Here is a 72,089-nt window from a genome sequence, read left to right as displayed (position 1 = left end):
ATTTGAACAGGGACAGTGCACATTAATCAGCATCTCTTTCTTCTCTGTGGGTGAAGCCTCTGCTGCCCCCTGCTGGCATTACACGATACAAACACCCCTCCTTTCAGCTCAATGATTGTGCCTCATCTTTTCATTTCTTACAAAGACATTTGATATTCACAGAATTTGCTTTTTACTGTAAGTAAACAAATCCTCAGAACAGTTGTGAGGACTCTTACGCACAAACATTTGCAGTTTCAGAAAATGTTCACTGTAAAAATGGATCCTTGTCTCATAGTAAATTACATAGTTCTACAAATAATTTCAGGCGGTCAGTTTATATATTTTATGATAATGTATTATGACAAACACAGCAAAATAGTGTGAAATCTAAAAAGTGTTCATAATTGTTTTCATAGATTTATTAATTTTTACCATATTCCAGTAAAAAGCTGTTCTGATAGACCACCAGGAGGGGCCGGTCTTAATCTTATAAATTCACACTTTATGACCACTGGATAAAGTATATTTACTATGTTTGACACAACTGTAGGTGGTCATTCATATTCATGTGGCAACATCCACAGCCTGATATCACTGAGCTTTAGTCCTGCATCAAAACACCTTTGTATCTGCGACATGTGGCCATTAGGAGGGACAGAGGCTCGAGTGTTTGAACAGTTTTCAAGCACCAGAGGAAGAGTTATTGAGAAAAAAGAAACCACAAAAATGCCCAACACGAGTAAACCTATTCTGTTCAGTGAATTCAAAAATATAAGGGGGATGTATGAGGCCTCGCTCCTCTCATTTAGGCAATAAGAAAGAATGTATGGGAAAACCTTTGTGCAAATCAAAGTTGAAAACTTGAGCAGTAGATTAGTGACATCAAAATCAGGCGTAGGCTGTGAGAAGACAGGGCCAAAAATACTTATATTTTCTGTGAACAAGTCATGATAGAGCCTGGTTTAAATTTGTGAAGAGAAAACTGACTTTAAATACGCAAGCCGACCATTCCCTTTCACAGGCCTGACAAACCCCCCTCCCCTTTCCCCCCAAACCGGTCTAGTTTGCAAACCGCTCCAGACCCCATGGCTGAAGTGGTCTGAGTCTGGAGCGGGTTGTCTGTAAATGATGATAGCCAGACGTTATCAAGTGTTGTGTTGATGTTTTGCTACAAAAATACTGGGAAGCAAAGTAGTTCCTGAAGCCTTTATACATGTACTTGTACATACACAATGTGTACATTAGCTATAGTGACAGTTTTACAATGGCAGTTGTCTGGTTTAGGTCAACACTTATTATTATTGTCTCTGCATGGGGTGACACAGTATCACACGTGGCTGAAGGGTTGTTATTGTAAAACCAGGCTACTTTCCCACTGAGGCCTTAAAGAACAGATTACACTATTTACAAGATTCATGGTTCTAAAGTAAGCTAAAGAGAAACAACAGCAAAAAAAAAAAAAACCTGTATAGATTGGTGCAGCCTCTGTAGGATTTTAGTTTCTATAAACATTGTGGGAACAAACAAGAAAACATTTGCTTTTGTTACAACTTTGAGATGATAAAACAAATCTATAAAGCTTCTGCCCTTGGCCAGAGCTGCCCACACTTCTCACTTCTTCACTGTAGCATGGCGCTTCATGTGATTTTTGAGGACAGAGAAGTGGCTAAAGGTCTTGTCACACTGCTCACACTTGTATGGCCTTTCTCCAGTGTGGATCCTCATGTGTGTTTTTAGGCTTGTTGCCTCAGCAAATGTTTTGCCACACTGCTCACACGCATATGGTCTTTCTCCAGTGTGGATCCTCATGTGACATTTAAGTCCCTGAGATGCACCAAAACCCTTCCCACACTGGTCACACGTGTATGGCCTTTCTCCAGCGTGGGTTTTCTTGTGCTTTCTGAGAGTGCTAGGATCATAAAAAGTCTTCCCACACTCATCACAGGCACATGGTTTTACTCCTGTGTGGGTTCTGTAGTGAATGGTCAGGGATCTTGGGTCTTTATAAGCCTTATCACAGCGGTCACACTTGAATGGCCGCCAGTCACTGTGAACACGCCGGTGCACGTCCACTAAATCCTTATGCGCAAACTTCTTCCCGCACTGCTCACACTCATAGGCCTTCATTCCAGTGTGGTTAATCTGATGTCTGGTGAGACTGATTGATCTTTTGAAGGCCTCACCACACTCCTCACACTTGTACGGTTTCTCTTTACTGTGCACCCTCATGTGAACTTTGAGGACACTTTTAAGCGCAAAGGCTGTGCCACACTGTCCACACTCATACGGCTTTGATCCTTCATGGATCTTCTGGTGTGCCCTGAAAGTTGACAGATGTCTGAATGTTTTCCCACATTCCTCACAGCTGTATGGTCTTTCCCCCGAGTGGAGCTTCATGTGGGATGTGAGGCTGTTTGAGTAAGCAAAGGTCTTATCACACTGCTCACACTTGTATGGCCTCTCTCCAGTGTGGACCCTCATGTGTGTATTAAGGACTTCAAAACTACTGAAGGCATGCCCACACTGCTCACACTCATAGGCCTTCACTCCAGTGTGCTTCACTCCACTGTGCTTCCCTCCAGTGTGCTTAAACTGATGTCTTGTGAGACTGATTGATTTTTTGAAGGTCTTATCACACTCCTCACACTTGTACGGTTTCTCTTTGCTGTGCACCCTCATGTGAACTTTGAGGTTACTTTTAAGCGCAAAGGCTGTCCCACACTGTTCACACTCGTATGGCTTTGATCCTTCATGGAGCTTCTGGTGTGTCCTGAAATTTGACAGATATCCGAATGTTTTCCCACATTCCTCACAGCTGTATGGTCTTTCCCCCGTGTGGAGCCTCATGTGTTCTGTGAGGGTGCGTGACACAACAAAGGCCTTATCACACTGCTCACACTTGTATGGCCTCTCTCCATTGTGGATCCTCATATGTGTTTTAAGGGCTTTAAATGTACAGAAGGCATGCCCACACTGGTCACACTCATGGGGCTTCTCTTTCCTGTGGACCATTGCGTGATTTTTTACGCTGGATGACATTTCAAAGGCCTTGTCACAAGCTTTCACTTGTAGGGCCTCTCTCCAGTGTGGATCCTCACGTGATGCTTGAGGTGCTGTGATCTCCTGAAGGCGTTCCCACACTGGTCACAGGTGTGTGTATTACCCTTTGTGTGGAAAGTGTCCAGAGGTTGAGCTGGATCTATTTTTCTGCAAACAGAAACAGAAGTTAGTGTTTGGTTACATTATTCTGCCCAACAATTAGTCATTTATCGCCTTTTTTTGTACCAGGCTACGACCCAGCACAGTTTAGGACAAAGTGTGTGAAAATACAAAAGAGAATAGAGCAAACAAGACATGATACAATGAACATACTCTTTTTGTACTCTTATAGAATGGGGCAGTGTGGGTAAAAAGCCCAAGGCAAATTTCCCACTCGCGGGACAATAAAGTTTTATCTTGTTGTCGTGAGGTGGGGCAGGTGTCCCTGTATTTAGCCAATGGAATATAAGGGCGCAAAATGCTATTTCCTCATCAAAAACACCCCCACAGTGGCTTTTGGCTTCATTCACATTTTTGGCTGTGTCCGCACCACGCTGCCCCTGCGCTGAGGAGAAAGAAAAAGTGCAAGTCTGTGCAAAGCAATGGTGGAAAAAGTAACCACAAAGTTAGAGTAGAAAATGAACCAGTTTGAGGACCTGTAATAAGTGATCAGTTGGTAAGTTTTGGTATCGATGCTGTTCCTTCCGCTCCGGGACATAAGAAACTCTGGAGAAAGTGTCCGTTCAAAGAGGTCTTTATTTAATCAATTGCAAATAATACAAGTTACATCTTAACAAGTGTTTGATTGGGAGTGTCTATTGGAAGTCTGTCTATTCAGTTCTGTCCTTGTGTTTATGCACAGTTAGTCCTGCCTCTAATCCGGACGCACAAACTGACCTTGACTCTGACACTGTGTGCAAGTTTCAGCAAGTTCGTTTAATCATTAACCTTGTACATGGGTCAAAATCAATCCACCAGTACTTTTCCAAATAGGACGTTTATATAACAGTGACAAAAGCAAAATCATAACTCAAAGTTTTTCTTCGAATGTTATTTTTTAAAGAAATTTTAAACAGTAACTCTTACAGCACTGGTTTTCCAGTTCGAAAGCAGAAATAGACAGTTTTGAAGCCAGACTTTCTGCCTTTTAGAAACAGACTGAGCTTTTTTAATCTGTGATGCAGCTGGTTTCACAGAGAAGACTCGGTCTCCTTGGTTTGAGGTTGGTTTTTAGGAACAACCGGTTGCAGTTTGTCCGTTTTATTCTTCTTTTAACATCCAACAGACAAACATCTAATGACTTAGTAATCATGCTCCCGTCACACACTCATGGACTCTAATAAACTACCGTATAACACCTCTCCACTTGAGACCACCCTGACAAACCCAGTCTTTCATAAGAAGGGAAGTGCGTTCACCTCTGGGGCAAGCAGCACTTTAACTGCAGTGACAGAAAGAATTTAAACATAAAATACATTTCTATGAATGACTCACCCTGGAAACGCCAGAATCACCTCTTCAAATCAGCAGAGTCCTCCCAGGCTTTGTCTTTGTGTCTTTGAGTCCAGCTTCTTCTTCGACTGTCGACCTCAGCTGCTTTTACGCTTCTGTGTCGCACACGATTCACTGCGGTAAAGCTGGTGGAGCCCAGAGTCCAGAGTCCAGACCCAGAGCAAACACATGCAGGCGGTCAGCGAGGCGTTGCAGTGGACTTGGCGCCACTAGTGAGACACTCTGTCCTTGGCACATATTCTATGAAAGGTACAAAATGTTCTTCTTCTGTAGTTTTATAAAGAAACACTAAAAATGTTCACTTGTGCTCGAATGATTGTGGATCAGCACCCAAAGATTTGATAATGAAAGCATCAGGCTGAAGACCACTGCACTCATAGTATTTTATTTATTTAATTTCCTCTACAAACATACAACACATCACAACAAACTGTGCATTTTCTCATGTAACCAAAGATTATGTTTTCCATAACACATTTCAAAATCATCAATTTCACTATTTTTCCCTGATCTAAAAGTAAACATGGCTTGTTTGTCTCATCAAAAACATCCAGAGTCCTCCTTTTAGCCACAAGGGTGAGCTCATGCACGGCTTTAGTTTACTCTGAAGGGCAAAGCATTGGACTGGGAACAGCAAATGGACAGTGGTATTTGTGATGTGCAGCGCTGGAATACACAATACTGAAGGAACCACAGAACTGCATGAGCCACGATGAGAACAATGTGGACTAATGCTGCCTTTTGACGATGTTTATGGAATCATCCAGAGGCAAACACTAGAGGAACAAAGCAGCTAAAAGACAAACTATGAAGGTAAGCTATATGCTAGTGCTATGCTAACAGAGGCTACAGAGAAACTACGAAAAAGAACTCTTTAATACCACAATCAATATTTTTGAAGCTCAACTGAGAGTCACGGAACTTATTTATCAGGCCCGTTAACCACAAATGCTGAACCTACTGCTTTCACTACATCCGGGTTAGCGGAGAAAATTGAAAACGTCCGAGTCAGTGCAGCAGCGACGCTAACCCCGGAAGTACCGACTTTAGTAAATATTACTTTTTGAGCAGTAGGTGCGGCATTTTTGGCTAAAGAGTCTGAGAAATAAGTACGTTCAGTAACTCTCCGTTGAGTATCAGAAATATTGATTGTGTTTTTAAGAGTTTTTTCTCACATATTTGCCGGCCGGCACAGACCCGGAAGCGGAAGTCGTGACGTCAGACATTTACAGACAATTACTTCAACATTACAATTTCACTGTAAAAGCATCATGGCTGTGTGTGGTGTCAACAGAAACAGAACCTGTGATTCATTGTGTCAAAATGTACATTCTTTGTGAAACGTCAGTAAGAAGTTCATAACGTAAAGTTGTGCTGTTTCTATCCACTGTGGATCCTCATGTGACGTTTGGGGCACTGGTAAAGCAAAGGGTTTCCCACTGTGGTCACACTCAATAATGCTTTAGTCCATTGTGGATAATTGAGGACTCCCTTTAACTGTCTGAGACCTGATTGTTGACTGAATTTCTTCCTACACTAATCCCAGTCCTGCGTCTTCACTGCAGCGTGGCGCTTCATGTGTGTGTTTAGGCTGGATGACTGAGTAAAGTACTTTCCGCACTGCTCACATTTGTATGGCTTCTCCCCAGTGTGGGTCCTCCTGTGAACTTTAAGGTGCTGAAGTCTAATGTTTCTCTCCTGTGTGACTCTTCATGTGGCCTTTGAGTTTGGATGACCAAGCATAGGGGTTGTCACACTGCTCACACTGGAATGGCCTTTCTCCCCAGTGTGGATCCTCATGTGACGTTTAAGGGACCGAGATCTACGGAAGACTGTCCCACACTGATCACACTCATAGGGCTTTTGTTCAGTGTGGACAATTTTGTGCTTATTGAGGGTTGAGGAATCATAAAAGTTATCCCCACACTCCTCACACGTATATGGTTTTACTCCTGTGTGGGTTCTGTAGTGAGTGGTCAGGGCTGTTCGGCTTTTATAAGCCTTATCACAGCGGTCACACTTAAATGGCCGCTTGTCACTGTGAACACGCTGGTGCGCGGCCGCTAAATCCTTGTGTGCAAACTTCTTCCCGCACTGCTCACACTCATAGGCCTTCACTCCAGTGTGGTTAATCTGATGTCTGGTGAGACTGGCTAATACTTTGAAAGTCTCACCACACTCCTCACACTTGTACGGTTTCTCTTTGCTGTGCACCCTCATGTGAACTATGAGTCTACGTTTAAGCACAAAGGCTGTCCCACACTGTCCACACTCGTACGGCTTTGATCCTTCATGGAGCTTCTGGTGTGTCCTGAAAGCTGACAGATGTCTGAATGTTTTCCCACATTCCTCACAGCTGTATGGTCTTTCCCCAGTGTGGAGCCTCATGTGTGCTATGAGGGTGCTTGACACAGCAAAGGCCTTATCACACTGCTCACACTTGTATGGCCTCTCTCCAGTGTGGATCCTCATGTGTTTTTTGAGATTGGATGACAAAGTAAAGGCTTTGTCACACTGCTCACACTTGTATGGCCTCTCTCCAGTGTGGACCCTCATGTGTTTTTTAAGGGCTCCAAATGTACGGCAGGCAAGCCCACACTGGTCACACGCATGAGGCCTCTCGTTAGTGTGGACCATCATATGATTTTTGAGTCTGGATGACACAGCAAAGGCTTTGTCACACTGCTCACACTTGTATGGCCTCTCTCCAGTGTGGATCCTCATGTGAACCTGGAGGTGCGCTGTTTTCCTGAAGGCGTGCCCACACAGGTCACACTCGTAGGGCCTCTCTTCAGTGTGGATGATCTTGTGTTGTTGCAGACGTTGTGATGTAGTACATCCTTTCCCACATTGGTCACAGCTGTATTTTTTTCCCTTTGTGTGGCGAGTCTGCAGAGGCTGAGCTGGGTCCATTTCTCTGCAGACAGAAACAAGAGAGGAGTTAGTTTTCTGTTGCAGACATTATTCTCTAAATCACTGAATCATGAGCAAAATATTCTCTGACTCTTTGCTCCAACCTTTGATTGATTGATTGTTTATTCCGAGTTCAATGTACAATATATATACATTTTTTTACACCATTTTTTACATCAACATGTGCAGCTTTTGCAACATTTTAACATGCATTCATGACATATATACTTGTCTATATACATAATGCTGTACATGAACTCGAAAAGGAGTGGGAGGAAGTATAAATTCCCACCCCTGTTAACATCATATTTACATTAATTTTGTAGGAGCCGGTGGGAGGGCAATGCACAACAACCTGATGGCAACAGTCAGCAATGATCCAGCCAATCCCAGCTGCAGCAGGACGACAACGCAACGACACACCAGCAACGCACCAAAGCCGCCGAGCCAGTGAAAACACAAATCTCCCTCCAACAAGAGACAGGACGCCACGTTCAGTCAGTGTGACCAATCTGAGAAGTTCGATTTGTTTATACTTTAGTTTTCCTTCTTTTTTTTTCTGTTATTGTTTTTTCCTTCTTTCTTTATAATATTCTTCCAGTAATGCACGTTGACTTGTAGTTTTCAACCATCCAAAGGTACGATACTTGAACTTGCGCTCTCCAACCAAATGTGCCAATCACTTCAGTTTTCCTTCTGTTTTCCGTCATGTGGCAACATATCAATATAGTGGATAGATACAGCGCCCCTTGCACAACAACCTCACTACGTCACCGGCCCGCCACCACGCCACCCACACGACCAGTCACCACCCTGCCATCACCCACCGCCACACCACCAGCTCCTCCAGTGGGTGCTTCCTTTCACAAACACATTAATATAACTGATAAACGTTTTTTGCTTGCGACAGATACATATATATACATAATTTTATATACAATGTATATGTCACGGAACCAAAGTGTACTATTCAAAGAAATCTACATAAGTACATACTGTGTATCAATAATACCTTCTTCGGCTAAGTATTCATACATAACTTTCTTTTTGTAAAGTATTTTAAAGTGATGAATGTCTGTACATTCCTTGAGGTCTCCCTTCAGGTTATTCCATAGCTTGACTCCACATACCGATACACAAAAGCTTTTTTGGTTTTATGAATCTGGGGTTGTTTAAAAATTGAGTTCCCTCTTAGATTGTAGCCTCCTTCTCTGTTACGGAGCATTTTTTGAAGGTTAAATGGTAGCAAAAGTGCATTCGCTTTATACATAATTTGGGCTGTTTGAAAATTTACGAGGTCATTGAATTTAAGTATATTAGATTGTAAGAATAACACATTTGTATGTTCCCTGTAACCTACCTTATGGATAATTCTGTTGGCTCTTTTTTGAAGAACAGATAATGAATTGAGAGCAGTTTTATAATTGTTACCCCACGTTTCAATACAATACAGTAAATATGGAAAAAACAATGAGTAATACAGTATGTGGAGTGCTGGTTGATCCAACACCTGTTTTGCTGTGTTTAGAACAGCAATGCTTCTTGACAATTTATTTTGAACATGAGTCTTTCATCAATTTTTACACCCAGGAATTTTATTTCTTTTACGGTGTCAATTTTTACACCATCAATCTCAATGTTTGGGTTAGATGTTGCTTTATGCCCAAATATAACTAATTTGGTCTTGTCTAAGTTAAGTGAAAGTTTATTCCAAGCAAACCATGTTTTGAGTTTTATCATTTCTTCTGTTACATGTTTGAGAAGTTCAGTCAAATTTGTCCCTGATGCAAACACGTTTGTATCATCAGCAAACAAAACCAGCTTCAACAAATTTGATACTGTACATATGTCGTTGATGTATAGAATAAATAACTTAGGTCCCAATACTGGCCCCTGGGGGACACCGCAGGTCATGTCCAGACATTCTGATGAGACATCTCCCAACCTGACAAACTGCGTTCTTCCAGTGAGGTAACTCGTAACCCAGTTCAGTGTAATTCCCCTAATGCCATATCTTTCTAATTTCTTGATTAGCAGTGCATGATTAATTGTGTCAAAAGCTTTTTTTTAAGGTCTAAAAATAGGCCTACTGCATATTCATCCCTATCTAAAGCACTTGTCCCATATGGATATTTTCTCACAGCAGATTGTTCAGTAGAAGTGAAAAAACGGCAGTTGTAGCAAGCGCTAGCTAACCGTTAGCATTAGCCCGATGCTAACATGTAGCATCAAGTTAGCATACTCCGTTATTCATGTCTTTATGGGCTGTTGAACCACTTTGCTCCTCCCCATGTCTTTGTATCATTATTTAGTAGAAACTATATTCACAATTCAGCATTTGTTACAGTAGTTTTTGAATAATTAGAGAAAATGTTCATTTTTTCAAAATTGTTTTCCCCCTTAACTGTTTTCAAAAATGACCATATATGGGCGATTCCAGAGATGCCGTCTGTATCTATGTCAATATCTTTGAAATCAGTGGAATATTTGTTTTCAAATTTCTTAACAATCTGTATAATGTCTTTCTCCTCCACAGGATTAAGAAACATAAAATAAGAGTTTCTTTCAATAAAAGTCTCACTGAGAGTGTCTGTTGGAAAGGGATTTTGAATTTTGGACACACATAATATTTGTTAACTTATTTTTAGATTTCTTATATTTTGCCTCTGATTCTTTCGTTCTGCTTTTCACAAATTCTCTATACATTACATTTTCTTTTTACATGCATTTTCTAAACCTTTGCTCCTCCAAGGACACTTTATTGGTGTTTGTCTTTTGTAATATTTTTGGATAGGGCAGTTTTTATTATAAAGGGATTCAAATATACCCATAAATCCATCATAGGCGCTGTTTGCGTTTCTTTCCATGTATACATTTTCCCAGTTTTGTGCCATTAGATCGATTAGCAAAGCGTTAAGTGTTTCTTCATTTCGTAATCGTTTCAACTGAATTTAAACTTTAGGCCATTTGCTCTTGTAGTCACTGTCATCTACAATGAAAACTGGTAAATGGTCGCTTATGTCATTAATTAATAATCCAGTAGCTTGGTTGTTTTCAAGAACATTTGTAAACATATTGTCTATTAATGTGGCAGTGTTGATTGTTATTCTGCTGGGTCTGGTCATTTGTGGAAAGAAACTCATACTGTACATTGTGTTTATAAAATCGTGGGTTGCTTTGTGGTTGTTTGAATTCAGTAAACCAATGTTAAATTCACCGCAAATGAAAACTTTTTTGCGCATCGTATGTGAGAATGCTTCTTCCATCCAATCAGTGAACAATTCAATGCTAGATCCCGGCGCTCTATATAAATGCAACTGACAACAACACTTTTACTTCTTACTTTACTTATTTCAATTGTTATGCATTCTAATACATCATCAATAGCACAGGTCAAGGCGTCCACAATCTTAAATTGAATACTGTTATCGACAAACAAAGCCACTCCTCCTCCGGGCTTGTTATTGCGTGCCATATATTTGAATTCAAAGCCTTCCAAACCAAAATCCGCTCCTTTAGTCAATTTAAGCCAAGTTTCTGAGATGGCAATTATATTAAATGGTACTACAAAGTTTTGCAGATGGTTTTTGATATAGTCAAAGTTGGCATAGAGGCTCCTACAGTTGATATGAATGATTGACAGTTTGTCTTTCGCAGTGACATTCTTGTTGTATTGGTCCTCTGTGTAATAACTGCAGTGATTATTAACTGAATAGTAAAAATTATTATCAGGGTCTAAGTCTTGTTCAAGATCCTTTACATCGTGTTCCGTGTATTGCAATGTCTTTAACTCGAGATCACCCAGTTCGGAAATCCTTCCCCTTAAACCATTGTTCAAAAAGGAGTGTGTGGTTTCAGCTTGTGCCATAAGTCAGTGTTCAAGATTGTGCCTGCTTGATGCTGTAGGATGTTCATCGATACTTATCCAGGTTTTCCATTTTCCTGATGACCAAAACCTTGGCCTCCTCTGGTGATCCGAGAAGCTTTATGAAAACTTTGCAGTTGGAAGTCCAGGTGTTCAGTATCTTGCCCAATTTCCTCATGGTAACGTGCTTTTTTGGCGATATCGGCATTTAGTTTTAGTTTTGGTGCTCATTCAGGAACACATTTGTCCCTTTTAATTTCCTTCCCTGTTTGAGAAGATTCACCTTGTGTTTTCTGTTTGTGAACCTCAGAATGATGGCAGGTTTGTCACTGGGGTTCTTCTTGGGGGGCGGGTGGCAGGCCTCGATGTGGTTGCAGTCCAGATCTATTCCTTTGGACTGCAGAAAGGCAGCCACCTGGTGCTCCGCTGAGTTAGCACCCTGCGCGCTAGACTCCACCTCCGTTGTTGTCGTTGCCACTAAGCCGCGGCCCGGGCGTACGACCTGGGCTTTATTTGCAGCCCCGAAATGTCAAGATCATTCATCCTGGAGTACTGTTCCAAATCCGACACTCTGCTCTCCAAGAAAACAATCCGCTTAGCCTTCTCCTCATTTTCTTCACGCAGCAACTTTACTTCCTCAAATAGTTGGAGTATTTCCTTCTGTTGCCGTTTAGCTTCAGCAACGTCCCCTATCAATAGGTCAATCGACTTCTTCGAATCCTCCCCGTTCTCGTCTTCATATTTTGGATTCCGTTTGGGACGCTGTTGTGTATTTTACGCGCAGCTTTCTGTGCGTAAAGCTAGCGGTCCGTGCGTAAAGCTAGCTGCTGGCAACTTTTGCAACCCACTGTGCCGTCCGTATATGAATTCCCGTGGATCCAAATACTGCACATATTTGATTGTGTAACACAGATCAAATATCCGAAGGCGTATTGAACTCTCAGATCTAAAAGTTGTCCCAAAAGTATTTCACGCAGCGCGAGTAGTTCACGCAACACACCGGATGTCCGTTAAACAAAACATTTTGGTGTTGTTTTCCTTCATCGTACATCAATTTAGAGCCACATTATTGGTTTTGAGTCACAATAAGGACAGAGCTTGCTGTCACATCATAGAAAATGTAAAACACTTTAGACAAAGGTTTAGGGCTGTGTAATGTAATATATCATATCAGCAATCGTGATGGAGAACTGACAATACATGTATCGTACTGCGGCACCGATCAGGACCAGATGCCTTAGTCCCAGGCTGCTGAGGACCTGTGCAGACCAGCTCTCCCTCAGCCTCATATTTTGAAATGAGAAATTGTAGATTTGATCTTTACATGGTTTGAACTCACCAGACAGAAAACATGAAAAAGTGAAAACCACACTGATATCATAATTCGAACATTATTCATACTCAAACGTATGTATATTTTTCTCCGCATGTGGGGTATTGGTGACCTATGGGCCAAGGAATGTGTTTTTCTACCCAATGGCCTCACATGGCTATATTTGTCCTGTCATTAATCATTGTAACTCATACGGGGTCACACATGGCTTCAGCCGAGGTGCCCCTCACTATATCGACACAGCCCGGCCAAGTCAGCCTCACTGAGAAAAGCAACTTTAGAGTTTTGACTCCAGCCTATCATAGTAATATACTATTTACTATTTACAAATTATTGCTACACAATAAACACCAAATCATCTCACTTTACCCGACTTTTGCCTGTTGCACTCTGGCCTATATATCCTAAAGTTGATATTTGTGCGTATTTGACCATGTAGTGACCCAGCGGCTGTATGAGTGGTCAGCGGCTCCTTTACTTTCCATCACAGTGGTCCACACTCCAGGATAAATTCTTCGGAAGATTTTCTCTGCTGACGGAGCCTCTCACCAGCAAACCTACAAAACAATTGACCCTGGAGCGTTGTAGAGACGACCGTGATCAAAAGTAAAGGCACCATGCTGACCACTCATACAACTGCTGGGTCACAACACGGTCATATACGCACAAATATCAACTTTTTTTCTCCATAAAAAGTTGCGTAATGGACCTTTAAGGAAGTTAGCATGAAAAAGCTAAAGTCTGTCAGAGTGTACAGGCCTTGTGTAGTAAGACAAAACAATCCTCATTCTTCCACAGCTGCACTGAGTCCTCGAGCTCATATCAAATTGTTCATAGTTTAGTGTCTGGGTCAAATTAACCTCAGCATTCTTAAACAAAACAAGTTTCTAAACAAGATAACGGGACGTGTTCTCCACAAGAGCCTTAGTGAGAGTCTACTCACCTTCATCAGACAGACTCCTGGATATTTCCTCTAAGTCAGCAGAGTCCTCCAAGAATTGATCTTTGCGGCTCGTCTTGCGTTTGGAAATGTCCCACACAAGTCCTGAGTCCAGCTCTGAAGACCCCCACCCCCGCCCCTCCTAAACATTCCTGAGGAATTGTTTTTCTCCCCTCCCCCTACTGAGCCTCTCCCACAGCCCAAAGTTGTTCCACATTTTAGTTTCTCTTGACTCATTTTAGAAGATCTTCTCAAATTTACTGAATTGTAGTATATAATCGGAAACAATACATGGAACCTTATACAAATGTAAGGAATAACAGGCGGGCAGGAATAATTGTAACACCAAGTAGTTTAGTTTTAGTTTAGTTTAGTTTATTTCAGTCAGTATCTTCACACAGACACGATTGACTACAAAAAATTAAAACACAGAAACAATGACTGAAAAGGGTTTTGGCTGAAGTGAAACACTTTTCTAAAGCCAAACCCTATTGCAACTAATAGCAACTTAGAGTATACAGCAGTTTTACCATCTGCAAGATGAGGACAAAATGATTATGTTTCTGTATCAACTGGTTACAAAATTAATTCGCACAAGTCACACATCAATCAATAATGTAATGTAAAGACAAAATATATAGTGTACACAGGAGAGTTTATATGTGAGTTAGCGCTAGTGCCTTATAACTGCTAATTACATTAGATTTGAATTTTTTTTTTGAAAGCGTTTAAGGATGTTGAGTTTTTTAAGGGGTCATTCAGAATATTCCAGACGTTTACTCCTCTGACTGAGACACATCTGGCTTTGGTGTTTGTTCCAAATGCACTTTTCTGATAGATATGAGTTCCTCTGAGATTATAGCCAGTCTCTCTGGGTTTAAACCTTTCTTGTTACATTCAGGAAGCTTATGGTTATGCACCTTATACATAACAATAGCTGTGCCAAGATCAACTAAGTCGTGTAGTTTTAATATTTTTAATTTAATGAAAAAAGGATTTGGTGGGGCATAATAATCTGCATAGCTGACTATTCTGACCGCTTTTTTTTGTAGGCTAAAAATGGGTTGGATTGTACTTTTATAATTATTCCCCCAGAGTACCACACCATCATTTAGGTATGGAAGAATGAGAGCATTGTAATAATCATCTCATTTTACCCCACTTCTATCTGTTGCACTCTGGCCTATATATCCTAAAGTTGATATTTGTGCGTATTTGACCTTGTAGTGACCCAACGGCTGTTTGAGTGGTCAGCGGCGCCTTTACTTTCCATCACAGTGGTCTCTAGGACACTCCAGGATAAATTATTCGGAAGGTTTTCTCTGCTGACGGAGCCTCTCACCAGCAAATCTACAAAACAATTGACCCTGGAGCGTTGTAGAGACGACCGTGATCAAAAGAAAAGGCACCATGCTGACCACTCATACAAGTGCTGGGTCATACGCACAAATATCAACTTTTTTTCTCCATAAAAAGTTGCATAGTGCACCTTTAAGGACTACAAATGGAAGTTAGCATGAAAAAGCTAGAGTCTGTCAGAGTGTACAGGCCTTGTGTAGTTAGACAAAACAATCCTCATTCTTCCACAGCTGCACTGAGTCCTCGAGCTCATGTCAAATTGTTCATAGTTTAGTGTCTGGGTCAAATTAACCTTAGCATTCTTAAACAAAACAAGGTTATAAACAAAATAACGGGACGTGTTCTCCACAAGAGCCTTAGTGAGAGTCTACTCACCTTCATCAGACTCCTGGATGTTTCCTCTAAGTCAGGAGAGTCCTCCAAGAATTGATCTTTGCGGCTCGTCTTGCGTTTGGAAATGCCCCACACAAGTCCTGAGTCCAGCTCTGAAGAACCCCCCCTAAACATTCCTGAGGACGTGTTCTTCTACCCTCCCCCTACTGAGCCTCTCCTACAGCCCAATATAAATATTTAGGTTTACATCCTATTTCAGTTTCAAATATCACGTTAAAACAGTTAGGACTAAAATTCAATTCTCTCTTTCAAATTTGAGATTAATTCGGAACAACTTATCAATGCGAGCAGCAAAGATGTTCTTCCATTCACTCATTCTTAGTCATATATTGTCTAACGTGCTGGTCCAACACACACAAATCAACTACAAAACCGCTGGAATCATCACAAACAAGCACTGAAAGTCCTCGATAAACAGGGACAATCTACTAAAGTTTCACCATATCTGTTCAGTTTGCACAATTTAACTCCTATTTCCACATTCATCACTGTCAGTCTACCCGAAGCACCAGAGGGGACTGCACTAACCCTTTGAGGAAATCTGCATTCAGTCAGACTGTTTTCTCCTTCACTGCCTCCCATCACTGGAACACAGAACCTCCATCAGTAAGAGAGGCTCCATCTCTCTAAATCTGTGAACACTATAAGTATAGTTGAGTGTTTGTATATAAGTTATGTGATTGTCTTATCTGTTATGTCTGCTTACACTGTTCCATTTTATATTGCATGAATGAAATTTTTTAATTCCTTTTCTTTAGGTTGCCTTATGAGATCTGGCGAATTCGGGTACATTTACATTGTCCCTGGCTTAATCCAGATTCAGGGCCCGATCGCCCCATGTGCTTCTGGCTGGTTCGAAGGATTTCCTACAGGAGCTGGTTTGTGGTTAACGGTCACTTATACATGACGATTCAGTGGAAGGTTATTCTTTCACATAATTTGAAAACTACTAAACTAAAACAGCAGTAGTGTTGTGTTGATGTTTTGCTACAAAAATACTGGGAATCAAAGTAGTTCCTGAAGCCTTTATTTAAGGACAGAGTGATGACAAGTTTACAGAACAGCGTTTATCGAGACACGGAGACTGACTTTATTGGCCCTATTTCCAAACCAAATGGACAACATGTACATACACACTGTGTACATTAGCTATAGTGACAGCTTTACAATGGCAGATGTCTGGTTTAGGTCAACACTTATTATTATTGTCTCTGCATGGGGTGACACAGCATCACATGTGGCTGAAGGGTTGTTATTGTAAAACCAGGCAACTACTTTCCCACTGAGGCCTTAAAGAACAGATTATACTATTTACAAGATTCATGTTTCTAAAGTAAGCTAAAGAGAAACAACAGCAAAAAAAAACCTGTATAGATTGGTGCAGGATTTTAGTTTCTATAAACATTGTGGGAACAAACAAGAAAACATTTGCTTTTGTTACAACTTTGAGACGATAAAAAAATCTATAAAGCTTCTGCCATTGGCCAGAGCTGCCCACACTTCTCACTTCTTCACTGTAGCATAGCGCTTCATGTGATTTTTGAGGACAGATAAGTAGGTAAAGGTCTTGTCACACTGCTCACACTTGTATGGCCTTTCTCCAGTGTGGATCCGCATGTGACATATAAGGCTCTCAGATTTACTAAAATCCTTCCCACACTGGTCACACTCAAAGGGCTTTACTCAAGCGTGAGTTTTCTTGTGGCTCCTGAGAATGCCAGGATCATGAAAGGTCTTCCCACACTCCTCACATGCATATGGTTTTACTCCTGTGTGGGTTCTGTAGTGAATGGTCAGGTATGTTGGGTCTTTATAGGCCTTATCACAACGGTCACACTTAAATGCCCGCCAGTCACTGTGAACACGCTGGTGCACGGCCACTAAATCCTTGTGTGCAAACTTCTTCCCACACTGCTCACACTCATAGGCCTTCACTCCAGTGTGGTTAATCTGATGTCTGGTTAGACCGACTAACACTTTGAACGTCTCACCACACTCCTCACACTTGTACGGTTTTTCTGTGCTGTGCACCCTCATGTGAGCTTTGAGGCTATTTGTTAAAGCAAAGGCTTTCCCACACAGTCCACACTCGTATGGCTTTGATCCTTCATGGAGCTTCTTGTGCAAACTGAAACTTGACGAATGTTTGAATGTTTTCCCACATTCCACACAGCTGTATGGTCTTTCCCCCGTGTGGAGCCTCATGTGTTCTATGAGGGTACCTGACACAACAAAGGCCTTATCACACTGCTCACACTTGTATGGCCTCTCTCCAGTGTGGACCCTCATGTGTGCTATGAGGGTGCCTGACGCAGCAAAGGCCTTATCACACAGCTCACACTTGTATGGCCTCTCTCCAGTGTGGACCCTCATGTGTGCTATGAGGGTGCCTGACTGAGCAAAGGCCTTATCACACTGCTCACACTTGTATGGCCTCTCTCCAGTGTGGATCCTCATGTGACTTTTGAGGCTGGATGACAAAGTAAAGGCCTTATCACACTGCTCACATTTGTATGGCCTCTCTCCAGTGTGGACCCTCATGTGTTCTATGAGGGTGCTTGACACAACAAAGGCCTTATCACACTGCTCACACTTGTATGGCCTTTCTCCAGTGTGGACCCTCATGTGTGCTATGAGGGTGCCTGACGCAGCAAAGGCCTTATCACACAGCTCACACTTGTATGGCCTCTCTCCAGTGTGGATCCTCATGTGAGCCTGGAGGTGCTCTGATCTCCTGAAGGTGTTCCCACACTGGTCACACGCATGAGGCCTCTCTTTAGTGTGGATCCTCATGTGAGCCTGGAGGTGCTTTGATCTCCTGAAGGCGTTCCCACACTGCTCATACTTGCATGGTCTCTCTCCAGTGTGGACCCTCATGTGTTTTTTAAGGGCTCCAAATGTGCGGCAGGCAAGCCCACACTGGTCACACGCATGAGGCCTCTCTTTAGTGTGGACCATCATGTGATTTTTGAGGCTGGATGACTCAGTAAAGGCTTTGTCACACTGCTCACACTTGTATGGCCTCTCTCCAGTGTGGATCCTCATGTGAACCTGGAGGTGCACTGTTTTCCTGAAGGCGTGCCCACACAGGTCACACTCGTAGGGCCTCTCTTCAGTGTGGATGATCTTGTGTTGTTGCAGACGTTGTGATGTAGTACATCCTTTCCCACACTGGTCACAGCTGTGTTTTTTTCCCTTTGTGTGGCGAGTCTGCAGAGGCTGAGCTGGGTCCATTTCTCTGCAGACAGAAACAAGAGAGGAGTTAGTTTTCTGTTGCAGACATTATTCTCTAAATCACTGAGTCATGAGCAATATATTCTCTGCCTCTTTGCTCCAGTCTTTACTCCATTAAACAAAACATTTTGGTGGTGTTTTCCTTCATTGTGCATTAATTTAGAGCCACGTCATTGGTCACAATAAGGGCAGAGGTTGCTGTCACATCATAGAAAACGTAAAACACTTTAAACAAAGGTTTAGGGTTGTGTACTGTAATATATCATCAACAATCATGATGGAGAACTGACAATATGTATTGTACTGAGGCACTTGTCGTAATACTGAGCAGGCATATGAAGGCATTTGGAATGTACTACAGGAAAGGTATGGCAGTCCATTCATGGTTCAAAGAGCCTTCAGAAGTAAGCTTGTGAATTGGCCCAAAATAAATGCTAATGACCCTCTAGCACTAAGAGAGTTTGCAGATTTTCTACAAAGTTGTGCTGAGGCTATTCCTCAAGTCAAGGGTCTAGAGATTCTTAACGATTGCGAGGAAAATCACAAGCTACTCAAGAAACTACCCGATTGGATAACACAAAGATGGAGTCGTATTGTTGTGGATGAGATGGACAAAAGTCAAGAATATCCCAGCTTTGCTCACTTCACAAAGTTCATGCAGAAGGAAGCTAGAGTAGCATGCAATCCTATTGCCTCCCCATTCTTAATGAACGAAAAGACTTCAGAAGAGAGATCCATTAAGAGAGCCAAAGCACTCACCACAACCGCTCAAACCAAGTCAAACAGCTCAACTCCTGTAGCCATTCCTAAACAAAAGTTGCCTTGTTTGTTTTGCAGAGACGACACGCACGGCATAGTGAAATGTTCTACATTTGCAGCAAAGACTATGGACGAAAAGACAGCATTCATTCGTGAAAATCACCTGTGCTTCGGATGCCTAAGAAAGGGCCACGTAACTAAAGAATGCAAAGCGCGCCACTCCTGTGGTAAGTGCAGCCGACGCCACCCAACATGTCTGCACATAGAAAAGGTAAAAGAACCAAAGCAAAAGGAAACTGAGAATGTCTCAGGACAAAGTGCAAACACAGTGGAAAGCGCAAATAAAGAAGTACACAAAGTCATGGCTCACGTACTAACAAGGAAAACATCCGCCACATCCAGCATAGTACCAGTCTTCGTCTCAGCTGCCTCACAGCCTAAAAAAGAAATACTCACCTATGCTTTACTCGATACCCAAAGTGACTCGTCTTTTATTTTAGGAGATTTGGCCTCTGAACTGAATGTTGATTCTAAACCAGTGCAGTTAAAACTAAGTACAATGACCTCTGTCGACACTGTAGTAGCGAGTAAACTTGCCTGCAACTTGCAAGTGCGTGGGTTTGACTCTGATGCCCACGTCCAAATAGATCAAGCTTACTCTCGAGATTTTATCCCGGTTGACAAGTCCCATATTCCCACCAGAGAAACTGCACTTCAGTGGCCACACCTAAAAGCCTTAGCCAATGAAATGAAGCCACTCCAAGATTGTGATGTGGGGTTGTTAATTGGCTATGACTGCCCATCAGCCCTAGCGCCTCTAGAGGTAGTTACTGGAAATGTTAACGAGCCGTTTGCTCAAAGAACTATACTGGGCTGGAGTATCATTGGGTCAGCAAATCCCCACTTAGACAGACAAGGCAATCAGAGCTATGTGCATCGTATCAAAGTGAAAGAAGTCCCAACACCGTCAGCTATTGATGTGCTAAAAGTCTTGGAGTCAGACTTCAATGAGAGAAACTATGAAGACAAGTATGTGTCTCAAGATGATGTGCGCTTCATTCAACTTCTGAGTGACACAATAGTGCAAAGGCCAGACGGGCACTACGAGATGCCCCTCCCTTTCAAAGACAATCTCCCACCAGACCTTCCAAATAACAAGAGGCTAGCCACCGTCCGACTGCACCACCTTAAGAAAAGGTTAAAGGCAGACAAACAGTATCATGAACATTACACAGCCTTCATGAGAGACACTATTAGTAATGGTGATGCCGAACTGGCCCTTCTTGAAACTGAGAACGAGACTGTGTGGTACATCCCACACCATGGGGTGTACCACCCGAAGAAGCTCACTAAGTTGCGAGTTGTCTTTGATTGTTCAGCTAAGTTTTGCGGCATCTCATTGAACGATACACTCCTCACCGGCCCTGACATGACTAACTCGTTGGTGGGAGTATTATGTCGCTTTCGAAGAGAAATAGTGGCCATAATCTGTGACATCCAAAAGATGTTCCACCAGTTCTTTGTCTGTACTGAGATGCGCAACTACTTGAGATTCCTGTGGTGGGAAAATGGTCAATTGGACACAGAGCCCAAAGAGTACAGAATGGCTGTCCACTTATTTGGTGCTGGCTCCTCGCCTGGTTGTGCGAATTTTGGCCTTAAATACCTAGCACAGCAACACAAATCCGACTACCCAAAAGCCGCAGACTTTGTCGAAAAGAACTTCTACGTTGATGATGGGCTAACTAGTGTACCCTCAGTGAACGAGGCCAAAGAGCTCATTACAGAAGCCCAACAACTGTGCAAACTAGCAGGTTTACGTCTGCATAAATTCAACTCAAACCACAGCGACGCTCTTTCTCATCTCGAGTCTTCAGAAAGAGCCGATAACACTGAGCCTCTCAATCTCAAACCTGACTCAACATCAGAAGGACAAGTGCTTGGTATCCAGTGGTCAATCGAAAAAGACACTTTCAGTTTCCATACCAGCGCAAAAGAGCAAACTCCCACTCGACGAAGCATACTGTCTGCAATCTCATCCCTGTTTGACCCACTCGGTTTTGTAGCTCCTTTTATTCTGAGTGGTAAAAGCATTCTGCAAGAGCTGTGCCGCAGAGGCATTGGTTGGGACGATCCCATTCCTGAAAACTTGCGCTTACGGTGGGAGGAGTGGAAGAATGGTTTGCAAACTCTAAAGACAATCTCAGTTCCCAGATGTTATCATCCACCCGATCTAGACAACATTGTGAGAGTAGAGCTGCATCACTTTAGCGACGCCAGCAATGTAGGCTATGGTGCTTGCTCTTACTTAAGGTACAAAAATGACAAAGACAAAGTGCATTGTAGTTTAGTGATTGCTAAAGCAAGAGTCGCACCTACAAAGGTCACTAGCATTCCACGACTAGAACTCTCAGCCGCAGTCACTTCAGCTAAAATAAGTGTCATGCTAAAGGCAGAACTTGAAATGCACATCGATGATGAGTACTTTTGGACCGACTCCCAAGTCGTCCTCGCGTATATTAACAATGAGGCGCGAAGGTTCCACGTTTTTGTCGCAAATCGTGTCCAGTTAATCAGGCAAACTACTGAACCCAAACAGTGGCATTATGTTGACACGGCACAAAACCCTGCCGATCATGCCTCTAGGGGGCTCAGTGCATCTGATCTCAGGTCAACTAACTGGTTATCCGGCCCAAAGTTTCTGTGGGAGTCAGACATCCCATTCACTCCCAACAAGACAACTAAACTGCTAGTTGGAGATCCAGAAGTAAAAGCTGTCAACGTACTCACAACTCAAACAACCAAACTAAATGACATTTTAAGTCGTCTCACAAAGTTCTCTAGTTGGTCAATGCTTCTCAAAGTAATCGCTAGGATAAAGAGACTAAGATCAAAACAAACTCAACACGTCAATCTTGTCACAGTCGAAGAAAGAAAAGTAGCTGCTGACACAGTAATATGCCTTTTGCAGCAGCATGCTTTCCCCCAAGAGCTAGAAAGGTTGAAGGTGGGAGAAAACCTTCCCAGTCCAAGTCCTCTGTTTCCATTAGATCCCGTATTGGATCAGGGACTCCTCCGTGTTGGAGGCAGATTAAAGAAATCCACTCTTGGTCAGGAACTCAAACATCCCATTATACTTCCTAAAGATCATCACATAACAAATCTGATTATGTCCCACTACCACTCCAAAATCTGCCACCAAGGCAGAAGTCAAACATTGATGGAGTTAAGAGCAAATGGATTTTGGGTGATTGGTGGAAGTAAGGAAGTGGCAAAGATGATAAACAAATGTGTGCAATGTCGAAAGTTAAGACGCCCGACTGAAGAACAACGTATGTCCGAGCTTCCAAAGGAGCGAGTCGAAATCTCAGAGCCCTTTGTGTACTGTGGAATGGATTGCTTTGGACCATTCATGACCAAACAAGGCCGTAAAGAACACAAACGATACGGACTACTCTTTACTTGTCTCTCATCACGTGCAGTCCACATAGAAATGCTCGAAGATTTGTCCACAGATTCATTCATTAATGCCTTGAGATGTTTTATCAGTCTAAGAGGAGCTGTAAGCAAGCTCTACTGTGACCAAGGCACAAACTTCGTGGGCGCAAAAAATGAACTTAGAGAAGCTCTCAAACAATGTGACACCAATGCCCTTGAAGTGTTCTTAGCCGACAAACAATGTGAGTTTGTGTTCAATGCCCCATCTGCTAGTCACGCTGGAGGTGTGTGGGAACGCCAGATCCGAACCATCCGCAGTGTTTTCAATGCCACAATCGCTCAGAGCTCCGGAAGGTTGGATGATGCTTCCCTCAGAACACTTTTCTATGAGGCAATGTCAATAATCAATGGACGACCGCTAAGTGTTGACTCAATCAATGATCCAAAGTCACCTGAACCACTTTCTCCAAACCACCTAATACTAATGAAATCCAAAGTCGCTTTACCACCTCCTGGAAAGTTTGTAAAAGAAGATTTGTATGCAAGGAAAAGGTGGCGCAAAGTTCAATATCTCACCGAACAGTTCTGGAGTAGGTGGAAAAGAGAATACCTTTTGAACATTTCCACAAGACAAAAATGGCACGTACCACGTCGAAACCTAAAAGTCAATGACATAGTCATTATCAAAGAAGAGATGCTTCCTAGAAGCCAATGGCAACTTGGCCGAGTTATAGAAGCAGCGGAAGAAGATGATGGTTTAGTGCGCAGAGTAAAAGTTCAAATAGGTGATCGTAATACGCCAAAGAAACAAGGCACGCCTTATAAACCCCATGTAATTGAGCGGCCAATCCAAAAACTAGTTGTTCTCCTAGAAAGTAACTAAAGCAAGTAACAAGTAACTGGTAATGATAATTGGACGTTGTTCCCGCGTGATATGCTCACGTCAGACATGTTATTGCAAAGTTTACATTCTGTTTACGCCCATTTGTGAATCATGTATTTGTTTTAATTTTATACATGATTGGTGGGAGTGTAAATGTATGTTAGTTGTCCACTAGAGGGCGCTCGCGCCTAGTTTTTACTTCTTCGCTTACCCGGAAGTCAACAGACTTCTCGTCCCATGCGTCTTGAGCTACATGGACTGCAGCGGTGACGGCAATGATGGACTTTTCTGTCTGGTTTGGACAACTTAATGCAAGATAGCTGCCCTGAGGAAAGCGGAGCGAGGTTCGTGTTTGTGGTGGACATTATTTTATAATTTTTGTACATTTTACTCCATTTTAATTTCATTTGTGTGTGTCAAGTGCATGTGAGCACATGTTTAATTAGCATATTGTCTGTTTATTTTTGTAGTTTTCACGGTGCGTTATGTTGATGCAACCAACAGTAAAAAACTACTGCACCCGTTCGAAACTCTCCGTCTCATTCATTCCTGGGGTCCGCTACACGAATAAAGACAATTTAAGTAACCATCTCAATACTATTGTTAAAAAAAAATACATAAATGAATAAAGCACAGGCATTGAGGAGCTTTTGGACATTTTCAGTCCGGCATTTTGGGTTTTTACGTTCCTCGTTCCACCATCACATCATGACAGAATGACGAGACCACTTAAAGACCCAGCAGACTGCCCTTTGGTAGCTGAGGACCCTGACCCCTGTTCCTGCTCTGTCCCGGAGCCACCGCTGGACATTTACCTCCGTCTGGGTTGGGCTCCTCCTGTTCATGTCCCAGGGCCACTGCAGGACAATGTTCTTCGTCCTGGGTGGGCCCCTGCTCCTATCACTCACCCAGGGTTTTCTCAGCTGCCTCCAGTGCCTGCGCCTCATTTCATCCCTGCACCGCACCTGAACTCTTCCTGGCCACTGCAAGCCCCTCAGACCAGACTTCTTACCCTCTGGGGCCTGACTTGCCTCTGCTCTTTGTGGACCCTCTTGGCGTTCTACCTTCAGCGTCATCATTCTCCTTCACCTTCATCATTTCCCCATTTCCCCCGTTTCCTCATGTATTCATACCCCTGTGTTTCCCTTGTGCTTTGTCGTGTCATTGTCTACGTCAGCCCCGGTTTGTCATCTCTGGGTTTTGTTATTTTGGTTTTCGTCCTTTATGAAATATCACCAGTTTTGTTGCAGTCCGGCATTTTGGATTTTATGTTCCTCGTTCCACCATCACATCATGACATCTAAATGAGATGTATAACATGTATAACAATATTTTTATTTTACAGTTCTTACATGTTATAGAATGTTTCTGTATCAAACTACACAACAAAAAAAACCTGAGCACAAAGTCTTATGTCTAACTCTCTAAATATAAATATATTATAACATGCACTGTCCCAACCAAAAAGTATCGCTTTACAATTTCATTGCTACATGTGTGAGTGTGAGTATAAGCACCGTGACTTAGCTTGCATGGTTAGCTAGCATGTCAGAAATATGTATTTTTCATCATCAAAGTTCAGTGTTGAGCCTGCTTCAGCTTCTATGTTTGCTTTGCCATAGGATCTCATGCAATGGCCTTGCAAAGTATTAATAGTGACGGCACATACGTGTTTTACTTTTTCTGGAAGGTCCATTACTCCTTTATGTTGGAGTTCTCCAGTGTCCTTTGCATCAACACACAGTTTTTGTTTGTCCATTTGGAACTCAAAATTCCAACCAAGAAACATGGACTTCTCCGTCTGTCAAAGGAGGAGCTCGAAGTGGAGCCGCTCGACTTTGTTACTTTCAGTTTAGATGAGCATGAAGACGACCTCTACCTTGGGCTTTGTAAAAAAAGTATTTCACCAGGCAAACGTTTTACTCCACACCCTCTCCATTCATACGGGCTTAGGACCGGCACAATGAGGAAACCGTAGTAAAAACCTCAAAATCCACTGTTCCAAATTATTATGCAACTCATCGTTTCAATACATTTTAACGCTTGTAATTAACTGAAAATGGTCATTTGTTGTATTTGTAGCATTAGGAGGTCATATTTAATGAAATCAAAAACTATTTCAATCAAAAAAATATTAACAGGTCAAGTTATATTTTACCATAGGAGCCCTTGTGTGATAGCAGCTTCAAAATTCTTAAATCCATTAAACTTGTGAGTTTTTGGACAGTTTCTGCTTGGATTTCTTTGCAGGATGTTAGAATAGCCTCCCAGAGCTGCCGTTTGGATGAAAACTGCCTCCCACCCTCATAGAAGTTTTTTTTGTTGAGGCTCCAAAGGTTCTCTATAGGGTTGAGGTCAGAGTTTCTCTCCTTTTATGGCCACAGCAGCCAGTGATGCAGAGGTATTCTTTACAGCAGGACATGGTGCGTTGTCATGCATGAAGATGATTTTGTTCGGGAAAGCACGGCTCTTCTTTTGTAGCATAGAAGAAAGTTGTCATTGAGAAACTCACTCGGCCTAAATGGGCCGACCAGCTCTCTCACCATGATTCTGGGCCAAAACATGACTCCGCCCCCTCCTTACTGACGACACAGCCTTGTTGGGACATTGTGGCCATTCACTAACCATCCACTACTCCATTGATCTGACCATCCAGGGCTACACGGCCTCATTAGTGAACAAGACTGTTTGAAAATGAGTCCTCATGTATTTCTGATCCACTGCAGCCGTTTCTGTTCATCAGCTTCAATTAACAGTTTAGGGGAGGCCCGGATAGAAGGTTTATGCACAACTGCAGCCTCTGGAGGGTCCTACACCTTGATGTTCGGGAGACTCCAGAGGCACCAGCAGCTTCAAATACCTGTATGCTGCTTTGTAGCATCTGTTCTCATAATCTGATGTGTTTGTCTGGCAGAAACCATCCATATTGTGCCTTTATCTGCACAAACCCGAGTGTGTCTGAATCATCCACAAATCTCTTAACAGTACGATGATTATGCTTAATCTTTCATGAAATATCAAAGGTTTTCATACCTAGACCAAGGCATTCAACTAGTTCACGCTTTTCATCAGCAGAGAGATCCTTTTTCTTTCCCTTATTGCTTGAAAATGATGATCTGCATAATAAAGCGGAATACCCTTTTTCAGTAGTTTTTCCCTTAACTGGGCTTAACCTGAAAACTAATCATCCCAGGTCTCTGAGATTAATGTCAGTGATTCATAGAGCCCCAAGACACGATACCATCCATGAGTTTCATTATTATTTTTTTACCTTTTTGACACAAAAATCCAATTTGCATAATAATTTGGAACGCAGTGTATATACGAGGGCTAGTGAGTGTGAGAGCCACTATCCAGGCTGAAACATCCCAGATCCTTAAAGGGGCTGGAAGCAAGTTCGCCATTTTATACTCACTACTGCCACCTCAGGCCATATGTGTAACTGCACCTTCTATATTAAGCTCGTGCATGACGGCAATTCGGGCCGAAGTGACATATTTTTGAGTGACCGTACAGGATTTTAGAGGCAGTTGTGGTGAACAGGTCTGAGCTCATTCTACACATTAGGACATGGCTGGAACATGTAGGGGGAGGAAAATACTTAATTTTAACATTTTTAAACTCCTTATAGTCCCTTTAAGTAAAGTACATCAAGGACAAGGTTCCAACAGATGATGTGTTCAGTGAATGTCTCAGTGGTAGTTGGGGCACTCGGGGCAGTGACCCCCAAACTGGAGGAGCGGCTCCAGCAGATCCCAGGAAATACATCAGACATCTTGGTCCAGAAAAGTGCAGTTCTAGGAACAGCAAAGATACAGCGCAGAACCCTCAAGCTCCCAGGCCTCTGGTAGAGGACCCGAGCAGGAGGAAAAAGAGAGACCGCCCGCAGAGGGTGTGGAAAAGCTTTATATACATGTGTGTGTATATATACACACACATATACATGTGTGTATATATATATATACCTTTGGAGAAATCACTCTTCAGCTGATGTTAGAACCTCTTGCTTTAAGGACGTCTGTGCTGCTTCTCTCCCTTTAAACACAAACACATGTACGGATGTAACTTTCTGAAGGACAGGTGTGGAGTAAATTAAACAAAAATAATTGATACGGGTGATAATAACTATTATCAGATAATTGTGAAATCAAACTGTAAAGGGCTATGTAGGGCTTTGTAGCTAAATCAGCTGCAGACCATATTTTCTCTTTGGAGAGCAATAGTTATAAATAAATAAATAGCTATAAATAGTCTGTGACCATGTGCAGTAACTCACCTGTTAGCACATGTTGATTTGGTGCGGTCAGCAGAGGGCGCTGTTTCTAATGTGTCTCTGATGTTTGGGGTCCTTCATTTTCAGTGATAAACAGAGCTAAAAAAGGAAACAAAATATGTCAAAAGTATTTAAAATGTAATGAGTTTAGTCATCAGCCTGGATGAGGAAGTGTTTCTTAGGGAACAGAAACATTGTGACATGAGACTGCTTTCCTCACAGTGACTTATACTTCTCAAATTTACTTCTCTTACTTCTCTAAATATGTTCTGGAAACCATCATAAATAAATGAATCAACAAAAAAAGTGTGAACACTATGAGTTTATTTTGTTTTTCATTGATCAGCTCCTCCCCCTTGCACAAGATCCATGCATACAATATATGTCACTTCAGACCAGATCTCTGTGGCAGAACTGATCTAAACACTGATCTTAACGCATCTTCCCCCGTTTGTTTTCACAACTTTGGCACTTTTTGTTTTTTGGCAGAAACAGTGGTGAGTTTATACATTTGTACATGAATGCATACAAAATAATAGCATTTAAAGGAAATGGATTGGAACCAAGTGCTGAACACAAAAAATGTAAATTTGTCTGTAAAATTGTTCAATGACTTATTTCTTTCAGATAAACATGTGGCGCTCAGAAAATGTACAGTTAATAAGCAAATAGGCAAAAAAGGCCCCGTGGATTGACAAGGAGCTTAAGCCGGCTATGGTGCACAGAGACAACTTGAAAAAGGAAGCATGTGTTCTCAAGACATGTGAGAAGTGGAAAACCTATTGTATTGAGAGGAATAAAGTGACTAAATGAAACAGAAAAAAGAAACAAATTTATTATAGAAATAAGACAGAGAATAGCAGAAATGATGGCAAACAACTTTGGAATACTTTGAACGAGTTAATGTGTAGGAGCAAAACCAATTTATCATCATTTATAGAAGTGAACGGTGGATTTCTGACAAAAGGAAAAGATATTGCATATATGCACATTGCATTGCACATTTTAGTAAATATTATGGTGGTAAAATTGACAATCTGAGGCAAGACAATACAAATTCAGGGTATTTTGGCACTTCATCTAAAATAATCAAAGATTTAATTAAAAAACAAAATTGTAATTTCACATTTAATCTGTTCAGCAGAAGTTGAAAAGTCTCTATTCACACGAGATGTCAACAAACCATCAGGAATGGATGAGGTGGAAGGTCGATTGCTTAAACTTGCTGCGAATAAAATAGCTTCTCTCATTTTCAACCAAAGAGCAGGGAATGTTTCCTCAAATGTGGAAATCGGCCAAAATACTTCCACTCACAAAAAGTAGAAATGTCAGTCTAACTGCTGTTAACAGTAGAGCCATTAGCATTCTTCTGGCGCTCAGCAAATTATTGGAAAGTGTTGTTTTAAACAGATTTTTTATTATTTAAATATAAATGATTAAGGCTGACAGTCCATTTTCAAAATATTCAAATTTTCTGAGATTTTTAAGAGTTTTTACAAACTGAGCCATAATAATCAACATGATAACAAATAAAGGCTACACATATGTCACTTTGCATGTAATGAGTCTATATCATATATTAGTTTCACAATTCAAGAAGAACAGAAGTAAATGCATTTTTTCATGATATTATAATTATATGACGAGCACCTGTACACTGTAACAAATTTCTGTAGTTTCTAAAGTATTTTTATTTACATTAAGTAATTGGTTTTATAAATGACATGGTATACTTGTATTTTGCAATGCATTATGGGCACAGCTTCCACAGAATAAGCAATAAGATGTCTTTCATTTAGCCTACATTAAAACCATGTCTGTTGGCTAGCACTAATCTTGATTCTTTGTATTTTAAACCCAATTCGAAATAAAGGTCAATTAATTTCCCCCTTTCATGCTCCACAGTGTGTGGAGGATGAGAACGCACACTTTTCTCACTAGTTCACCCGGGTTCTCCCTTATGGATGGGGTCCCTGTGTGATTCTTTCTTATTTTCATGACATTGTTTTTTCTTGCTATTTGACGTTTTGTTTATTACATTACAACATCTATTACAATGACCTAAAAACAAATGTCACTTTAATACTTGACTATTTTGGGTTATTCAAAGATTGACCCTTTTTCTCTCAGCACCTGTCTTTATACATCAGTCCTTATCATCACAATGTAAATTTACAGACCTCAACAGAAAACAAATGTTTCAGACGTGGGCAGTGTTCCAGAGCTGTGTAGATGGTTTTGGCCGTCCAGTGTTTGAAAAGACTGTGATTCTAGTTGTTTTGTTTGTTTTTGTCTGCAGTACATTGTGAAGATGAAGGGTAAAGAGCACTTCCAGATGGACTTAAGTGGAACTGCTACAGACGCCTCAGCTCCCCTCACTGACACCAGGTCTGACACGGGCAACTTTTATCTGTTTTTAATCAGACATTCATCCGCAAACATATTCATATTGTTCATACGAATATTTTTATATTTTGGTCAAGTGACAATGTTATGAAACAAGTTTGATTTTCCTTTTTTCTAAAACATTTGTGACGAAGGTCGGAGCATCCTGAGGTGATAAAAGTAATTTCTGACGAGTTGTTTCGAGTGTTTCTCCAAAGCCATGGCCTGATCAAACACAAACCCAGGTTTCTGAGATGCCGAGGAGCTGTTTGATCAGCGGGATCTCATGGTCCGGAGCAAAGATCAGTGTTTCAGTGTTGTTTGCAATTACCTGTAAGTTAGTGTTGAGGCTGTTTTTGATGAAGGACACACACTTTAAGAACAATGACAAAAGATAATATAAAATGATATGACACATCTTTAGAACAACCGATCATTTGACCAAAGCGGCAAAAGGCACAGTAAAAAAGTTTAAGTACAAAAGAAGTATTATATTTATATATAGAAAAAACCTCTTCCTCACCCTCTGCGGGCGGTCTCTCTTTCTCCTCCTGCTCGGGTCCTCTAACAGAGGCCTGGGAGCTTGAGGGTTCTGCGCAGTATCTTTGCTGTTCCTAGAACTGCACTTTTCTGGACCGAGATGTCTGATGTATTTCCTGGGATCTGCTGGAGCCACTCCTCCAGTTTGGGGGTCACTGCCCCGAGTGCCCCAACGACCACGGGCACCACTGATACCTTCACCCTCCAGGCTTTCTCCAGCTCTCCTCTGAGCCCCTGGTATTTCTCTAGTTTCTCGTGTTCCTTAAACCTGATGTTGAAGTCACTTGGTATTGCTATGTCGACCACAGCGGCTTTCCTCTGCTCTTTGTCCACCACCACAATATTCGCCTGGTAATGCGCCTCATCTTCTGTCGTTATCTGTCGTTACCTAATCTTCTTGTTCTTCAAAAGGAGCCGAGTTTTATCAGACCCAGAAAGATGTGAGAGCAGTAAACTCGTGCGGAAGAGGGCCTCCTCAATGCCTCTGCGCAAGGATTTCACACAATCCACTAAAGGTAAAGTACATATAGGCTATAGCGAGTCGGGACCTACTGCATCCATATGGGGCTTTGTGGGGAAATATCCCGAAGGAAAATCCAGAAATGTTTTTATGTTGATAAGTGCATACTGGCTTAAAGGAACAGGCCACACTTTTTCCAAACTGAGATGTGTTCTTACCTGAGCTTAGATGAGTTGATGCTTACCTGTGGTATGGTAATAGGACAAATATGAAAGAAAACAAAATAAATAATTCTGTGGTCGTGAGAAGGGCACTTAAAAGGCACAGGGCAAAGGGGCAGGTGCTTGTGCACCACCTGGGCTCTACCTGTGCATGTCCCTGATCTATTGCGCTCTAAAAGGAATACTCCATTAAAACTGACCACTTGTGTCTCTTTGCAGTTGTCTTGTTCGGCTCAGGTGGACAGAGCAGAAATGAAGGTGCAGGAGCCTCTGTCTGGACATAAAGAAGACCCCAAACTCTGGCATTAATGGAGGCATGATGCTTTTTAAATGATTAACTGGCTGGGCCATATCATAGGCTATCATATTGTGCATTCTGCTCCGCTTCACTGTGGAGTCCCCCAGGGATCAATCCTGGGACCCATTCTTTTTGCTTTATACCTCCTCCCACTTGGAGAGGTTTTTAAGAAGCATGGCATGTCTTACCACTTCTACGCAGATGACCGTCAAATTTACATGCCCATTGCCAAGAATGACCACAGCCCCCTGACACCCCTGCTCGACTGTCTAGGTGACTGTCTTGGTTAGCCCAGAATTTCTTAAAACTGAATGAGGGAAAAACAGAAATCATGACATTTGGATCTACCTCACGGACTTGGGATCACTAGAAAATTAGTTGCGTCCCAAAGTCACCAGCCTTGTCCTCATTGCTTCGAAAGTATATCACAGGCGGCACAGTGGTTAGAGCTCCTGCTTCACAGCTAGAAGGTCTGGGTTCAATCCCTGGCTGGAGGAGGCCTTTCTGTGTGGAGTTTGCTTATTCTCCCTGTGTCTGCGTATGCGTAAGTTTCCTCCGGGTACTCCGGTGTTCCTTACTGCGAAATGCATGTACAATAGGTCAGGCTTAATAACTTGGATAAAATACAACCTCAACCAATTTGAAGAATATTCTCATTTAAATGTCATTTCCAACAGCAAAAATGTCTGCCCCACATCACATACTGTCTGGTGTCTATACCCATCTGGTCATTGGCTTCAGCTACATCACTAAAACCACTGGAATCTAAACTTTGGACAAAAAAAATAATAATTTTCACCACTGTCCAATATTACAAAAATACAAATAACTCAGAAAACACCGTTAAATATTTGAATCTGTGCCTGATCTACAAAGTTATTAACGGACCATCATCAACCATTCACAGCAGAACCAGGGCCAAAGTCGACTGTGTCAAAGTTATTTTGGGCAAACTTCATTCTCTGTCCGAGCGTCTAACGATTGGAATCTCAAACCCACTACAATCAGAAACATGAACACATAGCACACATGTAAAATACATCTGAAACAATATCTCATTTATAATCAGATATGTGAGCATGAGCACACATAGACTGCCCCCTGCTGGCCTCTTGCCCTGTGTATTATGCCTGAATGAGGTTGAATGTGACTGTGGGTTTGCTGGTCGACCGTCTTGTACATATTTATCTTTTTTTTTATTGTATTGTATTAAATGATGGTGCAAATGTTATACGGCTTAATTTTATTCATGATTTTAGGATTTTGGACTGTAACACCTGTCCTGGGACTACAGATGACTGAAATGTTCATGAAAATGCGCTGTCCCTAAATAAATAAAGAGTATATATAAAGTATAACCGTGACATTATTGAATCATTTATAACAATTTTATTTTTTAGCAGCGCAACGTCAAGGGAGGGAAATAGATTGAAAAATTTAACATTTTAGGTTATTTTACCGCTTCAGGTTAATTTCATTAATTTTATATTAAGTGCTGAATAAAAACCTTTAAAAACAAATAAGCAAACACAGCACAACAAAGTTTAGAACACAGTGCCTTTTAATATTATTGAGGTCAAATCTCCATGGGGACAAACCACCCTCGATCCACCACAAACTAATGCTAATGCTAACACTAGAGCAAAATGTGCCTCCGAAAAAAAACAAAGAAAACAGAAAATAACGCACCTTCTGCCTTTGTTCTGTTGGTACAAAACACAAATCGTTCACAATTCTTTGCATGCTTCTTTATTATAGGAGACAGACATGTATCTGCTGCCCTCGTGTGGAGGGCATGAGTATTACACTGGGCGTAGGTGCGTGTGCGGGCGGGTATAGAGGTGTGAAAGGTGCAGGGGGTGAAGGAGAGGGGCTGGTTGGGTCGCAATAATTTTTGTTGACCGCTATTGCTTTATCAAGGTTTCTTACTTTTGTCAATCCAGTATTCATCTTATGAATATATTCTTGCCCTCAGTGTCCACAGCCAAACCGCTGTGGTAGCTGCATGTTGTGATTAATAAATCATTGAAACGACTCCTGGATCCAGCATCTCTGTATAGCATATAGCGCGTTACACAAATCTACAGGACCCAATCGTACCCCTCAGCGGCGTTAAGGAAAAGGTAAACTACTAAGAAAATCTCCATGACATTTATACTAATATATACTTAATTATATATATACTTAAAGGGATAGGCCACCGTTTTTACATACTAAGATATGTTCTTACCTCACTTTAGACGTGTTAATATATCTCCGTCTGGTCTTTGTCCGTGCGCTCTGTCACGCAAACGGAGCACATACGCAGCCTCTCCCACATGTCACATAGCTCCGAAAAAGCTCACGATAGAAGCTACCAAGCTCTTCCACGTGTTCCCTATTTAAATAAAGTTACGTGAAGTGTTTTCATGCGAAGTATATTTACCCAGAAATGTAGCATGTCGATTTTATAAGCAAATAAAAGGGGGACTATATTGTGAGGCGTAATGATACGAGGAGTAAAACGTCCGCGCAGTAACTCCTAAAGGTTATTGACGGAAGTGAGCGGGGGAAGTCTTTAGGAGTTACTACGCGGACGCTGTGCTCCTCGTATCATTACGCCTCACAATATAGTCCCCCTTTTTATTTGCTTTTAAAAATCGACATGCTACATTTCTGTGTAAATATACTTCGCATGAAAACACTTCACGTAACTTTATTTAAATAGGGAACACGTGGAAGAGCTTGGTAGCTTCTATCGTGAGCTTTTTCGGAGCTATGTGACATGTGGGAGAGGCTGCGTATGTGCTCCGTTTGCGTGACAGAGCGCGCGGACAAAGACCAGACGGGTAAATATTAACTCGACTAAAGTGAGCTAAGAACATATCTTAGTATGTAAAAACGGTGGCCTATTCCTTTAAAGGGACTATACAGAGTTTAAAAATGTTAAAATCATGTATTTTCCTTCATGTTCCAATGTGTAGAATGAGCCCAGACATATTCACCACAAGCTAAATATAGAAGGTGCAGTTACACATAAGACCTGAGGTGGCAGTAGTGAGAATAAAATGGCCAACTTGCATCTACTTGTATTGTGTATGCAATCTAATGCAATCTACCAAAGAGTATGTGGCTCCAAGGCATTAACAACAACAAAAAAACTTATTTTCACACCAGAAATCTTACTACACACAATGTGGTTCAGACAGTTCTTGTTTTTCACAGACAGGCCATCAAAACCAGCAAATAAAAGAAAAGGTTAAGACACTTTCAATAAAAGAATTATAAAAATTACTTAAAATATTCATTAAAAGAGTTCAGTTTCCTCATCAGGTGAACTCGCTGCTGTCCATGTTTGACAATTTGCTCTGTGTTTTTATCAAATCGTAGGAAGGAATCAAAAACAGTTCCCTAGTATTTAAAAGAGTCGACCTTTTCCACCTCTTCCCCCGTGGATAAAGCTCGGTTTGGGGCTCTCTGGATTCCTCCTAAAGTCAACAACAAGCTCTTTAGTTTTTATCACATCCAAGTCCAGAAAGTTGTCATCGCACCACTGGATGAAAGCAGGCAGAGCTGGGCCGTGGTCAGAGTCTGCTCTGTGCAAAAGGGTCAATAGTGCATCATCGGAGAACTTAATAATGTAACTGCTCTAGTTATGGACATCTCCTCCAGCTGTTCTGGGGGGACCCCGAGGCAACACCAGGCCTCAGAGACATATCAAGCATGTCCTGGATCTTCCACGAAGCCTCCTCCCAATAGGACATGCCTGGAACACCTCCCGAGGGAGGCGACCAGGATTTAGTTGGTATGGTTTATATTTAGGTGCGCTCAATAGTCTGGATTTTACGGTATTTTATTCACCAGGCAAACGTTCTAATCCACACACTCTCCTTCGCGCGACCCTCTCCATTCATCCGGGCTTGGGACCGGCACAATGAGGAAACCGCCTTGTACCCCCTTGTGGCTGGATTACGTATGTTTCAGATGGAAGGCTTGGTCCGACTGTTGGTTCGTCTCGTTCTGACGGTGGAGGAGGTTCATGGATCTGAAAGACACGACGAACACTTTGAGTTCACAGACTTACAGTGGAAATATCATTTGAAGTAAAGTCTAAGTATAGGAAATACAATGGTCTTCATGCACACGAGGGTCATGTGACTGAGTGGATCCTATGGAGGCGCTGCTCTTCCCGTCTCCGTTATTTCCTTATGAGTTTGTAGCGGTGTCTTGTCCAAAAACATATAAATAGCTCAAGATTCCATGGCAGGCAGTGAGTTACTGATGGACAGTCATAGCATCGTGTTAAACCATTATTATTCACTGGAGGTTGGAGTGTTTTTGTCTTGAAGCTAACGGCTAGCAGATTTTGAAGGCGCCGCTCCAAAAAATAATTGGCCGTCTTTAGTATAAATAAGTTTTAGTTATTGAATTTTGTGTTATTTGTTTTATGATGCTACAGCCGTTGACTCTGAGATCAAAAGTCCTGCCTCAATAAACACAGACGTTTCCTGCATCAAGTGTTTATACGTTTTTAACACGTAGCCTGTGACTTCCCTTTGTCAGAGACTAAACAATTGTGTCTGAGAGGATAGAGGAAAAATGAGCAGGAGTCTGGGCTATGCAGGAGAAGTTTATTTACCATCGGTGCGGGACCCGGAGACATGAACTCGAGACATTGCGCTCGGCCGACCATTAAAGTCTGTCTATGCTTCTCTGCGACCGACCAAACTCAGACAGGTGGAATATTTATGGATTCACATCAGATCCTAATTTGACGCCATGCATGACCCAGTATGACAAATAGTGTTCCAATTTATAGCGTTTCAACGCCCTTCAGTATCTCACTGTCCGTGATGTTTTCTTTAACGATTTGTTGACTTGTGTAAGACATCGCTGATCCTTTGTGGATAGAGTGCATAGAGCCGATAGGTGAGTGATGGAGAATCCAGGACACCGGTAACTGGGATTTTTCCCACTTGAAAATTACAACTTACGACCTTAGAGCATTTCAGCTGAATAAACTCATGCAAACAAAACGGCTAATGCTACAGCAGTAGCTAATAAGATGCTACCGTTATATGGATGTTTAGATGTGTGCAGGGGCGTCGGACTGGGGGGGTTAAGGGTACTGCGCACCCAGGGCCCAGAGCAGGGTGGGGCCCTCAAAAATGCTGCAAAAAGCGTTCTGTATTGTACTTTCTATAGTTTACTCATAATTGATGCTATAAGAACTGAACACAACTGGGCTAAAATACAATGGTTGCTACACAGAATTTTGCACAAACAACAATGACTGATAATATCTCAGGGCCCTGACACCCCTTTAAAAATGTGCCAAATGGTTCAGCCCACACAGGTGTTCAGCCCCGTGCGCTTCAACTCTGCAGTGACTTGATGAGGTGGATTCTGTAATGTACAATAAGACTGTGAAGTAACGCCGACTGTAACAAGTGAATTTCTCCTTTGTGAGATTAATAAAGGTTTATCTTATCTTATCTAACCAAGATAGTTTGTACCCAGGGCCCAGAATTTGGTGCTATGCCCCTGGATGTGTGATCACTGATTCAGCGGTTTTGTTACTTGTTCATCATTAGCTGCACTTCTCCACCTGGGGCGCCATTGGTGCCTTCATATTGTATCTGTATAATAACCAGTTCATTTTTCCAAGTTGAAGGTCAGAAATTTACCAATTGCAAGTTGCCTGGACCAGAGTATCAGAAAAAAAAGCCTTGGAACGTAAAACTGATGATAAAACATTACTTGAATTGCCTACTGTAAGCATTAGCCGTGCTTTTTACATATTAATTGACTTAAAAATGAAACGGCCAGAAATTGCGATTTTCTTGTGTGGAATGATCCCAGTTTCCAGTTGTCTGGACCGCGGCAGAAGAAGAAGAAAAAGAAGAAGAAGATCTTTATTTATATAGCGCCTTTCACAGACATAGTCACAAAGCGCTTTACATGAGACAGTTATACATTCACTCCATACTCGGTGGTGGTAAACTACATTTGTAGCTTCAGTTTCCCCTGGGGGAGACTGACAGAAGTGCTGTCGCGTCTGCACACGTCTGCGCCAACGGTCCCTCTGACACCACCACACATTCACTCACACACATCATTCATCCTGGCCTATTGAAGGACAGCTCTTTGTTCATATGTGTCTTGGAGCACTCTCTGGTGGCAGCAGGAGGATTAGCTGAACTGAAAATGAGATACATGCCACCATATGTACCCAGCAGAATTCAAAAGTATGATAAGTACTAACCTACTATTTCGAAGACAGAACAATATTAAAAAATGGTTAAAAGCTAAAAACAGTGCATTATGATGCCTGCTGTAAGTGCCCCTCTCCCCATGCTTCACCTGCACAGCTCTGAGCAGCAGCTGATCTTGTCTTGGAGTCTGTGTGAGAGCTTCATCGCTGACGTCATTATGTGTGTTCATCTGTGTGAGCAGAGACGCACTGGAGTCCATGGACAGCTCCAGCAGAACCTGCAGGGACAGGGGGTGGTCCCTCAGAGCTCCAGGCAGGTCCTCCCTGTCTCCACAGAGGGACGTGTGGACGAACAGCGCAGCCAGAAACTCCTGCACGGACAGATGGACAAAGCTGAAGCTCCAGTGTCCCCCACAGCCGTCCTCTCTGAACACCTGAGTGCACAGGCCCGAGTAAACCAGCGCCTCTCGGACCTCAGCACCACACGCCCTCACATGGTCCTCATGGAACAGCAGCTCTTCTCTCTGCAGCAGCTGATGAGCCAGTTTGGACAGAGCCTGGATCACTGTGGAGACTCTGCTGTGGTGGAGGCCGTATTTGTGCTGCATGTTGGTCATGTGACACGAGAGGAAGTGGAGGAACATCTGAGTCATGGAGCTGGTGTCACAGTCTGAGGCTGCGATGGAGCAGAACAGTGGGAGGAGGCACATGCTCTGGAGAGGAGCGCAGGAGCGGACTTTGGCTAAGACTCTTCGGGCCTGGTCCTCATCCTGGATGTTCTGGAGGAAGTAGTCCTCCTGCTGACGGCTGCTGAAGCCTCGGACCTCGCTCACTCGGTGGATCAGTGTGGGAGGGATGGAGCGGGCGGCCGCGGGGCGACAAGTGATCCATAGCTGGGCGTCAGGCAGAAGGTTCCCCAATATCAGGTTGGTCAGTAAGGCGCCCACTGGCATCGGAGCTTCAGCGTCACAGCATTTGTGCTTAGTGGAGAAGTCCAGGGGCAGCCTGCACTGGTCCAGCCCGTCCAGAATGAAGAGCAGTCTGTAGTGGGACAGGTCTTTGAGGCCGGACTCTCTCAGCCCGGGGCAGAAGGTCTGCAGGAGCTCCATCAGACTCCAGCTCTCCTGCTGGAGGAGGTTGAGCTGTGAGAAAGGCAGAGGGCAGAGCAGCTGGATGTGCTGCAGAGCCCTGTCCTCACACCAGTCCACGATGCTCCTCTGAACCAGGACACTTTTCCCCACACCGCCGGGTCCCAAGGTGAGGACCGTCCGGACAGAAGCACCTCTGCCTGGACTGAGAAGATCTGTGCAGTCGATGAAAGACTGTGGAGACTTCTGTTTGGTCAAAGTCTGTTCCATCTGATGGAGATCTCCCCTCAAGCCTTCAGTCAGATACACTCTGGTGCTCTGTGGCCTCAGACGTTCAATAAGAGGCTCATATTTCCGCTTCAGTGATAGCTTTAACTTTCTCAGGGACTCACTGCCTAAAAACAGAGAAAAACACTTTCAACAAAGTTCTAAACCCGCTTATGAGCTCAAAAGGTCTCTTTGCTGTTTTATTGCACCTCCACACTTCAAATGCACTCCAGTAAACACATTTAATTACTATGGTTTGTTTATGCAGGGCAGGGGGAGTTCATGCCTATGACAGGTTAAGTACGTAGCATGTGTTTTTACAGGTTAGAGAAGTACAATCATAAGTCTAGCCTGGATTTACCAACTTCTTGTTCGGTGATAAAGGCTTTTCTTAAAAGTACTTACTCGGCTCTAGAAAGAGATCAACTTCAAACATAAGAACTGGCATTAGTCCAGCCTCCTGCAAAACAAAACGTTAAGAGTTGTATTATTACTGATTGATTTTTGAAATTTGTTGGATTTTTTCCAAGGCTGATTTATTGAACATTGAACTCTAAAGTCTAAAATCCAAACGTGTCAACAAAACACAGCTACAGTTTTAGTAAATTGTGTTCATTTTAACACCTGAAATAGCCGATTTAGAAAAACTAAAAAACTAAATGGTGAAAAACTTGGAATACATGTTTTTCATGTCAGTAATCTGCAGGAAAAGTTAAACATTGATGTCTCTAAATGATTTCCCCTGAACAAGAACGACACAGCATGCATTGGTACAAAGTTTCTTACCTTCGGCGTGTGGAGAGAGTCCGGGGGGCTGTTTGGATATTCACAGCTGCAAACAAAGCATTTACATTTTAGTGTCTAAAACTGAAAAGTATTATCGGTATATTCAGTATCTGTCAGTAATATATAAACTTGTGTATATACATATCAGTAAATATTATGAAGTATTTGTCTCACCTGTTCTTCCATGAGTCAGTACTGAAGCACAGGGGTTGACCTCTGGACTGGTCACTCCTCAGAGACAAACAGCTGATGGACGAGACTCCTGCTTTACAGATGTCTGTGCTGCTGATTCATGTTTCAGCCGTGACATAAATGATGAGAAACAAAAGATTAAATGATGTGACATGAGTTACTTTTTTCTTTAAACGATAACTGCTTGATGTGGGATAAATCTCTCCCTCTTTGGACAATAATGTGTAATAAATACATAAAAAGAATAAATAAATACATAAATGAAGTCTGTAACCGTGTGCAGTAACTCACCTGTTACATGTTGATTTGGTGTGGTCAGCAGAGGGCGCTGTTTCTGATGTGTCGCTCTGATGTTTGGGGTCCTTCATTTTCAGTGATAGACAGAGCTAAAAAAGGAAGCAAAATATGTCAAATGTATCTAAAATGTAATGAGTTTAGTGAATAGTCTGAAGCTGAGGAGCTGACTGTACCTGAGAGCAGAGCACGAGGACAGAGAGGGACTTGGCGGCTGTTACAGCAGGACCGGGGGCAGCACCTGCCAACGCAAAACAACACTGTCACACTTTGCTCCCACCAAACTCCCAACCCAAGCTCAGAGAGAAAGATATTCATTTGGTTAGATGAAACCGCTGCTCACACTAATGCCTCGTGGGAAAAGTACTTTCAGAGAAACAGAAACAGTGTGACATGACACTGCTTTGGTCACAATGCCTTTGCACTTCCCAAATATACTTCTCTAAAGAAACCCTCATAAATAAATAAGCCATAAATGTGCTTTAATAATGCCGGGGTTATACAAGTCCATATGACAGATCATAAATTCTTTAAAAATGTATTAAAATATAAAATTGCAGTTTTGATGTAACTCAAGAAAGCATTTTAAACTAGCGGTTATCAACAGGTGGGTGAGGTGGAGGTCTTTTGGGCCACAGGATTAATTAATCAATCATTTTTGACCATTTTTGATAGTCCAGTATATTCTTAAATATTATGAGATAAGATGATGATGATCTTATTGTCAATTGTCATATTGAAATGATAACATTCTAACCCACCCTGGCGATTCATTATTCCACATTCAAGTTTATTTTGTGAATTCTGTAAAAAAAAAAAAGGGCAACACTTGCTTGATCTGCTTCTTCCTGCCCTCATGTGGTCAAACACTGTGCCGTTGGTATGGTCACTCAGTAATACAAATGGAGGCTAATGACTGCGATGTGAGGATGATTTGTGCTTGTGTGACTACAGGGGCAGTATATAATTGATTTACCGGAGCTTTTTCTGATTCGGATTTTCTCTGGTTGCTTTTCCCCCTCCGCTGAACCTGAAACACAAAGATTGTAAACATAAATTAACCTGCTGAGTCCAGTGTAGTTTGTTTAGTACAGCCCAACATCACAGCAGGCTTGGGCGTCCACTGTCCACTTGAGCCTCATTCTCATCCACAAAGAAAGCTTTTCATAAGAACTTATATAAGACTTGACAGGGAACATTCCAAGAACAGGAGAAGCAGGTGCAGCATTCCTCAGATGTTTTAAAGGTTTTAACAAACATTCACTCACAGCATTCTGAACTAAGCACAGAAAGTCTTGTGTTTTTTAAGTTCAGCTCAAATCTGAAACAGTCTCCTGAAGATGAGAAACCGGCCTCAGCTCTGATATAGTGAAAGAGGACATGGAGTAAGAGAAGTGAGAGATGCAGAGGTTGTTTTCATGAATATTCTTGATTTGTTTCTGATCCAAAGACTTTCAATTAAAAGCATGTCTTAACTGTCCAAAGGTGTGTTCTATAATCGTGTTGCTGCATTCATTTCGTGTTGCTATTCAAAACCAACACTTAATCTGTTGACCAACTTGTTCACCTGCCTTTCGTTGTTCGTTACATTTATTTACAATAGAATAAAAGAGTTGAATAGAAGCAAACATTTGTATTTAAGTTAAGGTAAGTAAGTTCAAAGACTCATTTGCCTTTGCTCTGAAGCTCAAGGGTCTCTTTATGAAAACTCACTGCTTGTTTTTGCTCCCATATCTATATGTCCCATACAGAGATGTGACTTTGAACTGTGTGCATGTATATTTATACAGTATCCCAGATAGAGATGTGACTTTGAACTGTGTCCATTGCCTTCTTTGTTATCTTGAGATACTGCTTTGAGTACAATACGTAAAGTAACTTAAGACTTTCTCTGCTGTTGCAACTTTGGAAACTTGGAGGAAGTTTTTTAAATAACCGTTAAAAGGAAATAGATCTGTTTCTTCCTTACAGTTAACTGTCTGTGTTTGATGCCAACAATGTGGTAAATGAGCCTGGGAAGGAGCTCAAGTGTCGGGCGTTTAGCACCTGCATCTGTTTCCTGGAGAATAAACCGTGTCTTGAAAACATGCGTGTTAATTCCCACAAATATTCGACAAACTTTACATGGGATGTTTTTACTTTAAAGGGTCTATATACTATAGACGTGTGTGTTTGTAAATGTAGGTGTTTTAGCCCTGAAGCTAAACGCTAACGCTAACGTGACGCTAACAGACGTTAATATAGCGCCATGTTCTGAACACTTGACATTATTACTCACATTTTCTTTACTCCTGAAGCTAATTCTGTTTTAAAACATGAAAACAGGAAGTAGTTATTCCCCTCCACTGGCCAATAGGACGTTTTTTAAATGTTCCATGCAGAGGGAATATTCAGGCCTCAAGAATATCCTAGGCCTGGCAGACATCAAGACTGAGATGGGTGAGTGTAGGCCATAGTACCAGGTTAAAACACTAAACATTTGGAGTTCAGCGGTGGTTTAATTGTGTTTGTTGAGGAACCGAATAAAGACACTGAAAAGAGTCATGAGGGTCAGTGAAGTTTGGGGTCTCATGAGAAAGTCTCACATCTCATTCAAACGACAATGGATTCATTTGTTCATCTGACTGCTGCAAAGTGGAGTCAGTGCATACATGGGGGAGGGGGGGGGGGGGGGGGGGGGGGGGGGACTTTTAAACTTTGAAATGTTTGGTCCACTCTGTCGGTTCTTCTTTAGGTCTTTAGGTTCTGTTGGTGATTGTTATATATATGTTTGTTTTAATGAAGCAGGTTTCGCAAACCCAGCCTCTCACCCCACTGTGACCCTCCTTATCACAAGCTTCTCGGAAAAGGATGTTGCCTCACCCTGTATGCGGGGCCCCACCCTGTATGAGAAAACCCTCAGAGTGTACGCCCCGTTTGTAACTGTCTAATCGCACTTACCCTGGTGAAGAATCGCGCGTGCACAACGTCCATCACCTTCACCGCCACATTCGGACTTCTACGTTGAAACACATTTATCGGCTTCCTTCGCCTCCGTCTGGCATTAATTAAAATCTAAACGGACCAACAACAAAACGGGTCATTTTCATCTCCCAGCCAGGGACTTTCAAAGTAAAAGCTCACAGAAAGCACCCACCTCTGCTCGCGACTTCCCTGGCTCCAGGTTGGGTCGCTTTTCTCAAACACAGAGGAAGAAACTGAAGCTAAAGTAAAAAAACAAAGGAAAAATCAGAGACAATTCATAATTACTCACAATTCCTCTTTCAGACGTTTATCCGGAATAGGCCTTGTTCATTTGAGAAAGGCTCACCTGAGATGCATTTTTCTTCACAAACTGAAAGGTTTCTAGGTGATTTTAAGATGTTTTAGATTTACTTTGACTTTCTCTTTTCTCTATCATAATGAAAATGAAAATTGCCTTCACGGAGTTGCAAAGAAAAAGCAAAAGCATTGGCACTCAAACACCCGTGAACATACCGCACAGTTCAGTAGGTGTTGGAGACATCTGATGTTCTCTAAAGAAGTTCTACGTAAGTTACAAAGAGGGGCAGGAGACGCTGGATGTTTAACACATGCAGGAGACGTTTATTATATTGGTTATTCAAGTCTAACAACGCTTTCACAGAAGAGGGTTTAAATAGAAATTGTAAGAGTAGATAAGTTGACCAAGGCTCATTGATAAGTTCTTGGCAGACGGCTTCTCCCAAGGTAAACCGATAAGAGCTTGTCAGGGGCAGACAGCAAACTAAGATGGCGCCAGGCATAGATGGAGTTATTCATTAGGAAAATTAGAAAATTCTCCAACAGAGGATGTAGTAAAGTACTGGACTGAATTGTTGTACTATGTGGTTATGCTAGTTCCTCTCACCTGAAAGTTCTTCCTGCAGGTGAGCAGAACTAACTCCTTCCTTCTATTGTTTTCCAGACACAGGTGGTGTTCGGTGAAACTCCAGATGCTTCGCTGACAATGACAAATTGTCTAAAGAATTTCCCCAGAAAGTCGATCTGTGGTGTCATCTGACCCTGTACGGTGAACGGTGATGTCATGTGACCTCAGGTTGTGAGCAGGTGTGAGCAGGTTAACACCATCCTTCTGATTCTCCAAACAAACGCCCTCACACCTTCTCAATGGTAAAATGGTAAATGATCTCAACATATACAGCGCTTTTCTACCTTCATCAGGCCTAAAGCGCTTTACAGTGAGGAACCAGTCACCCATTCACTCTCTCATTCATGCACCAGTGTACCAGACACTGGAGGCGAGGTGGGGGAAGTGTCTTGCCCAAGGACACAATGATGCAATGAGACTATATGATGGGACTTGTCTGTGATTCATCCATGTCTCATCCTTCTCTGGAATAGCTTGTGCAAAGAGTGTTGAAATATAAGAGATTTTTTACACCCACACTTTTTGAATTCAATGTCAAGTGGTGAGTAACACAGTGAATTTACCTAAGTGCTGTAAAGAAGCAGAGGATCTGTACTTGAACTTGAACTATCTACTTCTACTCCACTTCATTTAGCTCCAAAGTGGGTTTGGTTCATTTTAAAAGCCGGATAACACACACTCCAGGACAGTAGGCGGCGCTGTGCAGATGTTCTGTCAAATGCCACTGACCTCACAGCAAGGAAGAGGTTTCATCCCCGTTGCCGTACAGACGGGAATTCAGGCGCAATTTCTGTATTTTATACGCCGCAAAGTGGTTTCCCATTTCCACTGATTTTCTACTTTGGGAACTTTCAAAAGCAAATGCTACTAACTGAGCGACTTTTACTTTTATTGGAGTAATCTTTCGCCTGTTTTAACTTTTATGCATCGATTTCATGTTAGCCATTAAACATCCATTAACCTTCATGAGCACAGACATGATTGAGTTCATGCGGCGCCAGGAAGAACGATTAAATCACAATCTAAAGGAAATGAGGCTTTCAGACAGACTAATGTGCATGACTTTCCTTCATTACAACATTGCTCTGTTGTGTTCTTTGCTAATGGAGGGTGTGTGTCAGCAATTTCATGGCAAATATTAGCAAAGAATATATATTAAAAATGACCTTCATGTATTAATCATTTATATTTAAAATTCTACCAAATCCATGTATAAATAAGCAATGGTTTTATTGACAAATTTGCGCTGCAGATTTGATACTTATTTAGCTTTTGGGTTTTGCATCAGTGACATTGACCAGTCAGAGAAGGTTTCACAAAGGCTAAGGATACATGCACCAAGGCACTTTGCACAGATGTTGGTTAAATTGTAGTTCAATTATTAATGATGCTTTTAAATCCAGATCACAGTCCACAACTTATAGTCGACTGAAACATGAACAGCCTAATATATGCATGTCTGTAAAGCTCTACAGACACCATGTAAGGCCATATTTGGTTTGCAGAGGATACCACAAACCAATATATTATTAGTACACAGAAGTAGAAATGACTCAAATGTGAAGAAGTACACTAAGTATAACCATGGCATTAGTGGACTGTCCGTCATTGTCCAAATATAAAGCAGTAAAAGCTCTCACAGCTCTCTATTTGGAGCTAGTCTGTTTTTATCACGCGCTTATCTGTGCAAATATTTAACCAGCGCCCTGTTCTCACGAAGCCTTTCTTTTTTTTGGCCACGGCCTGTTATTTGACTGCCCTGGAGCAATGAGCTGATGACAGGACTTGATCTGGATCGTTCATGGTTTGCAGGAGAAACTCGTGCATTGAGCATAATTCTGAAAAGTTTGCTGAAGTAGTCTTTTTAAGGCGGTGTGTAAGAACATGTTTAAGGTCATCAGCAAATATAGGATTATAAGATTATACAAACGTGAACCAACTTTGCATATGAACAAAGCCACGGGTGTGGAGCAGGGATTAAACATGAACGAACAATTTAAAGAGAAGTGGACACACCTGCACCATTCAGCATGTCCCTGCAAGCTACATAAAGAATATTGTTAGCCATGAGACCAGACATATTTAAGCTGCAAACTACCAAAATGAGTCATTCCAGTGTTTCTCAACTGCGCTGCAAGAATACAGTTCAGACGAAAATGCAATATAAAAACCATGGTCTAGAGGTTGACAGATCACAAACGTAAAAACTCCCTTTGCAATTGTTGCTTTTGTGATTGAGAAACACTGTGGTCTGTGCAGACATGGAATTTTGTTTGTTGATGTGTACATTACCAACAGACTGAACGCTGTCTGGTCTGGTTGCTAAAATTAAAGGCTTGAGTTTCTTTGAGGGACCTGATGTTTTGTGTTGAAGCTTCAAGGACGCTTCCTTAGCTTTTAATTGTGAGGTTCATGTTCCACACCCCTTCGGCACGCAAGGCCTGAACAAAGCCTCCTCTGGCTTTGTTCAGATGAGGCAGTTAGTGCAACCCAAGCTCTATTTGTGGCCTATCTTTCAGTATTTTTCATTAATTCATATTGCAAGAACAACTGAAAATATGGAAGAAGGAAGGGATCCCTCATTGTTCCAACCATAGAATTCAAGAGAATCAGCATCCTATGATCCTTTTAGCCTTAGTCTCAAATATCGCACATAAAATAAATGTCCTATAGTCAACATGCCATCATTTTATCGGACTGGATTCACCATTTGTTTGACAGATCAGACAACTGTGGGAGGCGTGTGCCAGAAAAAGGCTGAGAAGCTCAGCACTTCTCTGCAGCTGTCGAGAAATATGTTTGTTTCTCAAAGAGGTATTTCGTTTATCAAGCAGTTGTTTGACGACATGAGGTTGCTGAGTGTCTTATCCTCTGACACATGGTGAAGACCGCAGAGAAAAAAATTACAATTCAGCAAAGATAACTTTCTTTCAGCTAATTCGTCAGCATTTTATGAACATTAAGTAAAAAAATAAAAGAGGTACTAGAGTTTGTTGGTTCGACACTTCTCTGCAGTGGATTATCCTGTTTGAGTTGGCGGTGATGCAAAATTTATACACGTTCATGTGAGCCAAGTTGGCATAGGAAACATTTAGGACCAAAGCCAAGCAGGATGTGAACCAGGTGTTCTGTAGAACAACATCTGTGTGTTTAATTACGAACAGCTGATTATATAAACGGCTGAAACGGAAATAATTTGTTTCCCCATAAGAACAGGAACCCCCCCATGGGAAGTGGAAAATGAAACTAAACAGGGTTTCCTGTAAGTGCTTGTACACTATTTAACATGAAAGCTAACCAGCCCTAAACCATTAACTAAACCAGGTCTAAACTAGAGTACATTTGAATGCTACATTTGCAAAGGGAAATTCTGCCAATGCAAAGTTCGACCCACATATGTTTCCTGTTGAGGAAGATGATGGAAGGATGAGGAATCACAATTTTCCTCATTTTATTGATGGCTCTTCATTGGAAACTAATTCAAAAGACTGACTCACTTTATATGGACTTTGTTTTTAACAAGTCGGTCACAAAATTCAAATTGTCTAAATGTTCTCTGGGCATGTTCAAGCACAGCTGATCCGCAGACCTCCCTAATCTCACTGTGGCTTAAACAGAGCTCAGAGAGTCTCTCATTAAGACTCAGGAAGTTCTGGGTGGGCCAGGTTTTTAGGGTTAGGGTTAGGGTTAGGGTGTTAGAGCAGGTGCTATCATGTGAATTGAGGCCATTGTTTTGTGACCACAGGACAGTCAAATGTTCATTAACCGCACACACAAAGGAACAAGCTTTGGAAAACATTTGCATTTCAGAATTTGCATGAAGAAATGTGCAAATTATTCTACTCATTTACATCTTTTCGTGTTTGCAGAGTTTGGAAAGACATGTTCATAAACACACACAATATGTTATAAAGTTTAAATCATATACAAATAGAAACAGAACTGTACACAGCTCAACCACATAGACGGTGAACTATAGAGAAGCAGCTACTGTCAGCAATAGATAAGAGTAACATGTAAAATAAACTGATTAAAGGCATCAAATGTAAAGTAACACAGCAGCCTCACCTGTGTGGAGAGAAAAGTGCAGAAGCAACAGAGAAAAGAGAAAAAATCCTGGCCGTTCCTGTCGGAGCAGCTGAACTGTGTCCTGACACCGGAGGAGTAAAAGGAGGAGGAGCTGTGGGGGGAGGAGAAGGAGCTGGGGAGGAGACTCGTTCAAAAAATGTGCCTGCTTTTTTATTTTTTTATACCCTTTGAACTCAGGTACATTAATCAAGAAACTGTACTTGAGTAACTTTTTGAAGTAATTGTACTTCTTTGAGTTGTTTTATCACATGGTACGTTTACTTGAGTAATAGAATAATAATAATAACCTGTGCTTTTTTGTGTTTTTCATGTATGTTGTTAATTATTCTTTCTTTATATTTTTTCTAAACCTTTGTAAATATTTAGATTTTCACATTATTTCATATTTAGTTTCTTAGACCTTTTGCCACTTCTGGATCATAAATCACTGAACACTTTCACTTATACTTGAGTCATTATTTGGATCACAACATTTTACTTCTACCTGAGTAAAAATATTTCAGAGATGCATTACTCTTACTAAATATTGTGTCTACATTAAACCCACCTCTGAACTGTGCACTTAATATTCAGCCCTTTACAGCAGTGTTTCCCAACCAGAAGTACCAGGACCCCAGGAGGTACGTGAGAACTTAGCATAATATTTTTAATGATGATTTGCAGTAAAACGTTTGTGGTGTTTTTGCTTTATTTTAACACTATCCACAACAACAGAAATCTGAGTTTTCAGGAATAACTGGCACCTTAGATTTAAAGGATAAATGAAAGACTCGAAGCTGCGTGGGACAAGAAGGGAACCGCTGCTCTAATCATTTACGATCCAAGGCCACACATTTTCTCAGATCATTTGAAGTTATTTCATTGATTCGTTATTTAATTTAAAAAAGAATTCTGGACCCTCCAACTGAAAATATACTTAGTTGTTGTCCCCTGAGGGCTCCTTGTAATATTATCCCTGCAGAATTTTAGGCTCCGTGACAAAAATGATTCGAAAACTTATCGAACCAATAAGTGCGTTTGTTAGAATGTGATAGTGTCGTGCTGTCAGGTGGAGCAGGAGCCAATGCGACTCTATGGGAGAAATACAAAATGATGCGAATAAATGAAAATGAACAACATTATAGAAAAATACATTTATTAACACTGCACAAATTCCATTCTTTAAAAACTCTTGTGTCTTCTTAGGATGAGCTGTAGAAATCGATCTTATTGCTCTCATATAAAAGTTACAAGAACCTTCGGAGAGGCCATCTACTTGTACTTTGCCATATGATTTCTGTTCTGCCATGGTTCTATAAACTGTTTGTGCAAATGTCCTATAAATGTTCTGGTCAAATTAGTATCAGACTGTTCTGGTCAGAATAATGTCAGACTGACCAATCAATAAGGTTAATGATTAGTTGTTAAACAAACTTGTTTTGCCCAAGACAAAAGTCAGGTTGTACGTCTGGTTTAGAGGCAGGACTAACAAGTATATAATGACGGGACAGACTTCCAATCGAAGGCTTGTTAAGATGTATCTTGTACGTTCGTGCTATTGATTGAATAAAGACCTCTTCGAACAAACTTATCTTCCTGAGGGTTATTTTCAAGTCCTGGACCGGAGCAGATATTTCATAATCAATATATATCGAAAGAACCAAATGCAAATAAACTTTCCATATGTTACCAGCAGAGTCGAGAGGTACCATTACATTTACTCAAGTACATGTATCTTTTTGACGTAACTGCACTTCTTTGAGTAGTTTTACCTTATGGTACTTTAAGTATCTGTACTTTTACTTAAGTAAAGCAAATCGTTACTTGTACCACAGTGAGTAAATCTTTAATTGACAAAAGCTTCATATGACACAAAAAATAGATGTATATTATATATGTATATTCTTCTGGCATTTCCTTTGGAAATACTTGGATTTGACCTCATTTCATATTTTATTTCTCATGAATTGTGTCACGACTGAAACGTAAACGTGACTTTTGAACTCAAAATCAGCGCTCACGACACTCAAGTAGTATTTTTACTTTTTTACTTGAGTAATTATTTGGATCACTACTTTATACGCATACTTGAGTAAAACTATTTCAAAGTAAAATTACTCATACTTGAGTAAATATTTTAGCTACTCTACCAACAGTAATTTTATGTGTATGTTGTATTGTACATGTCTCTCTTGTACTGGATGCAACAGATGATCCATTTTTTCCCGGTTAATGTCAGACGACGCAGCATCTGCCTTTAGCCATTACAGGAACTTTACTTTACATGCGATTTTTGATCTAACAGCAAAGTGCAAAGCAGCAAAAAGCCTTTTTACACCATTCGGCCTCAACACGGTGTGACTCGAGTAAAAACGTCCTGAGACCTCACTTAAAAATACATTAAACTCATGGTTATGAACCGACCCCCGCTTTGGGAACCCCTTTATGCTCTAGGGGAACAGACACACTGGAGTCCATGGACAGCTCCAGCAGAACCTGCAGGGACAGGGGGTGGTCCCTCAGAGCTCCAGGCAGGTCCTCCCTGTCTCCACAGAGGGACGTGTGGACGAACAGCGCAGCCAGAAACTCCTCCACGGACAGATGGACAAAGCTGAAGCTCCAGTGTCCCCCACAGCCGTCCTCTCTGAACACCTGAGTGCACAGGCCCGAGTAAACCAGCGCCTCTCGGACCTCAGCACCACACGCCCTCACATGGTCCTCATGGAACAGCAGCTCTCCTCTCTGCAGCAGCTGATGAGCCAGTTTGGACAGAGCCTGGATCACTGTGGAGACTCTGCTGTGGTGGAGGCCGTATTTGTGCTGCATGTTGGTCATGTGACACGAGAGGAAGTGGAGGAACATCTGAGTCATGGAGCTGGTGTCACAGTCTGAGGCTGCGATGGAGCAGAACAGTGGGAGGAGGCACATGCTCTGGAGAGGAGCGCAGGAGCGGACTTTGGCTAAGACTCTTCGGGCCTGGTCCTCATCCTGGATGTTCTGGAGGAAGTAGTCCTCCTGCTGACGGCTGCTGAAGCCTCGGACCTCGCTCACTCGGTGGATCAGTGTGGGGGGGATGGAGCGGGCGGCCGTGGGGCGACAGGTGATCCACAGCTGGGCGTCAGGCAGAAGGTTCCCCAACATCAGGTTGGTCAGTAAGGCGCCCACTGGCATCGGAGCTTCAGCGTCACAGCATTTGTGCTTACTGGAGAAGTCCAGGGGCAGCCTGCACTGGTCCAGCCCGTCCAGAATGAAGAGCAGTCTGCAGTGGGACAGGTCCATGAGGCCGGACTCTCTCAGCCCTGGGCAGAAGGTCTGCAGGAGCTCCATCAGACTCCAGCTCTCCTGCTGGAGGAGGTTGAGCTGTGAGAAAGGCAGAGGGCAGAGCAGCTGGATGTGCTGCAGAGCCCTGTCCTCACACCAGTCCACGATGCTCCTCTGAACCAGGACACTTTTCCCCACACCACCGGGTCCCGTGGTGAGGACCGTCCGGACAGAAGCACCTCTGCTTGGGCTGAAAAGATCTGTGCAGTCGATGGAAGACTGTGGAGACTTCTGTTTGGTCAAAGTCTGTTCCATCTGATGGAGATCTCCCCTCAGGCCTTCAGTCAGATACACTCTGGTGCTCTGTGTCCCCTCACTGTGGCGCTTGTACCTATGTTTCAGAAACTGTCTCTGGTTTTCTGCCAGGAGGCCACACTGACCTGGGGAAAGAAGAGACAACATTTTCTAAAGAACTTCTTTATTTAATTTTTTGGTTGTTTTTTTGTTGGTTTCTCCACACTGTTACAGAGGTTCTTCACTGACTCTAGGATAAATTCATATCTTAAAACACACTGTATCCCTTACTCTGCTCCAGGCCCGGGGCCAGTTCATGCAGCTTCTTGGACCTCAGAAAGCTGAGAGATTCTTCAATCTCTCTGATCCGTCGCTCCTCCACTGGATCGGATCTGCCGGAGTCTTGGTTGGACAGAACTTTTTTATGCTCCAAATCCTGCACAACCGAACGGAGTCAGCATCAAATAGTGCATTTAATTTGTATCTTTAGAAAGAAACAAACAAACAAATGGAGTGAATGCAAGGAAATGGAAGGAAGCACTGACCTTTGGCACGTCCTGTTTCCACTGGGATGCTCCTTTGTCTTCACTGAACAAAACACAAAGACACATTCATGCTTCACTTTTGAAAAGCAGCTAACAAGTACCGTAAATACATTTCAGAAATACTTTAGCTCTGGGCCGGTTCTACAGATGGGCAGATTCAAATTGAACGTTCCATCCCCATGGAAATGAATAGGGAAGACCAGCACAATACTAAACTATGGCCTTTTCATGGCATTTATGTAATTTCTGTAGTTTCTTTGTCATTAACATCTTATAAGAGGATGTTTAGTGGCCATTGGAGGTGTATCCGAGCCACAAAAAGCTGAATTTCAGTAAGTTCAGCGGACTTTTAGATGCTTCTTTGTACCTAGAATCTGTAAAGGCTCGGTGCATTCATTTAATACCAGCACTATCGTGAAAGGTGTAAAAAAGAAAGTCTTACGAAGTGTTGGGACGTGCTCTGCTGAAACACGGTGGCTCATATCTGGACCAGTCGCTTCTCAGAGACTCACAGCTGAACGAAGACGCAGTAGATCCAAGTTCAGACTCCATCCTTTTCGCCGTCCTGAAGCTGGATCTGTGGACAAACACTCCCATCAGCCAACGCATCTGTGACCTGTTGTGGATTTTCTTACTTAATAAAGCTTAAGAGATGTCTGTCTAGTCAAGATGTGAAGTTTGTTACACAACGCATTGCGGAGAGGGTTACACATAACGTGAGTTCATGGTAAGCTCTGCCCGAGTCAGCTTTGGCATCACCTTATAAAGGTGAGCACACCAAAGACAGAGCAGCATGACAGGGGTCATAGGTCACACAACAGAGGGAAGCACAGAAACACATAGACATGGAAACACAGTTGGAGATGTCAATGCAGGCAACCAAAAGGCGCTTTGCATGGTAATGCATCAGGGTGGCGTTTGGAGGTAGAAGGAGATCTTTGTGATGTTGAGGAGATGGGCCATTTGGGGCCTATTGTCTAAAGGTGCGAGGGCCTCGTCTGGAGCACAGGAAGAAACCGGTCTTTCTACCTGGTTTAGTCAGAGGCCCAGCAGGCGACCCAGCGACAGGACGCCAGTGTGGTTACCAGCTTAACTGACTAAACTTGTCACAACAGACCTTAATGTGTTCTATAAAGACCAATAAACAGCATGAGATGCACAGCTGAATTATTCACGTCCAAAAAACGTGCTTGGTCAGTGTTGAGTGGCACGAAAGTAAGAGCTCAACTAGCGCCATATTAACCACCACACAGCCGCTGGGTCACACAAAGGCCAGTTATGCATAAATATCAAGTTTGTTTTTTTCGCATATAAAGTTTCATAATGCAGCTTTAAAGTGGGGGTATTATGCAAAATCAACTTTTTCAAGCTTTACATCATGTTATTATGTCATTCCCTAATTAAAAGTAATTTTAGGGATAGCTTTGCCTGAGTCCTCCTAGGAACGCTCCCACCTCCTGGAGACGCCTCCGAGCTTTCGTCACCAGCTGAGTAACCCCCTCCCCACTGATGCCACAGACAGCGTGTGGAGGGGGCGTGTCAGAAAGGGTCAGAGGTTCTTAAAGAGACAGAGGCCTATTTCAAGACATTTGTAAGGATTCTAACAAAATCTGAACAAACCTCTGACTCGTGCTTTGCTCACACGCTACACAACAAGAAGACCATGTCACTGAGATGAGCTGATAGACAATGGTCCACACCAAAATCATTCTGAACATAACGCAAAGTAACAGATAATATACAAACACATAGACACAAAACAACTGACTCACTGATAGGCAGTCACCCTCTCTGCGTAGAGGAGTGCAAGACTAGGAATTCTGGACTTCACTTCTTCTCTTTCTCTGAAGTCACCAGCTGGTTATACAACCTTGTAACTAGGAACAATGGCAATAAAAGCCTTATCTTTGAGACGACTTCTATCTCCAGTGTATGCTTTGGCTATATCCAAATAACTGTTCTCGCGTGATACAAAAGAACCAGATCCTAACACATTCACTACAGCCATTTTGAGAGAGCAATTTTACACACAAGGCAGTTATTCTAATTTACTGCATTTACAGACCAACAGAAGGTTTCGTCATCATTGTAGTGTGATATAGACTGGTGCTATGTGATTGAAAAAAGCATAATACCCCCTCTTTAAACACCACAGTAGCTGATGAGTATTATAACCCCCTCATAGCCCTGTGACAGACACAGACACTATATAAGTCCTATTGGCGTCTACAGATCCTCCCAGTTCTATTGTACTAGACCTGAGTCACACCCAGAGCACATAGCTACTTATTATGCATCCATACAAAAGAGCGTACTAGTTTAGCGCTCACGATTACAACTGTTGCCAGAGTCCTGACACTGGCAGCACAGCGAAGGTTATTCCCTTGCAATACTGAAACAACAATCTCTGTATCTGCATCGCTTTATCAACCACTTGTACTATGACTGTGAACCTGACGTCTGTTTGTTTTATTTTTATTGTTTATACTTTTTGCCCCCCTAAAGTTTTGTAGTCATTGTATATAAGATACCTCTATTTACTATTTGTTTGCACATGTCCTTCTTGAGAGGTGAATGTGCAGGTGAATTTCTCCACTGTGAGATGAATAAAGGCTGATCTGCCTTCTAACCAGCTGGAAAAATGAGTCCACATGTTCATTTCTACACGCCTGGACTATTGTAATTCTCTGTGCCGCGGTCTTGATGCTGCATCCATTCGTCGTTTGCAACTAGTACAGAACGCAGCAATTACGATTAATTAACTACATATGGTTTAGTGCGATTAAAAATATGAATCGAAATTAATCGCACTTAACTTTCGACAATTTCAGTTTCCTTTTTTTCCTGCAGACGTTGCTTAGGCCCAAACAGACTCAAACTTGTTTATTCACACAGTCATAAACCTATTTAAAAAGATCATTCTCCACAAAGTGTTTGAAATGTTCACACAGGCCTCACATCTCCACTTAAGATGAGTTCAAATGCAGGAAAATACAAAGAAGCATCTAAAATATACCTAAATAAACGATGCTTAAATGCGATTAATTACGATTAATTAATTACAAAGGCCATAATTAACTCAATTAAAACATTTTAATCGAGTCCCACCACTAATTAACACACAAAATTACTGCTCTATGTTTCAGCAAATTTGGGATTTATTTAATGTCCATCGTCTGTGTAAAAGTAATCTGTTTCAGTAGTTTGTAACTGTTTTATTTTGTTCTTTTGTTTGTTTATTGTTTATTGCGTCATTCAAATGTTAAACCGTGAGAACCCTTTGGCAGAGGTTTATTGGCCACACCCACTGCCAACACTTCCCATGAGACAGTGAATAGTCAAATGATTCACTGGACACTAAACAAGGTGCACTGTGGAGCAGGTCAGACTGTTTTTAATGCGGGCTAGCTGATACCATAGAAATGCACTAGCCTAGTAGCCTGGCTAAAACCAGACTAAAATCACAAGTGATATTTAGTCTGGGGACCACCAATTCATTTTCTCGTAGGAGAGGTGTGGTTTACGATCGTCCATAGTCGTTTATTGGGCGATACGAAAAAAAAAAAAAAAGGCTATCATGCGTCTGCACGTAGCCATAGCCAATCGTATCATCGTATGAGATGACGTATGACGTACCCGCTGTAAACTTTTGAGCTAAATTATTTAGAACAAGGTCTAAAGCTTGATCGAAAAATACCATTGTGTCTGCTGCTGTCATGTTGGATCCGTAAATAAACTTTTTTTTTTTTAAATCCGTAAATAAACTACAAGCTTCCGTATATCGAATAGCGCGTCATCGTCTTCCCGGCCCTCCTCGTTCTGTGATTGGTTCCCAAATCCATGCGAAAATTGCGGCCATGGTCTCCAGGCTGTTGTGCAGTTCGAAATAATTCGAGCGCACACAGCAGCATGGTGTTAGCCAGGTTACTAGCCTAGCGCCACTAAGCTCTCCAAATATAAGAACTGCATGAATTTAAGAAAAAAATATCTCCAGAAATCAGCAACACTCTGGATAACTAGGAAAAGCGCCCTATGTCAAAAATCCTGAAATATCCCTTAAAGAGATTGGATGATAAAAAATTAAAAAGAGATTAAAAAAAAAAGTGATGTGAAAGTGAAATATATGACAAGACAACGTTCTTTTAAAAACTTTTTTCCCGAACTGCAGCTCCTGTGTGGAAGGTCTAAAAACTTTCTCACAGTAAGTCAGTCATATTCAGGACAAGTATGATTCATAAAGACTAAGTGCTTCTCAGATTGAATGAGCCTCCACTTTCTCACGAGTGAGAAAGTAACTATATTCCGTTTGTAACTTGTAACACAGGTTGTTATTTTTTTCTTAAATATTGTACAGATCTTTTGATGCATAAGACAGTTTCTGACACATTACCTTTGACTGAAGTTTGAACCGACAGGAAACACGAGCTGGTTCAGAAGGGAGGGGGCACCTGTGTAAAAAAGAGCTTTAGATCCACATCCTTAACTTTCATGTTTTTCCAAAAGTCCCTACAATCTCTGTCAATTTAAAATTATTTAGCTTTGATGGAAAATATTGAATACAGATTGAAAATCCATGGCATCTGGGCTCTCACTGAAGTCACGCTGTGATGAAGCGTGTGGTTTCTCTTGCTTTGCATTTCACGCCAACCTGATGCACCGGAGCTAACAGCATTTTATTGGATGAATCAGCAAAGAACAGAGAGAGAAGAGCGTGAAGGAGGTAAGAGACACGGACCGGGCGCGTGGAGAGCAGGTAATACATGGAAATAATATATGGAAATAATATATGGAAATAATATATGGAAATATGAGCCTTAATATTATCCTCCTCTGAGACTTTTATGCTCATGTTTTAACACATTTTTGTTCAAAAGTTCATGTTCCATAAGTTTGTTCAGAAAATCATCGGGCGGCACGGTGCTGCTTCACAGCTTGAATGTCCTGGGTTCGATTCCCACCTGGACGGGGCCTTTCTGTGTGGAGTTTGCATGTTCTCCCCATGTCTACGTAGGTTTCCTCCGGGTACTCCGGTTTCCCCTACTACCAAAAACATGTACAATACGTTGGTATTGGTTCTGACCATCAGCCTGGCTTCACATCTGGAGACGGGTCCCCGAGCGCCGGCCCACGCTGGCAGCTCACTGCTCCTGCAGGTGGCCCCAGAGGCACTGAGGATGAGTCAGGGTGAGAACCAATTTCCCTAAGGGGATCAATAAAGCATAACCTTCATTTATCCTGCAATATCAGATTATTAGGAGACTCATTTCAGCTGGGGATTTATTTAATGTCCAACTGTTTTATTTTGTTCTTTTGTTTGTTTATTGTTTATTGCATCATTCAAATGTTAAAGCGTCAGTGACAACACTTCCCATCAGACAGTCTAATGATTTACTGGACACTAAACAAAAGCAGTAAATATAGTTAATCTTCAACAATTAAAGCAGAAGTGGTTTAATCGTTATTATCAGAACAAAATGATCTACTTACAGTTAAGGCCTGAAATAGAAACACAAAGGTTTGAACATTGCTCAGATTAACAAAATGATTTCCTCAGATGTGGCTGTCTTTAGTTAATCCAACGGAAAGCTCCTAAATGGGCCGTAATGCAACACAATATCCTAGTAACAATATCCCGAGCAGCTGGTGGCGTCTCAGTAACCGGGGGAACGGATAAGGAGGACAAACCGACCATGTGCGAACGCAGCAAAACACATCGGAAAGTACTTAAACCCCCGACTCGGGCTGCGTCATGGAAAAAAAAAAAGAAATCCTTTTTCTCTTATTTTATTTATTAAATTGGGTCAAATCGAGATTTGAAAGTGAAAGATGTAAAGAGTAAATTAGGAAAAGCGAGACTAAATTTACATTTGATTTTGTTTTAATCTGTGTTTAAAGTGATACATTTACAGCCTTAACCTTTGCTCAACACCTGAGCAGAAGAAACATCTATGTCACAACATCTACACCTCACTGACGGTTGGAAGCACCTGGGCTCTTCACAGCAGACACACTGACCTTGTTGCTCACCTGTTTTCCAATATCTTCATCAGATTTACGTTGGTTGCTGTTTCCTCTTCGTTGCACCTGGAAAAAATGAGTTTGTCAGTTTTCTTTACTTTGATTAGATAAAAACATACTTTACTGAAAGTGCTCAACATCATAACAGCCCTTTTTTCCATTTGTTGTAAATGAAGTGGAGGAAAACACAGACTTGACTCAGACGAGGCTTTCCTTCTGCTCATATGAAAACACCATCCATTCATCCATACATCTATCTCCACTTTATGGATTGTGGAGGCACAAATCTGAGCAGAGAAGCCCAGACTTCACAGGGCTGTGTCTGCATCAACCGTCTGGCATTCCAAGAACTCACAAACCTTGACACTTTCCGGAACCCATCCATCCTCCCTTCTCCTACACATTCCAGTAGAAGATCAGGGAGTGCATCTTCAGCTTATTGGAGCTGTGTTTCAGTCCCTCTCTCCCTCGGAGGAGGTTTGAAGCAGCTGGACCGTTTATCTCTCCTACGCCGCCAACACTTCCCTTCAAGGCCAAGCCACAGGGCCAAACCAGATACGGACCGAGCTCTCTGGGTCACATTTTGCAACACACTGCCTCTCAGATTTTTTATGTATGTGCTTTGCCTGAACTTAACCTGATTGTACTTTGGCATTATCTGCTTTTGTAATAAGGCACACTGAGTTTCCTTGTGTACGAAATGCGCGGCATAAATAAAGTTGCCTCGCCCTACGAAACCGACACGGCGCTTCACTGTCACAGCATCATCCACTAATGTCGCGAACATCCACGGTGATACTTTAAACTGAAAAGAATTTACCCTTAAGTCATTCTGATCCAATTTGTAATGTTTACTTTGGACATTCTGTTATTTTCGATCTCGCAAGGGTTTTTCCACAGCCAATACTAACATAAAGTCTCACTACTGCTTTCTTTTTCGTTAAAAAGAAAGCAGTATAAAAATCCAAATGAAAACTTTGAGGCTTCTAATTCTACATAAAGGTGGAACTGAAGTTGTTTGGTGCGTGTTGCTCGTGGGGATGCTCTCCGGCGTAACACACACCTTACTTCTCCTGCTGATTGGTCTATTTCAGACACTTTCCTTCGCTGGAGCCACACATCGAGGGTTAGCTCTTAGGAAGAGGTTTCGGAAAGGCAACAGTCTCTGCAGCGTGTCCAAGGTCTTTCCCAGAACCTCCTCCCCATGGGACACGCCCGGAGCTCCTCCCCATGGGACACGCCCGGAGCTTCTCCCCATGGAACAAGCCCGGAGCTTCTCCCCACGGGACACACGCCCGGAGCTTCTCCCCATGGGACACGCCCGGAGCTCCTCCCCATGGGACACGCCTGGAGCTCCTCCCATGGGACACGCCCGGAGCTCCTCCCCATGGGACACGCCTGGAGCTTCTCCCCATGGAACAAGCCCGGAGCTCCTCCCCATGGGACACGCCCGGAGCTCCTCCCCATGGGACACGCCTGGAGCTCCTCCCATGGGACACGCCCGGAGCTCCTCCCCATGGGACACGCCCGGAGCTTCTCCCCACGGAGACGACCAGGAGACAAACGAATCTGATGCTGGAGCCACCTCAGCGTATCCAGTCAGAATACACGCTTTTCCTATTCTTTACAAGGACTAGACTAGTCTGGGATCAGAGGTGGTTTCTTCAAATCCCGGATGGATTTTAACCAATCAGAGAAAAGTCGGACATGATGCAAGCGGCATGAGTCGCACAAGTTGGTGGTTTTATGATTTTCTGCAGCTGCCTGAAGAGCGGAGACAAATGTGAAGCATCTGTCGTTTAGCCACAGAAATGTAAAGATACAAGGAGTCATCAGAACTCGGGTCAGATTTGAGGAGAAATCCACACCAATGCGGAACAGCTGTTTTAGACATTATAGTCACATTATAGTACTTTTGATCGATGGCAACAAGAAGACAAATCCCCTAGAGAAAATGAAGTATCAACATGTTTGCAGGAAGTACATTCTTGTTTATTTTACTAGTGGTTAAGTCTTTGGTTGGATCGATATAAAACTTCAACATTTGTTAGCAAAGTTCCAGACGGTCCTGCTTTTGAACAGATACAAAGCAGGAGTGGACGGCTGACGTGGCAAACCTCAGCTGCTCCTCTCGACATGAAGGAGCAGCGGATCTACTCTGAGCTCCTCACAGTGAAGGAGCTTTGATCAGACGGATGGTTTTATTTTGAGACACGTGAAGATTATGTAGTATAACTGGATAAATATAAAGTGGGGGTGGAGACACCAGCACCACACTGTACTGGAGCAAAGCTCAGAGCTCGGGGGAAACTCACTCGGGTGAAGAGTCGCACTTGCACTGTTCTCATGCCTCGAACGGTCAGGCTGGTCCGAGGCAACACCGACCGTTTCATGGACTCTTCCCTCTCTCTGGGTCTGTGCACGTCCAAATCTCTCTGAAACATACAGTGCAGTCGGTCAACAACGAGACATCAAACTCGAGACACTTGTGGTACGTGATTGGCCCGACAGGGACTCACCTGGGCTCTTTCTGTTTTATTTTGGGCTTTAAAACCACTGAACAGTTCTCAGCTTATGATCTCATTGTACCTGGAACACAAACAGGGGATTTAAACACAAAAGTACAGACTTCCTAATGCTTTATACACAGAACAAAAGGACCTCTTTGTTCTCCTTTCATTGGTAAATAAAATAATAATGTGCGTTTGTTTGTTTGTTTGTTTGTGTAGTTTATTTGAGCAATTAACATTTTCTCTTTCTCCATAGTTTCACAATCATACAGTTAATGGAAGCTCAAAGGGAGTCGACTGAAGCAAAAGCTTATAAGTGCCGACCCCTTGTTCATATACATTACATTTGCAATTCATGATGCTACAGTTATACATTTCTTTTACATTTACATTAAATAAACAAAGTACAATCCTTTCTGAGTATTCTATACTAGTTTCAGAACACAAATATATACCTATATGTATTTGTGAGTTAAGTTTTATCCTACTGTTGCTACAATTGTCTACATACCATCAACAGACTTTTGCAGCACTGGCAAACAAGGAGGTTTTACCATTTCATATTATTAACACGGCATGCTAATAAAAAATAGTAATAATGTAATTGGTAGTTATTGTTATTTATCATAACAATTGTCATTCTTGTCATTATCAGTGAATGAATGTCCGATTTCATATAGTCATATTGGACTTTATAATCTGCCATCTTGTCACTTCCTTATTGTCATTACTATCCACTATTTGTTATTGATATTAGATCAAAGACATGTCCAATTTGTATACCCTGTCTAGTGAGGTGTGTTAAAAAGCCAGAGTGTATAGTGGCCTCTTGAGAGTGGGTGTAAGCCCCCAATCAACAAGTCCCCACCCAGCTGCCCTGACTGGTTGCCTTGGTGGATGATGTTTACCTCCTTTACTGTGTGATGTGTTAAAAGGACGAGGCTTTTTTGTGCCTGTCGTGATCCAAGTCTCGCCCCTAAGTTACTTTTGTGTAGTTTGAGTAGTTATAGCAATGACAATGGAGCAACAGCAGCAGTTAAAGTGTTGCTTTTATATTTGGATAACTTTATGGTACCCAATTGAAATCTTTCAATTTGCACTTGATTTGACTTGCGATTAATCGGCAAAATTATATATATATAAAAATATGTACACACATATATACATACACATATACATATATATATATACATATATATACCGGCATACACATACATACATATACATTCATTGTAATGACTTTTAAGATTACATTTTGTCATACGTTGCAAGAACCATTTCTGTGTATTTCCTTTTAAATTGTTTGATATTTTCACACTCCTTGATTTCCATTGGCAACTTATTCCATAATCTTGTACCAGATACCGAGACAGAAAAGCTTTTTCTTGTTGTCTGTGTAAACATAGACTTGAAGTGCATTTTGTTTCTTAATTTATAAACACCTTCATTTTCAATAAAAAGCATTTGAATATTTCCTGGTAACAATTTGTTCTTGGCCTTAAATACCACTTGTAATGTTTGAGAGGAAACTAAATCTGAAAATTTAAGCAATCTTGACTTAAGGAACAAGGGGTTGGTATGATCTAAATATCTTGCTTTATGTACAAATGGCGTATTGCTCTCTTCTGAAGTATGACTAAAGACTGCAGGTTAGTTTTATAATTATTTCCCCATACTTCTGTGCAGTATGTGAGATATGGCAAAACCAGTGAACAGTAAAGAATATGCAGTGATCGTTGATCTTGAACCTGCTTTGCTCTACAAAGGACCGCAACACTTTTTGACACTTTTTTTTGCACATACTTAATATGTGATTTCCAGTTAATTTTATTGTCCATAATGACCCCCAAAAATCTAATTTCATTCACTTGTGTTATATTTGTACCATCCATTGATATAGGAATTTCTGCATTATTCGCTCTGTTTCCAAATTACATACATTTTGTTTTATTCATGTTCAAAGATAATTTATTTATGTTGAACCACATTCTTATTTTGTTAAATTCTGTAGTTACATCCTGGACTAATTTTTGCAGGTCCGAGTCGGAGCAAAACAGGTTTGTATCATCCGCAAACAATATGGGTTTTAATATTGATGACACTTGGCACAAATCATTGATATATAAGATAAAGAATTTTGGTCCCAATACAGAACCCTGTGGAACTCCACAATTGACATTTAAACAACTAGATCTATATTCACCCATTCTTACAAATTGTGTTCTTTCGCTGAGATAGCTCTTCACCCATTGTAAGGCTATACCCCTGATACCGTAGCGTTCTAATTTTCTGAGTAGAATTGTGTGATCTATCGTATCAAATGCTTTGCTTAAATCCACAAATATTCCAATTGCATGAAGTTTTTGATCAAGAGCAGATGATATTTGTTCAACTGTATCTGTAAGTGCCATGGCTGTGGAGCGCTTAGCCCTAAAACCATACTGACACTCCGATAGTAGACTATACTTATTTATAAATTTTTCCAGTCGATTATTGAAGAGTTTTTCAAGAATTTTGGAAAATTGCGGTAACATTGAAATAGGTCTGTAATTATTAAACGTATGTCTGTCTCCTGATTTGTACAGTGGTATCACTTTAGCAGTTTTCAGTTTTCAGTTTGACAAGAATCAAAGAGCATCCATTGACACCAAAACCGAAACCCAAAGCAGTCACATTGCTGCTTGTTATTTAATTACAACCCACATCATACCAGGATGTTTGATTCCAGATGTTAGAATCCTCTTACAAAGCCTGCCTGTGTTAATGACCTCATCCTGTTCATTTTTATTTTAGGTTTTTAATGTCTAGTGAGCTTTTTCAAACTCAAAATCTTGAACTTGTCCAAGAAGTAGTCTGAATCCTGTTTTTAGAGACACGAAACACAGACATGTGCTTGAGGCTGGTCATAAGAGCTGAGCCTGGAGGGAAATCATGGGTTTTTGGATCAAGTGACAAAATAAGGTGAAATAAGGTCAGCTATTGTATAAAACTTATCCAGTCACACACAGGCAAACCACGGGGTCAACAACACGTCTTTGTTTTCTGATATTGTTATAAGTTGAGTGGGTGATGAGATCCACAGCTTAACACTTTTATGAGAAAAAGCAGACTGTTCGCAGATTTATGGACATTAGTTCTGAGATTCAGTTTTGTGAAGGAAGTAGGAAGAAGAGTTTTAATTACAAAGCAATGACTCATTTACAGGAAACACTGCAGGAGTTTCAAGGAAAGTTTATTCATCAACCGTTAATAGGAAAGATATTAATTCCCTGTCCATTCCACACAGGGAACTAGTCTGGAAAAAGGAGCAACTGGGGCAGTTTGAAGGGGCGGGCCTAACGCGCACAGATATTGAAATAAATCAATTAACAGACAGACAGCTGGAGTCCAATTCACAAAACATGAACGGAATATAAACTCACGGAGAACACGGAGGCAAAATCCTCTCGAATACTTCATCAAACTAAAATTTCATCTAATTTTAGTTTGATGAAGTACTCTGTGACGTACTTGGTTCGGCCTGAGCCGCCAATCAGACACTTGTTTACCATGTAAGGCCAGACCCCCAGAAAAGAAGTGGGTGTGGTCTATGCGGCAAAGGCCTGCAGTCAAGGCAGAGTCAGAGTTTTTTCTGGAAGAACACAAAGTTTCTGTTCTGCAATATTCAAAAAGTAAAAAGGCAAATATACATCCACACCCAAAGAATAATTGATATGAATCCAAGGTTCAGCCGTCATTAGAAAAACATGGAGCTCACTATTACGGAGAAAGGAAAGAACTGAAAGAAAATAAGACATAAAACAGGAGTGAAGAGTTAAAGCAGGGGTTAGTTTAACTGGTCAGAAGGACCTAGGAGATTAAAGAGCAACTAAACCCCAAATGAACTTGTTTGTGCTAACACACTGTACACATGGTGTTTAATGGTGCTGTTGTCTCGGTCATTATTTTGACATTCAAGTGTAAATTGGTTTCAATCCATTTTGAGCCAAAAAACCGTCTGTGTGGTTGTAGTTTTATCTATTTATATGAAGAACAATTGTGCAGTTGCATTAAAACGATGGCTGCACCAGATTTAGCTTTTTTTCTGCCACCAATGATTTAAAAAGAAAAAAGATTTTGAATTTATTTATTTATTTATTTTTAACAGATTTTTCACAGATTTTTCCAATGTATAATAAAGCACAAAAACATTTTATTCCACTGTTAGTAAAAAGAAAACTAACATCATGTTGGCCACTAACTCAGTTATGCAAAACCTGCTGAAGTAAACAGAGCCAGAGGAGCCAGATCTGTGCAACAACTTGCAAAATAAAACCATGACCTGGTGACAGACGTCTTTGTCCACCAAACAAGATCAGAAGCTTTTTTTGCATTTCAGAGCCATGCAAACTTAGCCTTCACATTTGAATCTGTGCAAATATAAAATATACCTGCTCATACTAGTTATATGTTCATAAGCATTTCATGAACTCATCATCAGGAAGTTCTTATGGAAGTGAATATACATTTATATCATTTGAGCTTTAGTTTACTCATCAACACAGAGCTTTCCTCACGTTGGAGAGAAACCAAGATAACAATTGTCGAGTAGAAAAACAAGTACTGTGTGATATTAGTTACTTCTGAAGATTACTCAAATAAATCTACTGCAGTAAAAGTAGCTCAGTAGCCTCAGTAAACTTGTAAGGGCAAAAATTATGATTATTACAGAAACAAATGACAACAAAAAAATGACTGAAAATTTACTTTTATTTCTACAACATAAATATGAAAAGTGTTCAGGACAAAATGTGCAGATTCTGCAGAATTTATTAATTTGAAAGTATCATAAAACTGACTTACCAATGTTTCTGCAAAAACTACCCAAAAAAACTGAAGTGGTAAAAGTGGAAAAAGAAGCAACAGACTGCAGATAAGCTGCACTCAGCTCAAAAACAAGCAACACAAGATTGTAAACAGGAACAGGGGGCGGAGTCAAGTCACGCGCTGTGTGCATGTGCTTCTGTTTTGATGAGATATCCAATCCAATCCAATCCACTTTATTTATATAGCACATTTTATAAACAAGTGTTTCCAAAGTGCTGCACATAAAATCGGCAATATAGGAATAAAAAATTCAATAAATATAATAAAATCAAGTGAAACCAAACTATACATTTAGCTAAAACAATAAAATAGTTTAAAACATAAATAAGATGCAAGAATAAAAGAAATTTAATAAAATGTGAAATTTAATAAAATGTGAAATTTAATAAAATGAGATATGGGACAAAAGTTTAAAAAAGTTCAAAACATCACTCATGGTAGAGTGGGCTAAGATGACCCACTCTTTACTTTATACACTTATTGTGTAAAAACAGTATCATATACAGACAAAGTTTTACTATATGCTTATATATTTTGGGATGTTTTCTATTTGTTGCATCTTCAAAAATCCTCTTGCATATTTTCTTTACTTGCCCAAAAATAGTAAACTTCTGGAACAAAACTATATCAAGCATAAAGCAAATGATGGGTGATAAAGTTACATACGACGCAAAACATCTATTAATAGGCATACCATCAAAAAGAGCAAAACAAAGTGTGCAATATCTCTTTTGGATCTTTGGAATCACAGCATTAAAACAAATTACAAGGAATTGGCGATCAATAAAACTCCCAAACCTTAAGAACTGGCTCGAAACTATAGAAAGCATACAACGTATGGAAAGATTGACCCATGTAATAAATAACAAAGAAGCTGAGTTCCAAAACAAATGGTCTCTCTTCAACCAAGACAGATTCATATAGTAACATAAAATAAATGAATAAATAATAATAATTAAAAAATAATAATAATGATAATAAAAAATGTGTATATAGGTGTATATATAGTATATATTAGAATATACACATTTTAAGAATTAGAATCCCATGATGGGGAGTCCCTTTCCATTTTTTCCAAATACATGGCAGCTTTGATGTAGTATAAAACAAGGAATTATTATTACTTTATTTATTTATTTATTTATTTTTATTTTTTGTATTTTGTATTTTTTTATTTTTTTATTTTTTTTTATTTTTTTGTATTTATTATTATTTATTTACTTTACTTTATTTTATTTTTTATTTTTTTTCTCTAGCTATAATGTATGAACTCGAACCACTGTCACAGCGCATCAGGTATGTAATAGCTCCTTTTGTTTGTTGATTTTATTTGCTACACAAGGGGAGAAAAAAATAAAAAATAAAAGACTAAATATTGTGTGTAATGACAGAAATGTAAAAATGTACACATCTGAAATGTAAAACCACACAATAAAGTAATAAAAAATAAATAAAAAAAAATCCTCTGGGATATGGACTGGTTAAAGGATCATAGAGATCATAAAGGATCATAATAAATATTGTATCTTTTCATAAGCCCCAACTGCAGATTATGCAATTTTGTCTTGAAAATAAAATAGTACATTCAATTATTTGTTTGTTTTTTTATTCTCTACCAAACCCAGAACCACCAATAAACAATGTAAAAACTATAGAACTGCACATTTGACTTTTATGGCTTTATTATTTTTTGCTTCTTCTGGCCCAGAGACTCAAAGACAGTTCTGCCTAAACTATTAATCTGCTTTGATACCAAACAAAATGACCAACAAACAGTAATAAAAGGACTTACAGGTATTTCTTTTGTTTTTGTAACGATCATTTTTGTATCAAACCGAAAAATCCCTTTGAAATGTGAAAAACGCTTTTTTCATACAAGTACACATGTAAAGATCAAATATAATCTCACATGAATATATTTTATTCTTAAAGTGTAACGGGGTGGTTCAACTTACCCCTATGTTTTTGTTTGTAGAGCTGCACTATCTTTACACCAAATTATTGCAAAATACCCAGAAGTCTGTGGGACATGTTTGTACACAGGGTCTCGAAAGGCGTGCAAAATGCAATAGGCAATATAAAGGACAAATATGAGAGAAAACACTGGATGAGAAAATTGTGTCTAAAGTGAACATTTTCTGCAGAAATTCATGTCTTTAGCTGCAACACAGACAAGATGGTTCTGAAAAGAAAAGAAAAAAAAGTCTTGGAGGATGACATAAGTGTTATATGATGATGCCTATGCTACTTAAAACACAGTACGCTGTGCAATATTTACTGTGTCTCTATAACTGCACACAAAGACCACAGAGATCACAGGAAATCCTCCATCTGTTTGTGTTAAGTTACATTCACTTTATCTTTTACTTTCTGTTTGTCTCGTGGATTTTACTCCAAATAACACATTTTTACTCCAAATGACAGTTTTATGACGACAGGTGAGAGCAGAAACATTGATTGAGCTTTGTGGACGTGAATCACATTAAACTTGTTTAAATTAAATGTTGTGAATCATAATTTTCTGTAGCACACATTAACTAGTTCTGCACAAAGTTGTTTTGAATATAATAAACTCAAAAAGCAGGCACCACTGGGCCATTTTCAATCAGTAAAAGACTTCTTTGCTTGATGACCAGGAGAGGGCGCCACTTAGCGCAGGACCATTGTTATAAACTATTGTACTTTAATCATTTTCATTCAAGGCAACACTTTTTGTGACCTGAATCTGGAGCTGCAGTGAAGTGGTCCCGATCAGAAACATCACAATAATGAAGTCAGAAATGTTCAGAATCTGACCTCTGACCTTTAGACCTGTTTTTTTTTTAACAGCTTAAATGTTAGTGTAGAACAGGAGAGTGGATGTTTTTACACTTTTGCTTAAAATACAACTTTAATTTGATACTTTCACTGTAGTTTGTTGCTCCTTCATTTGTACTTTTACTTAGAGTTGTCTATTATCAGCAGTCAATAATCAATACTTTAAAATTGAAATTAACCTCTTAACCCCTTAACTCCCACCTGAACCGAGCACATTTTCTCCAGTTTGGCTTTACCCCAGTCCAAAAGCTTCTGGAAAAAAGGTGAGAAAATAGCGACAGAACTGACACGAAAACAATGATGAAGATGTGACAAAAAACTGACAAAAATGGACAAATATTAGACAAAATAATTATGAAAAAGTGGCAAAAATGTCACAAAAATGTACAAAAAATTTATGAAAATGATGAAAAATTTACAAAAGATGAAAAAGTGGCAAAAATGTGATAAAACTTTGACAAAAAATTTACAAAAATTTGCCAACAAAAGGACAAATGTGACAAAAAGTGACAAAAAAAAAAATCTGATGACGTGAGGAAAAAAATCCATTTAGCTGAGTTTTGTAGATCTTAGCTTTCAAATGAGGCGTTACACTGGCCTACAGGATTTGGGTAAAGCTGAACTGAAGAAAATGCTCTCGGTTCATGCGGGAGTTAAGAGGTTAACCCCGTCCTAAACCAAGCACATTTTCTCCAGTTCAGCTTTACCCAAATGCAGCGTTAAATTGAAGATCGGCCTCACTGGGTTCAGTCCTGACTCTGGGGCTGGCAGGAGCCCCTCCCTCAGGGTTTCATACGGCTCTAATGTGTCAGATGTACTATGGTGTTTTATTAAGGTTTACTTTATTGTCCATGTGCAGGGACATCTATTTGTCGCTATATCAATCAAATTTGAATGATTTAACCTATTTTCCACAGAGAACCAGGGCCTTGGATTTGGAGACAGTTTTCTTCTCAGTCCCTTCACACTGACTCACATAGAACAGCCAGAACTCTCATTCAAACACAGCTAATATGGTAGAGAAAGACGGAGGTCAGATCGAGTTTTGTTGAAAAGTTTATTTATTTCAACTTAAAACACACGCGGTGACAGATTTGATGTTTTTCCAAAAATATCTTTATCAAAACCAACATATTTACATTATTTTGTTCAACACAAATCATGTTTTTGACCTGCAAAACTGTGATGGAGCGTCCTACGAAAACTCGTGGAGCCGAAGCACATTTACATCAATATTTTTACAAATCGAAAAAAAGCAAAACAGTAAAAGGTTATTGTGACTAAAAGGCGACGGTAAACTTAAAACAGGCCGATACAACCAGAGAGATGACGCGTCTCAGCTGAAGGCTCATGTGATCAGCTGCAAAAGAAGAAAAAACATTTAATTTAAGACACATTTTAAGAATTATCCCACCAGCTAACATCTAACACCAAACGACAAGCACGTACAATCAGCCAGTTATTCATTATTGAGAAAAGTCTTTGATAAAATGAGTTAAACTTCTGCACTGCTGTAGTAAAGGCTGTATTAAAGCAGAGACACTCACTGATTTGACTGTTTGTTTGATGAAGTCCTTCTTGTTGCTGAGGTCGTGTTCCGAGTAGGCGTCAAACACCTGCAATAGAATCACAAAATATCAACCTTCCGGACATTTATCGGAGCATTTGCTGCTGATTGGATTAAACGCCATGATCTTGATCCAATCAAGAAGAAGAAGCGCCTTTCACAGACATGGTCATAAAGCACTTTACATGAGGCAATCGTACATTAACTCCATACTCAGTGGTGGTAAGCTGCGTTTGTAGCTTGAGTTTCCCCTGAGGGAGACTGACAGAACCGCTGTCACGGCTGCATACGTCTCCACTGACCACCATACTTTCACTCACACACATCATTCATCCTGGCCTATTGTGCATGTCTTTCGTGGTAGGGGAAACCAGAGTACCCGGAGCAAACCTACGCAGACACAGGGAGAACATGCAAACTCCACACAGAAAGGCCCCGTCCAGGTGGGAATCAAACCCAGGACCACTGTGTTACCGTGCCGCCACTACAATCTAAGGCACATCAAAGATAGGAAAGCTACTTTTTTTGCACCTTTCACAAATGGTCACAAAGTGCTTCACAATTTTACATTCACTTCATTCTCTGTGGTTATAATTAGAGCATTTATCCTGCAGGGCGTGATTTCTGTTCTTGTTTGGCCAGTTACTCATCTTGTCTAGTTGCTTCATTGTTAAAGGGATATTTCAGGATTTTTGACAAGACATTTTTATCGTTAGTCTGACATTATAATATAAATATAATATGCCTCAGGTGCACTGTGGAGCGGGTCAGACTGTTTTTAATTCAGGCTAGCTGATATTGTAGAAATGCGCTAGCCTTGCATTAGCCTAGCGCCATGAAGCTCTTCAAATATCAGAACTACTTGAATTACAAAAGAAATATCTCCAGAAATCAGCAACACTCTGGATAACTAGGAAATGAGGCCCTATGTCAAAAATCCTTTAAGTATGTTGTTGTCAGCTAAAGTAAATAGAAAAATAGCCTAAAAGTTCATTAAATTGATACAAATGTTTTATCATTTGATGCACGCTGTTTTTCCCAAAAATACTTGGGTTTACATTTACAATACACTAGAGGAGGACAAAATAACTTTCATTCCATTTCTAGGAGTAAAATCAAGTATAGCTCCTTTAGTCTTCTTTTTCTCATTTGCAGCAGCAGGATTTGTAATTTGCAGGATAAATACTGCACTCGTACCTTCTGGCAGATCTTCTTCATGGTGAGCTCCTCCAGATCGGCCTCTTTTAACAACTTCTGCACCGTCTCCTTCAGCTGCTCGTCGCTCGGAGCCTTTTTCACCATCTTACTGAGCGGCTCGTCCTCGTCGGAGCTGTCGTCCGCTGGAACATAAGACACGTTCATCCTCTGCACCGTCTGACCTTCTCCTCTGCACCGTCTGACCCTCTACTCTGCACCGTCTGACCCTCTACTCTGCACCGTCTGACCCTCTTCCTTTGCACCGTCTCACCCTCTCCTTTTGCACCGTCTGAGTCCCCTTTACTACATCCAGAAATCTCTACGCTTTTCTGGTCACATTTAAAAGTCTGTAGCAAACTGTTGTTTTGCCGTTATCTATTTTATCCACTAGATGGAGACATTGTCAGAGG

At 41.2% G+C, this 72,089-nt stretch overlaps 3 protein-coding genes and 2 long non-coding RNA genes across 5 annotated transcripts in view; 1 reads left to right on the top strand and 4 right to left on the bottom strand.

The window, feature by feature from the left end:
* Positions 1 to 27,634: 27,634 nt before the first annotated feature.
* LOC306972111 lies at positions 27,635 to 43,703 on the bottom strand. The gene is made up of 5 exons (XR_013793481.1): positions 43,588 to 43,703; positions 41,624 to 41,677; positions 40,824 to 40,888; positions 40,645 to 40,739; positions 27,635 to 27,685 (listed from the first exon to the last, which is right to left on the bottom strand). It is a non-coding gene; the product is annotated as an uncharacterized lncRNA (long non-coding RNA).
* LOC306973290 lies at positions 28,325 to 31,878 on the top strand. Its single transcript, XR_013793558.1, has 4 exons — positions 28,325 to 28,420; positions 30,223 to 30,311; positions 31,260 to 31,363; positions 31,749 to 31,878. It is a non-coding gene; the product is annotated as an uncharacterized lncRNA (long non-coding RNA).
* Positions 34,851 to 39,492, bottom strand: LOC306973319 (protein NLRC3-like). The gene is made up of 2 exons (XM_079570224.1): positions 38,170 to 39,492; positions 34,851 to 35,851 (listed from the first exon to the last, which is right to left on the bottom strand). Exons 1-2 carry the CDS (start codon positions 39,376 to 39,378, stop codon positions 35,717 to 35,719), a joined length of 1,344 nt encoding a protein of 447 aa, XP_079426350.1. The 5' UTR covers positions 39,379 to 39,492; the 3' UTR covers positions 34,851 to 35,716.
* A 7,110-nt stretch (positions 43,704 to 50,813) lies between the features above and the next one.
* Positions 50,814 to 53,276, bottom strand: LOC306972614 (protein NLRC3-like). Its single transcript, XM_079569279.1, has 4 exons — positions 53,147 to 53,276; positions 52,705 to 52,747; positions 52,451 to 52,595; positions 50,814 to 52,305 (listed from the first exon to the last, which is right to left on the bottom strand). The coding sequence occupies exons 1-4, from the start codon at positions 53,254 to 53,256 to the stop codon at positions 51,017 to 51,019; spliced, it is 1,587 nt and encodes a 528-aa protein (XP_079425405.1). The 5' UTR covers positions 53,257 to 53,276; the 3' UTR covers positions 50,814 to 51,016.
* A 16,722-nt stretch (positions 53,277 to 69,998) lies between these two features.
* The window catches only part of dek (DEK proto-oncogene), a 5,475-nt gene continuing 3,384 nt past the window's right edge, over positions 69,999 to 72,089 (bottom strand). Inside the window, exons 9-11 of the mRNA XM_079569555.1 lie at positions 71,680 to 71,822; positions 70,463 to 70,531; positions 69,999 to 70,275 (exon numbers count right to left, since the gene is read on the bottom strand). Coding sequence (XP_079425681.1) covers positions 70,264 to 70,275; positions 70,463 to 70,531; positions 71,680 to 71,822 — 224 coding nt within the window. The 3' untranslated portion in view covers positions 69,999 to 70,263. The remainder of the gene's footprint in view (positions 70,276 to 70,462; positions 70,532 to 71,679; positions 71,823 to 72,089) is intronic.

This window comes from Gobius niger, assembly GCF_951799975.1.
Source record: "Gobius niger genome assembly, chromosome: 13".
NCBI classification, from domain to species: Eukaryota; Metazoa; Chordata; class Actinopteri; order Gobiiformes; family Gobiidae; genus Gobius; species Gobius niger.
The sequence above is the reverse complement of the archived record's forward strand: the minus strand, read 5'-3'. Positions and strand labels throughout refer to the sequence as shown.

Bases quoted from the DNA above. Each gene is read 5' to 3' on its own strand.
- LOC306973319 (XM_079570224.1), bottom strand. From the start codon at position 39,378: ATGGAACAGACTTTGACCAAACAGAAGTCTCCACAGTCTTTCATCGAC. The intron at 35,852-38,169 runs GTGAAGCATGGG...CGTGTCTTTCAG, and splicing joins TGCTGCTCAGAGCTGTGCAG to ATCCATGAACCTCCTCCACC.
- LOC306972614 (XM_079569279.1), bottom strand. From the start codon at position 53,256: ATGGAGTCTGAACTTGGATCTACTGCGTCTTCGTTCAGCTGTGAGTCT. The intron at 52,596-52,704 runs GTCAGTGCTTCC...TCGGTTGTGCAG, and splicing joins GGAAACAGGACGTGCCAAAG to GATTTGGAGCATAAAAAAGT. The intron at 52,306-52,450 runs GTAAGGGATACA...TTCTTTCCCCAG, and splicing joins GGCCCCGGGCCTGGAGCAGA to GTCAGTGTGGCCTCCTGGCA.